The following is a 72,089-nucleotide window of genomic DNA, read 5'->3' as shown; positions in this document are numbered from 1 at the left end:
ATCAGGAGTGGAGGCAAGAAATTCACACTTCCAAATATCTAAACAATCAGAAAATGGGGGCTCCTGGGTGGCTCAGTTGGTTAAGTGTCAAACTTCGGCTCAGGTTATGATCTCACGGTTCATGAGTTTGAGTCCCGCATCTGGCTCTGTGCTGACAGTTCAGAGCCTGGAGCCTGCTTCAGATTCTGTGTCTCACTCCGTTGTGTGCTCTCTCTCTCTCAAAAATAAATAAACATTAAAAAAATTAAACAATCAGAAAATGTACATCCAAAAAATTGTTTTCAGAAAAATTCGCATTAATACCTCCATATGATTTTTGTACAAACAGCTAACACAAGGGAGAAAAAGAAGTAAAATAATGGGAGGGGCGCACTGTTTCATACCCAACTCTATGATAATCAGAGAAAAACAGTATAAGAATTTCAAGACAATCACTTGTAATATTCCAAAGCATTACAAAGGTAAAAGTAAAGAAAACATAGTCCATAGAGCAAAAGATAGAAAATGAAAAAAAAAAAAAAAGACTAATGGGAAAGTATAGAAAATCCCAGAAATAAGAAAAAATAAATTAACTATAATAAAATGGAAATTGAATCACTTTCCCTAGGAAATAAAAAGCCTCTCAGATGTGTCAGAAAACAAAGTACAGCCATATTTCATTTCTATGAAACAAAATCAAAGCAAAAGTAATATTAAAATGGCTATAATAAAGACATGGTCAAAGATATGAAGTTATTGCTAGCAAAAACAAAGCAATGATCACAATATTAATATCAGATAAATTTGAATTAAAGGCAAAAAAACATGAATTGGGTCTAAAAAAGCAATTCATATTAATAAAAGATCTATTTAAAATGAATAATATTCATGAAAGTGTTTACACATTTTAATAAAACAAAAAGAAATAAACACTAACATAAGCACAACAGTATTGAAATATCTTAGCACGATTTTGGTCAATCTACTAAAAACTTTTAACAAGCTGTTGCTACTGATTGAGACCAAAAATGGCACTTGAGGTACTTTAGTGATTTTTAGTCTATATGAATAAAAGTTCCAGAAGGATCCTCAAATCAGCTGAAGGGGTAGCCTCAAATAAGCTAAATCTTATAGTTCTGAAAGAAAGAGTGCCCAGATGTTTTAAAAGCCTGAAGAGTTGTGTGATCAAATATTCATGCTGATTTAAAGCATATGCTGCATCCTATAGAATAATATCCCAATCATGCAGAATTTTGTCTCCCAACTGCCTTCTCTAGGTCATTCACTATTTCTAGGGATGAGGTACATGGTAACACCAGTGAATTTCTTAGGCACAGATCTTTGACATACTTCTTTTACCATTCCTAGTCAGATGAAATATTGTATGGAATACCATGACAATGGACAGTCCAGTCTATAAATCCACAGAGGAGTGTTGTCAGGGTGAGGCACATCTCTGTCAGAAATCTGTATGTATTCTTTAAAAATAAATTGCTGCATGCTCTATGATGGTGATGGCAGGTCACATTGGAAATGGTGCCTTATCAGGGCCTCAGCATTGGTCTCACTTATTGATAAGGTAGACTATCATCAGAGTAACCACCAAATTAACCTTGATAAAATGAAATCTACATTTCTGAGTCCATGCATAACCTCCACCTCCGCCAATATGGCCACTTTGTGCATAAACCCACCAAACAAGCCATTTGAGGACTGGGGGGAGAAACTGATATCCAAAGGATGGGTCATCTTGTCTACCTGATTGTTGAGATCTTCCTCTATAGTGGTTACTATCTGATGAGATACAAATATCTTCAAACTCTGGCCATTCTGTGAGGTCCATCCACATATCTCATATTACCCATTCTAAGTCCCAGACCTACAGTGTGAACAGAGTTTATTCCTACCATTTGGAATGCATATAACTCACTAAACACCAGAAAGTATATTAATTTCCTCCAGCAGAAATATCACATTTGGAATACCAGCTGCAATCAGAGATACCACTGATGGTAAGTTTAGTAGTCCACTTTAGTAATACCACTGCATACAGCCTCTTACCATTTTCTCATTCTCCACTTAACAGTCAAGCTGACAGGTTATTTTCCTTAAATGAGAGGGCAACATTGCACAAGAATTCCCATGCTGAGGTCTGATTCTAAGGCTACTTTTTGTGCCAAATACCAGAGTCCTGACAATAAACAGAATTCTCCCCAGTAGCTCAAATGAGACTTTAATGAAAGTGCTACTTACAAATATATGGGAAGTATTAAGAAATGTCAAGGTACTCTGAAATTAGCATTAATAGGGAGCCACTGCCACCCCTAGGCTGAGACACAAGGGGAGTAACTAGTGTTACTGGGGCCCAGTGAGAAAAGAGTCACCAGTATCGAACTGTACTCATGCACAGTTATAGCTATTGTCAAAGATACAGCATTGAAGCAGTTGGAATCAAGGAATAAATATTCTGATATCTCTCTCATACCACTTTCTGACCTCCATCAGCTAAATCCAATTTGAAGTGAGACAACATAGTCTTGGTGATACAGTGGGAAAAGGTTAGTCTTCTAGGTTAAACAACAACACAGAGAAGGTAGACAATGGGTATAAGGGTGAGGAGACAGAATAATCATCACAGAAATGCATAAACAAAAAGCTTATGTGGCCCTGCTTTCAGATAACAAGGACTAAACTAATGATCTACCTAGAATGTGTAGCACTCATTGTATGAAGATACTTCTACAAGTTATTTTCATAGTGATTTATAGTGAACAACTATAGTTTGGTTAGCCCAACCCAACACCTTTTCTGGGAATTCCACCCTCCTTTTACAAGTCCATCTATGTAGTCTGAAGAGCTGAATAGGCCAGTAAAAGTAGGGTCAAGAATAATGAAGATGTGCAGTGAGAACATGGGAAAAAATGGAGAAAGAAGACATAGAAAGCAATTCCTTCGCAGTTTATTCCTGAAGTACAGCATCACATTGCCCTTAAATCCCATAAGATTCCCTAGAATCCTTCAACAACACGGTTGAACTACACGGGTCCACTCATACAGGAATTTTTTTTCAGTAAATACAGCACAGTACTGTAAACGTGTTTTCTCTTCCTTATGATTTTCTTAATAATGTTTTCTGTTCTCTAGCATACTTTATTGTAAGACTACAGTACATGATACATACAACATATAAAATATGTGTTGATCTGCTTTTTATGTTATCAAGAGGTTTCCAGTCAACTATAGACTATTAAGTTTTGAAGGAGTCAAAAGTTATACACAGATTTTCGACTGCATGCAGGATCACCAGACTTAACCTCCCTGTTATTCAAGGGTCACTTTTTCCTTAAGTTTAATTGGAGTTTGGTTTCTTTTTATTTTTTTTTAATTTTTTTAACGTTTTATTTATTTATGAGACAGGGAGAGACAGAGCATGAAGAGGGGAGGGTCAGAGAGAGGGAGACACAGAATCTGAAACAGGCTCCAGGCTCTGAGCTGTCAGTACAGAGCCCGACGTGGGGCTCGAACTCACGGACTGTGAGATCATGACCTGAGCCGAAGTTGGCCGCTTAACCGACTGAGCCACCCAGGCGCCCCTGGAGTACCTAGAATTCTAACTAATAGATCATCGTTATGAATGCATAGTTAGATTTAACACATCTTTACACATTAATATATCATACCAATTTGAACTTGTATCAATGTTTCCTTCTCAATCTCAGGTGATTCTTTTTGAAAAAAATATGAGAAATTAATGAAAAGAAAAAGAACATTACATATATTGGTTGAACGGAGAGGAGTCAAAGAAAAGAAATTGGGAAATAAGTGTGCTACAGTTTTTCTACTACAAAAGGAGAAAACCTATTATATCTATATAAGCAATTCTAGGAATAGATCACTGCAACTGTACATTAAATTTCATGTGGAAGGTAGACAATCTTTGAATTATCTCAATTCCTACCTGGCAGTGTGTCTGACTCACAACTAGTTTGATTTTACTTTCTCGGTGTACTCGCATTTCAGAAACTACCAGAGACCTTTTCCCTTCTCAAACCCTTATGAAAGTCTACATACTCCCCACTGGGAGGACACAAATAAAATGGATATTCTTGAGGAAAAAAGTTGTTGAGAAAATGACTTTTCAATGGGGTTTGAATCCACAAGCTTTCTCTGCCAAAACTCCCCATCTCAGATTTCTATACCAAGATCTTAGCTTAAAACACTTATGCACTAAAATAAATATCCTCAAGAAAATAACATTATCTTAATGTTCTCTCCTAAATCCAAGATTACTTCAGGAAAAGTAAGTTAATTTAATGTCAGAACTGGCCACAGAAATTCAGTTTGAGTGTATGTTGAAAAAACATTATTAGACTCCAATCCTGACCCAAGAAAGGTTAAAATGGTTTTGTTTGGTTGGTTGTGTTTAGTTGGCAGGGGAATGTTTGTTCTCCTTCCATACTGCTATCATAAAACACATTGATCATTGTCGATAGCCATTTGGGTTTACTATTTACATTTGAGAGATATTGCAATATTGAGCCGGGAAGTCTCTATCATAGGAGGGAAATGATTTGGATCATAAATAATTGTTTACTAATAAATCCAGCTTATTCAAAGGACATTTTAAATCCAATGGAACAAACATTGGATATTTTCATGTGCCAAGCCTGTGCTAGTCATTTAGAGTAAAAAAATGAATACAGTTCCTGATCTATCTGGAGATGAAGGGAAAGCAGAAGTCCCACAAGTATTGACCTCTATTGTCCACAAAGGCAAGACAATTGCTAAGAGTAGAGAGCAATGGGGAAGAAAGCAGATGCAAGGGAAAGGACATAAAGAGAGCAGTAAAATTTGGGATTTGCCATTAAAAAAAGGGCAAGCATTAACTGAGTACTATGTGCCATCCAGTGGATAAATTTCTTTAACATACATTTTTTAATCCTTAAAACAATCTTTTGATGTAGGTACCACTGTTCTCGTTTTAGAAATTAATTAATGGAGAATCAAAGAGATTAAAAGACTTTCCCAAGGTCATACAGCCTAGTGAATTGTAGAATTGGGATACAACCTGCTACCTATAAAAGGAATTGTCTAGAAAACAAGCAAAGAACTGCTGAATGGCAGTAAGTGCCATGTTAAATTTAACATCTATGAATTTACACTAATACAAATTTGCAGAACTATGCTATTTTTTCCAACAAGGCTTGGCAACTCAGGAAAAGGAATGCAGAAAGCTAATTGTTGAAGTCGTCTAGGATTGACTGAGAATTGACATGGTTGTTGTGGGTAAAGCATAGTTGTGATAAAAGAATTGAATGTACTGAAAAATCCTTTGGAAATGAATGTTAGGTTACAAAGGAGACAGGTGTCTGGCTGGCTCAGTAATAGAGCATTGACTCTTGATCTTGGGGTCATGAGTTTGAGCCCCATGTTGGGTATAGAGATTACTTTTAAAAATGTAGAGTTAATGGCACAGAACAGATCATCCATACAATCATTATGCATAGATGATGTGGAAAGATGGGAGGAACTGAGATGGAGAAGATTAGCCAAGTGCTAATATTTTAGATGGATGGTGGGGAAATGACCAGGAAAGTTGGTATATGACAGCAAGCAGTAGGGTGGAGGGTAATGAGCTTAAATGGAAAAAGCCTAGTGGAGAGGGTTTTTATAAGATGGTGGAGAAATGGAGGTGGCAATAGTAAGCTAGAAAGATACCAACACTACCTTCTGGTCCTAAGGTGCATAAGCTTTGTGAAAGTAAACAGCCACAGCCACTTATAAGAGCTTCAGGTCTTCTCAGGAAAGACCCAGATTTCATTAAAGGCAAAGAAGTAGAGGAGTACTCAGGCAAGAGATTGAAAATATGAGGATAGGTGTTGCTGGCTATGGAGCAGCCATTCTAGAAAGAATAGCAAAATAGTTTGGGAGGTGAAGAAATAAGTGGTTAGTTCGAAAGTAAGGAAGCAGCAAGTACAATAGAAATTTAACTTATGCTGTAACTGACTACAATGGAAAGAGAAGCATGAAGGATCAGGTCTCAACAGTCTTTCTGAGAAAGGCAATCATCAGTCACAGTAGCCAGAAGACTTAACTCACTTGACTGAGTTGATGGTGGATCCAGAACCTATAGATAAAACTAGCTACTGGATGAGCTTCCATTTATTAAAAGAATATTATATACCAAGTATTATTTGTATTGATTTCACTTAAACCTTACAAAAGTCTGTGAGTTAAGTATAACTATTCTAAATTTACAAATTGAAAACAGAGGCTTAAAGAGACTAACATAGCAAAGCCAGGATCCAAAATTTAACAGAGATTGCTACCAGTGGCTCATGAACTGTAATAGGCTGGAAACATAATTTGAATGTTTTGTTTGGCTCTCACATTCTCAAAGGAAATACATATAGGTCAGTAGCTAGAAGAGTTCTATCTAGACCACCTTACTTGTTTTTAATGTTATTGCATTACTCCTGTGGGCATCTAAATTTGCTAGCCTTATTTAAACTAAATGGGTCTGACTCCATGTTTTATGTACTCTACAGTATTTAACAAGAAAAGGCAGATTCCATTTTCAGCCATGACAGAGTAACCACCCTAAACAAATCTAAAATTAGAAGAAATATATAAGGTAACTGCTTTCAGGTACTGAACCACAAGCAATGTAGGACCATGATCCTTAAGAGAAGGAAAATGCAGATGAATGACATATTTTCCCTAGATTTCTGCCTGGAGACAATTCCAGATGACTGAGTAGAGAGGTGAAGTCGAAGCAGAGCACAGCAGTCTCACTGAGCTAATGAGGTAGGAACCAGAGTTTGGAGCTACTAAGGCAGCTGGAATTTGCATCATGGTTCAAGAGAAGTAATTGCACAGAGGAGGGGTCCTGAAGTCTGCATGGGGTGCCCAGTGGGTTACTGGACAAGGCTAGGCTATATATTCACAGGATGAGACTCCACAATGTCCAGCAAAGCATAGATAATGCAGGACTGAGGGTTGACTGGAGGCAAGAGAGATCATACAGAATTGAGAGATATGAGATTCCTAGTCCAGCCAGTGTGGAGATGCCTTGTTAAGAATGCCATAAATTTCATGTCTTAGAAACAAGGACCATAACCTTAAGTAAAAACCACATTCTAAGAATAAGAAGAGCAAGGGTCAAAAATACTTGAAAACATAATGGTTAAAAATTTCTAAAATTGGTGACAACCATAAACCTGCAGATCTAAGAAACCCAGCAAACTCCAAGTAGTATAAACTAAAAAAAAATTTAAATCAAACCTGGTATATTACAGTCAAACTACTACAGAGAAAACTTTATAGGAGCTATAGAAGAAAAAAGGACATTAAATACAGAAAAACAAGGGTAAAAATGATGTCTGATTTTCTATCATAAACTATGGAGAATAAAACACAAAGGAATGTCATCTTAAAATGCTAAACAAACAAAAGAAGCCTACCTAAAATTATTTAACCAGTAAATATATCCTCTAAAAACAAAAATGAAATAAAGATATTTTCAGATAGAAGAAATATAAGAGAATTTGTATCCCGACCTGCACTATAAGAAATGCTAAGGCAAAGAAGTTTTTTAGACTGAAGGAAATGACATATCAGAGAAAGAACTGTGTTGACACAAAGGAATAAATAACACTGTGAATGATAAATATTTGAGCTAATATAAAGACTAGCACTTTTTCCCCTTAATTTCTGTGAAAGACAATTGACAACTAAAAGCAAAAATAATGGCATTGTGTTGTAGGGTTGATATCATATATAGAGGCAAAATATATGATGACAACAGCAAAAAAAAAAGTAAAGATGAATGGAATTATTTTACAGAAAACAACTCCATTTACAATATTATCAAAAAATAAATTAAATACTTGGGAATACATTTCTTTTTTTTTTTTTATGAAATTTATTGACAAATTGGTTTCCATACAACACCCAGTGCTCATCCCAACAGGTGCCCTCCTCAATACCCATCACCCACCCTCCCCTCCCTTCCACCCCCCATCAACCCTCAGTTTGTTCTCAGTTTTTAACAGTCTCTTATGCTTTGGCTCTCTCCCATTCTAACCTCTTTTTTTTTTTTTCCTTCCCCTCCCCCATGGGTTCCTGTTAAGTTTCTCAGGATCCACATAAGAGTGAAACCATATGGTATCTGTCTTTCTCTGTATGGCTTATTTCACTTAGCATCACTCTCTCCAGTTCCATCCAGGTTGCTACAAAAGGCCATATTTCATTTTTTCTCATTGCCACGTAATATTCCATTGTGTATATAAACCACAATTTCTTTATCCATTCATCAGTTGATGGACATTTAGGCGCTTTCCATGTTGAGAGTGCTGCTATGAACATTGGGGTACAAGTGGCCCTATGCATCAGTGCTCCTGTATCCCTTGGATAAATTCCTAGCAGTGCTATTGCTGGGTCATAGGGTAGGTCTATTTTTAATTTTCTGAGGAACCTCCACACTGCTTTCCAGAGCGGCTGCACCAATTTGCATTCCCACCAACAGTGCAAGAGGGTTCCCGTTTCTCCACATCCTCTCCAGCATCTATAGTCTCCTGATTTGTTCATTTTGGCCACTCTGACTGGCGTGAGGTGATACCTGAGTGTGGTTTTGATTTGTATTTCCCTGATAAGGAGCGACGTTGAACATCTTTTCACGTGCCTGTTGGCCATCCGGATGTCTTCTTTAGAGAAGTGTCTATTCATGTTTTCTGCCCATTTCTTCACTGGGTTATTTGTTTTTCGGGTGTGGAGTTTGGTGAGCTCTTTATAGATTTTGGATACTAGCCCTTTGTCCGATATGTCATTTGCAAATATCTTTTCCCATTCCGTTGGTTGCCTTTTAGTTTTGTTGGTTGTTTCCTTTGCTGTGCAGAAGCTTTTTATCTTCATAAGGTCCCAGTAATTCACTTTTGCTTTTAATTCCCTTGCCTTTGGGGATGTGTCGAGTAAGAGATTGCTACGGCTGAGGTCAGAGAGGTCTTTTCCTGCTTTCTCCTCTAAGGTTTTGATGGTTTCCTGTCTCACATTTAGGTCCTTTATCCATTTTGAGTTTATTTTTGTGAATGGTGTGAGAAAGTGGTCTAGTTTCAACCTTCTGCATGTCGCTGTCCAGTTCTCCCAGCACCATTTGTTAAAGAGACTGTCTTTTTTCCATTGGATGTTCTTTCCTGCTTTGTCAAAGATGAGTTGGCCATACGTTTGTGGGTCTAGTTCTGGGGTTTCTATTCTATTCCATTGGTCTATGTGTCTGTTTTTGTGCCAATACCATGCTGTCTTGATGATGACAGCTTTGTAGTAGAGGCTAAAGTCTGGGATTGTGATGCCTCCTGCTTTGGTCTTCTTCTTCAAAATTCCTTTGGCTATTCGGGGCCTTTTGTGGTTCCATATGAATTTTAGGATTGCTTGTTCTAGTTTCGAGAAGAATGCTGGTGCAATTTTGATTGGGATTGCATTGAATGTGTAGATAGCTTTGGGTAGTATTGACATTTTGACAATATTTATTTTTCCAATCCATGAGCAGGGAATGTCTTTCCATTTCTTTAAATCTTCTTCAATTTCCTTCAGAAGCTTTCTATAGTTTTCAGCATACAGATCCTTTACATCTTTGGTTAGATTTATTCCTAGGTATTTTATGCTTCTTGGTGCAATTGTGAATGGGATCAGTTTCTTTATTTGTCTTTCTGTTGCTTCATTGTTAGTGTATAAGAATGCAACTGATTTCTGTACATTGATTTTGTATCCTGCAACTTTGCTGAATTCATGGATCAGTTCTAGCAGACTTTTGGTGGAGTCTATCGGATTTTCCATGTATAATATCATGTCATCTGCAAAAAGCGAAAGCTTGACTTCATCTTTGCCAATTTTGATGCCTTTGATTTCCTTTTGTTGTCTGATTGCTGATGCTAGAACTTCCAGCACTATGTTAAACAGCAGCGGTGAGAGTGGGCATCCTTGTCGTGTTCCTGATCTCAGGGAAAAAGCTCTCAGTTTTTCCCCGTTGAGGATGATGTTAGCTGTGGGCTTTTCATAAATGGCTTTTATGATCTTTAAGTATGTTCCTTCTATCCCGACTTTCTCAAGGGTTTTTATTAAGAAAGGGTGCTGGATTTTGTTGAAGGCCTTTTCTGCATCGATTGACAGGATCATATGGTTCTTCTCTTTTTTTTTGTTAATGTGATGTATCACGTTGATTGATTTGCGAATGTTGAACCAGCCCTGCATCCCAGGAATGAATCCCTCTTGATCATGGTGAATAATTCTTTTTATATGCCGTTGAATTCAATTTGCTAGTATCTTATTGAGAATTTTTGCATCCATATTCATCAGGGATATTGGCCTGTAGTTCTCTTTTTTTACTGGGTCTCTGTCTGGTTTAGGAATCAAAGTAATACTGGCTTCATAGAATGAGTCTGGAAGTTTTCCTTCCCTTTCTATTTCTTGGAATAGCTTGAGAAGAATAGGTATTATCTCTGCTTTAAACGTCTGGTAGAACTCCCCTGGGAAGCCATCTGGTCCTGGACTCTTATTTGTTGGGAGATTTTTGATAACCGATTCAATTTCTTCGCTGGTTATGGGTCTGTTCAAGCTTTCTATTTCCTCCTGATTGAGTTTTGGAAGAGTGTGGGTGTTCAGGAATTTGTCCATTTCTTCCAGGTTGTCCAATTTGTTGGCATATAATTTTTCATAGTATTCCCTGATAACTGTTTGTATCTCTGAGGGATTGGTTGTAATAATTCCATTTTCATTCATGATTTTATCTATTTGGGTCATCTCCCTTTTCTTTTTGAGAAGCCTGGCTAGAGGTTTGTCAATTTTGTTTATTTTTTCAAAAAACCAACTCTTGGTTTCGTTGATCTGCTCTACAGTTTTTTTAGATTCTATATTGTTTATTTCTGCTCTGATCTTTATTATTTCTCTTCTTCTGCTGGGCTTAGGCTGCCTTTGCTGTTCTGCTTCTATTTCCTTTAGGTGTGCTGTTAGATTTTGTATTTGGGATTTTTCTTGTTTCTTGAGATAGGCCTGGATTGCAATGTATTTTCCTCTCAGGACTGCCTTTGCTGCGTCCCAAAGCGTTTGGATTGTTGTATTTTCATTTTCGTTTGTTTCCATATATTTTTTAATTTCTTCTCTAATTGCCTGGTTGACCCACTCATTCGTTAGTAGGGTGTTCTTTAACCTCCATGCTTTTGGAGGTTTTCCAGACTTTTTTCTGTGGTTGATTTCAAGCTTCATAGCATTGTGGTCTGAAAGTAAGCATGGTATAATTTCAATTCTTGTAAACTTATGAAGGGCTGTTTTGTGACCCAGTATATGATCTGTCTTGGAGAATGTTCCATGTGCACTCGAGAAGAAAGTATATTCTGTTGCTTTGGGATGCAGAGTTCTAAATATATCTGTCAAGTCCATCTGATCCAATGTCTCATTCAGGGCCCTTGTTTCTTTATTGACCGTGTGTCTAGATGATCTATCCATTTCTGTAAGTGGTGTATTAAAGTCCCCTGCAATTACCACATTCTTATCAATAAGGTTGCTTATGTTTATGAGTAATTGTTTTATATATTTGGGGGCTCCGGTATTCGGCGCATAGACATTTATAATGGTTAGCTCTTCCTGATGGATAGACCCTGTAACTATTATATAATGTCCTTCTTCATCTCTTGTTACAGCCTTTAATTTAAAGTCTAGTTTGTCTGATATAAGTATGGCTACTCCAGCTTTCTTCTGGCTTCCAGTCGCATGATAAATAGTTCTCCATCCCCTCACTCTCAATCTAAAGGTGTCCTCAGGTCTAAAATGAGTCTCTTGTAGACAGCAAATAGATGGGTCTTGTTTTTTTATCCATTCTGATACCCTATGTCTTTTGGTTGGCGCATTTAATCCATTTACATTCAGTGTTATTATAGAAAGATACGGGTTTAGAGTCATTGTGATGTCTGTATGTTTTATGCTTGTAGTGATGTCTCTGGGACTTTGTCTCACAGGGTCCCCCTTAGGATCTCTTGTAGGGCTGGTTTAGTGGTGACAAATTCCTTCAGTTTTTGTTTGTTTGGGAAGACCTTTATCTCTCCTTCTATTCTAAATGACAGACTTGCTGGATAAAGGATTCTTGGCTGCATATTTTTTCTGTCTAGCACCCTGAAAATCTCGTGCCAATTCTTTCTGGCCTGCCAAGTTTCAAAAGAGAGATCAGTCACGAGTCTTATAGGTCTCCCTTTATATGTGAGGGCACGTTTACCCCTTGCTGCTTTCAGAATTTTCTCTTTATCCTTGTATTTTGCCAGTTTCACTATGATATGTCGTGCAGAAGATCGATTCAAGTTACGTCTGAAGGGAGTTCTCTGTGCCTCTTGGATTTCAATGCCTTTTTCCTTCCCCAGTTCAGGGAAGTTCTCAGCTATGATTTCTTCAAGTACCCCTTCAGCACCTTTCCCTCTCTCTTCCTCCTCTGGGATACCAATTATGCGTATATTATTTCTTTTTAGTGTATCACTTAGTTCTCTAATTTTCCCCTCATACTCCTGGATTTTTTTATCTCTCTTTTTCTCAGCTTCCTCTTTTTCCATAACTTTATCTTCTAGTTCACCTATTCTCTCCTCTGCCTCTTCAAGCCGAGCTGTGGTGGTTTCCATTTTGTTATGCATTTCGTTTAAAGCGTTTTTCAGCTCCTCGTGACTGTTCCTTAGTCCCTTGATCTCTGTAGCAAGAGATTCTCTGCTGTCCTGTATACTGTTTTCAAGCCCAGCGATTAATTTTATGACTATTATTCTAAATTCACTTTCTGTTATGTTATTTAAGTCCTTTTTGATCAGCTCATTAGCTGTTGTTATTTCCTGGAGATTCTTCTGAGGGGAATTCTTCCGCTTGGTCATTTTGGATAGTCCCTGGCGTGGTGAGGACCTGCAGGGCACTTCCCCTGTGCTGTGGTGTATACCTGGAGTTGGTGGGCGGGGCCGCAGTCAGACCTGATGTCTGCCCCCAGCCCACCGCTGGGGCCACAGTCAGACTGGTGTGTGCCTTCTCTTCCCCTCTCCTAGGGGCGGGATTCACTGTGGGGTGGTGTGGCTCGTCTGGGCTACTTGCACCCTGCCAGGCTTGTGATGCTGGGGATCTGGCGTATTAGCTGGGGTGGGTAGGCAAGGTGCTCGGGGGCAGGAGGGGCAGGCTTAGATCGCTTCTCCTTAGGTGATCCACTTCAGGAGGGGCCCAGTGGCAGCGGGAGGGAGTCAGATCCGCTGCCGGAGGTTTGGCTCCGCAGAAGCGCAGAGTTGGGTGTTTGCGAGGAGCAAGCAAGTTCCCTGGCAGGAACCAGTTCCCTTTGGGATTTCGGCTGGGGGATGGGCGGGGGAGATGGCGCTGGCGAGCGCCTTTGTTCCCCACCAAACTGAGCTCTGTTGTCAGGGGGCTCAGCAGCTCTCCCTCCCTTTGTCCTCCAGCCTTCCCACTCTCCGAGCAGAGCTGTTAACTTATGACCTCCCAGTCGCTAAGTCGCGCTTGTTGTGGGAGCACAGTCCGTCAGGCCCCTCCGCTTTTGCAAGCCAGACTCGGGGGCTCTGCTTGGCCGGCGAGCCGCCCCTCCGCCCCGGCTCCCTCCCGCCAGTCCGTGGAGCGCGCACCGCCTCGCCGCCCTTCCTACCCTCTTCCGTGGGCCTCTCGTCTGTGTTTGGCTCCGGCGACTCCGTTCTGCTAATCCTCTGGCGGTTTTCTGGGTTATTTAGGCAGGTGTAGATGGAATCTAAGTGATCAGCAGGACGTGCGGTGAGCCCAGCGTCCTCCTAAGCCGCCATCTTGCCCCAACCTTGGGAATACATTTCTAAAAAGAAGTTCAAGATTTGACCACTGAAAACTACAGCACATCATTAAAATAAGTTAAAGACCTAAATGAAAGGAAAGACATTCCATGTTCATGGATTGGAAGACTTAATATTGTTACAAGGGAAATTCTCTACAAATTGATCTATAGAGTCAATGAATTCCCTAACACAATCCCAGTTGCCTTCTATTTTTGCAGAAACTAACGAAATGATCATATGAAAATTCTAAGAATTCAGAATAGTCAAAACATTATAAAAGAACTACAAAGTTGGAGGACCCACACTTCCCAATTTTAAAACTTACTACAAAGCCATAGTAATCAAAATTGTATGACACTTACATTGGCATAGACATACAGATCAATAGAATAGAATTGAAAGTCTAGAAATAAAGCTATAAATACATTTATGGCCAATTGATTTTTTTTTTGAGTGCCAAGACAATTCAATGTGAAAGAATAGACTTTTCAACAAATATTGCCGAGAGAACTGTACATTCACATACAAAAGAATGAATTTAGACCACTACTTCACACCACATTAAAAATTAATTCAAAACAGATCACAGACCTAAATGTAAGAGCTAAAACTATAAATCTCTTAGGAGAAAGAATAGCACAAGTCTTCATGACTTGGATTAGGCAATGAATTCTTAGATATGACACTAAAAGCTCCAAAAACAAAGAAAAAAACCCACATAAATTACACTTTATAAAAATGTAAAACATATGTGCTTCAAAAGACACTAGCAAGAAAGTGAAAAAATCCACAGAATGGGAGAAAACATTTGCATACCATATACCCAATAAGGGCCTATGTATCCAGGATACATAAGCACTCTCACAATTCAACAAATAACCCAACTGAAAAAATGTACAAAGGATTTGAACAGACATTTCTCCAAAGATAACATATAAATATGCCAATAAGCACATGGGAATATGCTCAATGTCATTAGCCATCAGGAAATGCAAATAAAAACCATAATGAGATACCACTTCACACACAATAGGATGGCTATAATTTTAAAAAATACACAATAACAAGTGAGGATATAGAAAAATTAGAACACTTGAACATTGCTGGTGGGGCTGTAAAATGGTGTAGCCACTTTAGAAAATAGTTTGACAGTTCTTCAAAAATCTAATCATATGATCCAGAAATTCCACTCCTAGGTATATGACAAGAAAATTGAAAATATATGTTCACACAAAAACTTGCATGCAACATTTATAGTAGAATTATTCATAATGGCCAAAAAGTGTAAATCATCCCAAGTCTATCAACTGATGAATGGATAAACAAAATGTGGTTTATACACACAATGGAATATTATTCAGCCATAAAAAGAAATGAGGTACTAATATATGCCTCAACATGGACAAACCTTGAAAACATTATGCTCAGTGAAATGGATAGGGAGCTTCTTTTAGGAAAATGAAAATGTTTTGGAATTAATGGTGATGTTTATATAACTCTCTGAATATATTAAAATCCACTGAATTATACACTTAATGGGGGTAAATTTAATGGTATTTGAATTATATCTCAATTTTAAAATTGGAGAACTTTGTAGTAAGATGTAAAATAAAGGCTGTTTTATTTGGGACAGGAAAACTCCCTAAACTAATCCATAAAATTCATGTAGGTCCAAAAAAATCTTAATAGGACTTTTTTTTCACTTGACAAAATGATTGTAAATTTTTTTTGAGAAAATAAACATGGAAGAATCATCTTCAAAAATCTGCAAAATATTACAAAACTTAAGTTGTTTGACATTGAATTAGCTCTCCTAGATGTTATTTGTGTATGTGTGTCCAAATACTACAATGTCTAAAGGCATATGCAGAGAGATATTTTTCAATTTTCCATTTTTAAAATAATGCAAATATATTAATTTTAAAATAATAAAATAGTAAATCAAGCAAAAAAAAGAAAATTAAAAAATAAATAATCTATGTAGCTCCTTCTCCACTATTAGTTTATTCTATTTTGGCTAAAAATCCCTCTTCAATGTATCTGCATCTGCATAATTTCAAGTCACTTTTTCAGCCTTGTTGATTTTCTCTTAATATAGGTTAATTTATGAACAGCCTCCCTAGAATTTGGCACCTAACCTGGTTGACACACAATAAACATTTATTTTCTTGGTTATTCTGGTTATTTCATTTACATAAATGCATCCTAAAATCATATTACCCCTTTGGGGCAGTTAATGCACAAAGTTTACTGATATTGGGTCAAAGATGAGTGCCTGAAGCCCCATGTCCTATTCATAATCAGTACTGCTAAGCCAAAAACTATCTTTATCATCTTGTCCCATGTGCAGTGATATTTGGAATAAAGTATATGACCTTACCTAATTCCATCAAATTTCATCTTGATCTAGTTGTTCCAATCCTTTGTATTTGATGCAATCATTCAAGGTATTCATTAACTCCTCCAGCTCTGTGATATCTAAAAATTTGTAAGGAACGATCCTTAGACCATGATCTGAGTCATTTATGAAAAGAATATCAGGGCATCTTGGGGGACACAGACTGAAGATAATATGAACATCTCCTTATGCATTAGTTAATTCCCACTGTATCTGACATCTAGCCCAAATGTGCTCAGACCCTAGTTTACCTAAGAGTCACCTGGGTAGCTTAAAAATTCTCTGGGCTCACCTGTAGGGATTCTGATTCAATAGGTTTAGAATGAGGTCTAATTAAAACTAACATCCACAGAACTACCTTTAGATTTAACTAAGTCTATATATTTCTCTTTATTGATTATAAATATATCAGAGAGGTCATGTCATACACATTGCTGAAGGCAAGATGAAATGTCTATTGAGTTTACTCCACCCACCACTTGGCTCCACGTTAAAGAAGAGAATAGAGTTAATGTGCAAGAAAACCCCTGCTGTCTTCTTATGAACAATGTTGCCTTTGTGTTCACAAACCCTTTCCTAATAATCAATCCTAGAAATTTATTTTCATACATTTTTATTTAATGACCAAATATCTGGAGGGGGGACTAGTATATGCCAAATATTATGCTAATCTATATTCCCACCTGTGGTAAGAGTTTTTCTTTGCACCCATGTTCACATTGGGTCTTATAATTCTTCCTTGTATTTAGTCTGATAAGATAGAATAAATATATTTGCGTATTTTTAACTTATATTTTTATTATCTTCAATAATGAAGATAAATATTTTTTCATATTTTTCTTGGGCCATTGCAAATTCCCCATTGATTCCCATATATAAGTTGTTGTGTTTATTTTTTCTAATAAACATGTAATTTATCACTGTTATATTTAATGTTATAGGGGTTGCAAATAGTTTTCTCCATTTTCTGTTTCTCTGTTCCCCTTTGTTGTCTTTTAACCTTTTTATGATTTTTCTCCTTTATAGAAAATATGTTTCAAATTCTTATGCAGACAAAGCCAACAATCTTTTCATTATGGTTTCTGCCATTGTTTGAAACCATGCTTTGAGGCGCCTGGGTGGCTCAGTTGGTTAGTCACCTGACTCTTGATTTCGGCTCAGGTCATGCTCTCACAGTTTGTGAGATGGAGCCTTGCGTCAGGCTGTGCATTGACATCGCAGAGCCTGCTTGGGATTCTCTTTCCCTGTCGCTCTCTGCTCCTCCCTGCCCTCTCAAAATAAATAAATCAACTTGAAAAAAAAAGAAACCGTGCTTTAAATATCTTCTTCCAAGATTATGTAAATATTCAATTATATTATCTTTAGAATATAATCTTTTATGTTTTATATATTTAAATTTTAGATATCATTTTATCAGTTATATATTCCTATAATTCTTTAAAAATATAATCCTTCAAAAATCTGGATCAGGAATGTTAATTAGTATTGTTCAAACACTAAAAATTGAGGAATTGTGTAAATGTATCATAAGATGAGATTAGTTGATTATGTAGAACTTGCATGAGATAGAACATTGTGGCACACGAGATTTTGGTTTAAAGGGATATTTTCTTATATGAAATTATTCATAATTTAATGTTCAGTGAAACAAAGCAAGACTACACATAGACACACATATGCATTCATGAAGTCCAAAGCTAAAACTATATGCTGTGTTGAATTCTATTAACTTTGAGGTAAATAGGAAAATATGGTAAAGTATCAACTATTTGGTTTTAGATGACTTGCATAATATTTGGAAGTTATTTAGAAATTTTTGTTTCCAAATATAACTGTGCTGCTATTGTGAGTCATCAATACCCAAACCAAGTCAATAATATACTTGCCATAAATAAGCATGAGTTTAACTATTTCTAAGTGTCATATGCAAATATAAATATACTATCACGTTTTACTGATATGGGGTCAGCATGCTTCTGCACTTAAATTTCCACATTTAAATGACTTTTAATAGTCAATTAAAAACACAATTCTGGCATAAGAGTTTCAACAACATGAAGATGTTGGTGGCTTATTGTGTCGGGGGTCCCCAAGACCCTAGGTTTGATGATCTGCTGGGAGGACTCAGAAGACTCAGCACAAGGCCATACTCATGACTATGATTTATTACAGCAAAAATATCAAAGCAAAATCAAAGAAAAGACCAGAGGAATCATGAAAGCTTCGAAGAGTTTTCTCCCAGTGGAGTCACAGGAGAAGCACTTAATTCCCCAGCAATGCGATGTGACAACACATGTAAAATGTTGTCTACCAACAAAGTTTATTAGAAACTCAGCACACGGGGTTTTTACTGGGGGTTGGTCACACAGGCCCCCTCTGCCTAGCATGTGCTGAAATTCCAGATTCCCAAAAGGAAAGCAAGCATTCAGCAGAAACCACATTGCTTGTACAAACTGTCTAGGCACAGTGAGCCACTCTTATCAGTTCTGTGAATGGTGGCCATTTTCCAGAAATCCAAGTTTCCAGATGCCAGTCAAGTGCCAACTTGCAAATTGGCATTTCCAAGGATAGCAGTTTCTAGCCTGCTTTCTTAATTCTTTTCTGCACACATGGGTACAAGTTATCATGTTACCAGATATAGGAATCACATACACACACATTAGTCTCATTCATACCCAAATAAAGTAAATGCATGAAGTTTACCCTAAAATTCATTTTTATTGGGCCCCAAAATAAATTATTCCAGAAGTGACCAACTCAAAAGGGATCAGAAATTAAAATATCATAAAGTTTTTTTCTCAAGGGGTAAAATTAATGCACATTTGTTACAGAAAATGGGGGAAACTCAGAAAAATATTAAAGAAATAAGATTCACTAAAACCCTCAGTCGTAGATTTTACCATTGCTGACCTTTTTTATTCATGTACCTCTATTAACGTAGTTGAAACCATACTTACTATTAAATTTTATTTTAGTTACCTTCATTTTTCTATGTCACTAAAAGTTCCCACTAAACATTTTTCATAATGGAAAATATTTCATCCCTAGTTATAATTTTTAAAGTATTCTCCTTTCTGTTGGATAGGTTGTTTCCTGTCATTAATATTTTTTTTAACCCTCATAAAACCTTTCAATGGCTTCCAATTGCTCTTGGAATAAAGGTCAGAATCTTTAATATGGTCAACAAGGCCCCACGTGATCAGGGGCTCCCTTCCCTCTGCAACTCTAGTTTACTCTCTGTCTGCCCTCAGTTACCATGGCCTTCCCGGAGTTCCTCAAATGTGCCACTGTCTCCCACTTCATGGTTTACACATGTGTCGGTAGCCCCTACTTTCTATACTATAATTAGCACAGTCATTTAATTAAGTTAATTAAGTATGCACATTTTTCTTAAATATGTATCTCCCATAATAGGCAGTAATCCCCATGAAGGCAGAGCATGTATCTGTCTTGTCCACTGATGTATTCCTTCCCAGTGCTAAACGTTATCCCTGGAACATACACATGCAAAAATAATTGTGGAATTAAAGAATAGATGCATAAATAATAGGATTCTACCTTTAAGTAAATTTTCAATCACTTAGTATATTTCATAACTTTGTTCATTGGATGCCCACATTTCTTGAGTTATCATTAAATATTTCCTTTTTGTAGGATTTTCATTTCCTCATTATACTTCTTCATTATCTATTATGGTAAATAATTAAAACCATTTAATTCTGTACATATTCTTCTTATAGACCCTTTACTGAACTATTTTATTAATTCTAGTAATTTTTAGATGTATTGTGTAGATTTTTCTCCAAATCACAAAGACTATGACTTACACTTTAAGTAACATCGTTATATATTTTTTTCAACGTTTTTTATTTATTTTTGGGACAGAGAGAGACAGAGCATGAACGGGGGAGGGGCAGAGAGAGAGGGAGACACAGAATCGGAAACAGGCTCCAGGCTCTGAGCCATCCGCCCAGAGCCTGACGCGGGGCTCGAACTCACAGACCGCGAGATCGTGACCTGGCTGAAGTCGGACGCTTAACCGACTGCGCCACCCAGGCGCCCCAACATCGTTATATTTTATCACTTATTATATTATTCATATTCATTCCTGGTCGTTAGATTTCAATTTTGAATCAATACTATTTTGTATAGTATTTTTAAAATGTTCCTTATGGATGGGTTTTTTGCTTAATCTGTTTGTAAAAATCAATCTCTCTGTCTTTTAGCATGTGCTCTTTCGAACTTCTGGAGGCTTCATTACAGATAAAGGTGTTTACCTGCAGATTTTATTTTTTAATCGGGATGTTGGGTGAAAACTGAGTGGAGAGAAAGGATTTTCTTCTTTGTAGAAGAATTGAGAGGTCTGGACTCTCTTGTGGGGCACCAGGTCAAAGACACTCCATTTGGGGGATGTGAGCCAGTTCCTACAACTTGGTAATAGGGTGAGGGTAACAAGATAGATGCCCTGGAGGGTCCAGAAAATGGAGACTAGGTTTAATTTATGAATCCTGGAAATAGTCATATCTGATATCCAGCATTTTCTTCTCTATACTGCATCTAGTATTATTTAGGTATCTGGTATTGTGAGTAGAGTTTTGTTTAAATGTTTCAGCCTCAGCTAACTTCTGGGTGCTAATGGATGGGCCTATCTCCCCATTTGGGTTGCAGCTCTCCAGAGTGAGCTGCAGTGGCCTTCGGAAGCCAGTTCAGAAATAATAAGAAGTTATTATCCAAAGATCAGAGATGCAGGCCAGAGGGAGGTCGCTGGCCCGAGCGTGCAGTGAAATCTAGGACTGATCTGGGAAACACTCAAATATTCTATAGAGTCCCAGAGACCTTGGGGAGGGGAAAATGAGAAAAGTCTAACTTTCCTGTGGCCAAACATAATGAGAGCTCAGATCCTTTCATTCAGAATTAGAGGGAAGTGCTAGTTCTGACAACTGGAGAGGCCAGCAACCCCTGGGTTACATACTAATAAATTCACTTAATAGGCAGTCAGTGAGACAGAAACTCCTTTTCCAGATGCTTTTGTAACTTCCTGCTACACAGCACTGTGATTACTGTTCTAAAGTTCTATTTCAAAATACATAATGTCAATTTTGTTTTGTTTTGATTTTTAAAAACACTGAATGTAGATGAAGCTACAACAAATGCGGCATCTTTATCTGGTACCACGAATAAAGAGCCACAGAATATTTGCATAATTTAACCTAGAAATTCTACTTAATGAAAACATCTTGAAATAATAAAAAATGTAAAGGAAGGCACAAAAAGGGGTTAACAAACAAAATAAACTTCAGGTTTACAAAAAATGCCTTAAAACTTTGGGCTGAAAAGCAAAAAATATTCATTCATTGACAGAGATGATGCTGATAATAATGATAAGGAGAAATGTATGTTATTTATGCCATTATCAGTATAAAATTTTTGGAATCATATATAAAATTCCATAAGTAAAATAAGTAGCAGCATGAGTGCAAAATTGCAAATAATACGTTAAGCAATTAAAAGTATTTAAATATTTAGGGGAACCTGGGTGGCTCAGTCGGTTTAAGTATCCCACTTCCACTCAGATCATGGTCTCGGGGTTTGTGAATCCAAGCCCCACGTCAGGCTCTATACCAACAGCTCAGAACCTGGAGCCTGCTTCGGATTCTGTGTCTCCCTTTCTCTCTGCCCCTCCCCTACCTGGCCCCCCCAACTCCCACCCTGCCCTCTCTCTCTCTCTCTCTCTCAAAAATAAACATTTAAAAAATAAGTAAATAAAAGTATTTCAACATTTAAAATATTAAGTTGCAAAAGGGCAGAAGTGTGTATTCGCTACAAAATAGGCTCCCTGGCTTAGATTGCTGGTAGACGGGAGAGTTAGCCAACCCTGCACAGGTAGTGGAGACATTTATACTGTCTTCACGAGCTAGCTTTCTCTCTTTCTTTACCCTTTGTGACCTGTTCTTACATGTGCAGAGGATAGGACATACACATTCCTCAGCAAATGGTAATAGCCCTTAGTAGTAACTTCCATCCCTACTTGTACATAAGCGTGAAAGCATGGTGATATTATGTACAAAAAAGCACCCATGTCAGTGCTATTTATACCAGTAAAATATGGAGACAACCTAAATATGACTAGGAATTGGAAAATCATTAAATATCCCATCATCAGTTAACTCACTGAAATACTTTGGAATCCTCAGAAAATAATTTTCTAATTAAATTTTAAGTTAACTCTAAAAGATGCGCCCTGGGAAACATCTTAAGATTGAATAATAAAGGTAAAAATAATATAAAATATACAAACATAATGGGCAGATGTCATATTTTATTTTAATTTTTTATGCCTTTTTGAGAAAGAGACAGCACAAATGGGGAAGAGGCAGAGAGAGGGAGAGAGAGAGAATCCCAAGCAGGCTCCACACTGTCAGCGCAGAGCCCCATCCAGGCCTCGAATTCATGAAACCATGAGATCATGACCTGAGCCAAAACCAAGAGTCTGACATTTAACTGACTGAGCCACCCAAGTGCCCCAGCCTAAGTCATATTTATAAAGCATGCTGAGAGGAAACACATAACAAAATGCTAGCAACAATTAAGATGACAAGTTATGAATTTTTTCTGTTTGTTTTTTTTGGAACAGTGAAGTTAATTTTATAAGAAAAATTATATATGAAAATATATTGTGACAACTGGCTGCTTCCATAATTTTTGGACCCGTAGCCAGAAAACCTCAAGGTGATTAGGGCTCTGTGGCAGCCAGGCACCTAGAGATTCCCATTTTCAGCCCTAGTTTCGGTGTGTGTTCCCAAAGAGTCAGAACCCCTATGTCTGCATACCATCTTGATCCAACCATATTGAGTTTTTAAAGAGGGTCACCAGAAACAGAATTTTCTTATAGAAGAGATGAATAATAAATCCCCAGGAGAAAAAGAGTATATACTTAAAGTATACAACTTGATGATTTGATATTGTTTGTGATTTGACATTGTGAAATGATTACCAAGACCAAGATAATTAAGTGTGTACCTATCACCTCACATAGTTAACTCTCGTGCGTGTGTGCATGTGTGTGTGCGTATGTGTTAAAAATGCTTCAGATCTACTCTCAGCAAATTTCAAGTGTGCCATACCATACTATCAAGTATGGTCACCATGCTGTACATTAGATCCTCGGAACTTCATCTTACAGATGAAAGTTTGTACCCTTTGATCTGCATCTCCTCATCTTCACCTACCCACAGCCCCAGCCAACCATTCTATTCTTTGTTACTATGAAACTGGCTTTTTTTTTAAGATGCCACATACAAGTGATACTATGCAGTATTTGTCTTTATCTGACTTACTTCATTTAACATAACACCCTTCAGGTTCATCCATGTCGTCACCAGTGGCAGGATTTCCTTGTTTTTTAAGGCTGATAATATTCCATTACATACATACACAACATTTTCTTGATCTATCCATCAACCAAAAGACATTAAGTTGTTTCCATATCTCAGCTATTGTGAATAATGCTATAATGAATATGGGAGTGGGGATATCTCTTCAAAATAGTGATTTTGTTTCCTTCAGATATATACCCAGGAGTGGGATTGCTGGAGCATATTGTAGATCATATGGTAGAACGGGAGTTCTATTTTTCACTTTTTGTGGAACCTCTATACTGTTTTCCATAATGACTGCAACCAATTTCCATCCCCACCAATAGTATATAAGGATTTCCTTTTCTCCACATCTTAGCCAACATTTGTTTTCTCTTGTCCTTTTCATAATAACCATCCTAACTGCTATGAGGTGATGTCTCATTGAACCACATACTTCTTTTATTTCCAGGTGAAGGCAACCCTTTGAAAGACCCCTGTGGGGTCAAGCTTAAAATTGAATTATGCTAAGTGGTCAGATCACCTCCTCTGTCAATGGCAGGAAATGGTAGTAGAAAAGTAGAGAGACTATATCAGAATCTGGAGTTTTACTAATTCATGACAACCACAGACAATTACAGATTCTTCTGTAGGAAAAACAAAGAGTAGAGGAAAGGGAGTTTATTCTGTCCTAACCAGACTCTAGCCCATCCCGTTCCAGTGTCCAGAGCCTACCATTCATGAATTTAAAACTCTACCCACTGTTCCTCCTTCTTGCCAGTCTTCTCAGTCAAGTATTCTGTAGCAAGGGCACAAGAACTAAGACCTAATATGTGTCTCCTAATTAGTAATTAAAGTGACATAAAAAGAATTGTCATACATTTAGTCAGCATGCATTTTCCTTTCACTTCAGGCTCAGAGACATCTGAGGATTCATACAGATAATTTCACACTACAGGTAGCTAATCATTTGGATACCTTCAAATGGATATTATTTAGGTATATGAGCATCCTTTACCTAAAGGAGAAACCAACTGAATGCTGGTCAGGAGAACCTCAGCCTACACTACCCTGGAATCACAGACCCACTGACTGTGACTAGAGCTTGCTTTCTAGCAGCCAATTCTTCCCACCCCAAGGGCCTATGTAGGCAAAACACTCTTCAACAACCTATAGAACTCTCCCTGAGAATAGCTGTGTTAAATACAATTTTCTCCATATAATTACATTTCCAGTAATGTTGTAGTACCCCTATAATTACAAACCCATAGAAACAAGTATGTGCACTTGTTAAAACTTGGGAAATTAATAACTAAGACTTGTACGTTTCACTGTAAGTTTTACATTAAAAAAACTTACATTGTATGTAGGTTTTACATAAACTAATATTCAATCGTGTTAATGACATACAGAATACAATACACAGATATCCATATATTGAAGTCTGCAACTTACCTTGAATTACATCATCAAAAATAAGATGGACTAATAGAGGGATGGTTGGATAGACATGTGACAAAGCAAGTAGAGTAAAATGCTTATAATAGAATGTAGATAGCAGACATAGGGGTGTTCACTGTAAAATTTGTTCAACTTTGCTGTATGTTTAAAATTTTTCATAACAAAATGCTGTAGGGAAAAAGAAATCAACTCGCATTCTCCATCCTAGCTCTAAATAAATTATAAAGTAAATTTATTACTTTGCTGTGTCTGCCTTCAATAACCTCCTTCACTCCTGATCATTTTAATTTTTTGGAATTATAGCTCCATTCTTCTCTCAAAAATAGAATTGCCTATAATGACTCAGGATACTGCTAGTACTGTGACCATCACAAGGCTCAAACTGAATTACTTTGCCTCACCTGGAATATTCGAGTATTAGTTAAGTTTCTTTGGTTGTGATCACCATATACTGACTAACTTAAACAAATAAGGAAGGGTGCCTGGGTCCCTCAGTTGGCTGAATATCTGACTCTTGGTTTCAGCCCAGGTCATGATCCCAGGGTCATGGGATTGAGCCCCATGTTGGGCTCCACACTGAGCCCGGAGCCTCTTGGATTCTCTCTCTAGCCCTCCCTCTGTCTCTCTCTCTCTCTCAAAAAACAAAACACAAAACAAAAACAAACAGGGAACTGACTGGAAAGATACAGGGAAGCTCACCAGATGGAGGGAAGGTTTGGAAACCAAGCAAGGAACATACAGACACTAGACTGCTCCAAAGAGTTTAGGAAGCAAGCATACTGTTGCCCCAGGAGCTGAGGCCATAATAAATTAACTCCAAGAATTAATAGCCTTTCATCATTCTGCTTCTAGTTCAAACTTCAGGCACAGAACTTCCACTTAGGCTTCCTGGCCCGCTAAACTGTATTTAATGGGAATAAAGATCATTTCCAAAAGATACTGGAATAGGTGCTGAACAACCAAAAAAACAAGACAAAAAAGCTGACCAAAACAAAGAGTGCAGTGCACTTACGTTATTCTGTCACCCTTACCAGACACTGATACCATACTATTTACTTGAACATCACTGTTTTTCACTTCCACGAAAACATGGAGTTTGGTCACTCCAACTGTGTGGCTATCTTAAAATCTCCATCAAAATTTCCTAGGTTCTATTTTTTGCTCCCCTTCTCAGCCCAGATTCCAAAATTTCATAAAGAAGCATCATCTCCTTATACTCACTTCCAATGCTGGCTAAGGATTTAAGACTTCTCTGGGTCACATCGCGGATCCCACACGAGTGTATCTAAACCTATATCAGTTTGTATATTTGGATCTATTTCATAACTGGGAAGTTCTTCTCTGGATATTGGTGAAGATGGGACCTCAGTCCAACTGCTTGTCCAACAATATATCAGAACTGAAGGAAGCCCAAGGAACTAACCTGATCCACCTGAGTTCCACTCTGTCTAGAACAGGAATGCTCTGGGATGATTGCTTCTTAGGAGAGCCACTTAGGAGACACAGGAGAGTAATGAAAGTCTGCAGAGCAGACTAAGCCATTTTAAGCAACTGTATTTGAAATAACTAACAATTTCAACAGAAATTTGTGAGTAGGGAATGGAGACTTGGCTCTGGAGCTGCACATTTGGGCCGTGTTTATGTGAGTCAGGAGAAAATCTGGCTCTGAAACTGACACACTAGCACGGTTGTGGCTGGTGCCTCTCAGAGTAATTTGGAGTGCATCCAGCAAGGATTGGCCCTCCAGTGTGGGAAGCCAGAGGCCAGCTGGAATTATTTTCCATGGGCACCACACCCCTGGATTTTCAGGGTGTCCTCACACTACTGGCTCCATTATGAAAGAGCACACCCACCATCAGATAGCAACCTGGGGGGTTCCCATCACCACTTGATTTTCCAAGTTCTGACTTCATTTTCTCCAAGGCATTTTCTTCTTATTTTTCTGGTTACAAGGAACTGCAGCTGCTTTATTTGGCTATGTTTGTCCTTAAAAATGGAATATTAATTGATTTAAGAGTTTACAGCTGACTATTCATATTCAGAAAGTTTTAATTCTAGTGCTGGCTTCATAAATTATTAATTGTTTGAGTTTGAAAAAAAATCACTCCAATTTCTCTAAATTGTACTTTCTTAGTCTAAAAAAATCTGTCCTATGTACCTTAGATTATTATAAGGATCGAGTGTCATAATGTTTTACCATTCTACAATAGGTTTCCTATCTGTGTCTGATAAAATTATATAGATTCTTTATATATCAAATATATTAATCATACATAAAAATTTTTAAGTCTGGTATTTGCCTTTAATTCTCTTTAGGTTGTTTTTAAAATATAAAAAATAATCAAGCACAACGATTATAAAAAGAATAAGATGTATAAAAAGAATACATAATGTTATAGTTTTTAAAAAATTAAAAATTACTCATAACTTCACTCACTAGTGTGTGTTTTAGAATATACACTTGTATTTTGACGATGCATATATTTGCAGATATTTGTGAAGACATACATATTTTACAACAAAATTAGGATCAGAGATACATGCTGTTTTATAAATTCCTTTTTTATTTCACAATATGTTGCAAATATGGATATGTGAGATAGTGTGTAAAATATGAAATATCTTACAAACATTCTCAATTACTGTCATTATAATAATTTATACTACTGACCCAGCAAAATTTGTTTTCCTAGGATAATGATTAATTTTAAGACTATATTTTCATTCTTAAAAGTGTTACTTAAAAAAAAAAAAAAACAGCTAAAGGCTACATAATCCTGAGAGCTAAACAAGAGAGTATAATGTTTCCAAAAAGGACTTGCAGGTGTGAATGCAATAAAGGACTATGTCCAAAGAGTAGAAATCTAGGTATTGGAGTCACATACGGATTTGAATTCTAATTCTGTCCCTTTAAGTCTTGCTTTTCCTGTCTATTAACAAAATAAAATATAGTTCTTACCTTAAAACAATTTTTATTTAATACTTAAAATACATAGCAAAAAATAATAAATATGTCATTAATCTTACTATAATTATTACTATTTAATAATAGATATTTAAGTTCTTTTTAAAAAAATTTTAATGTTTATTTTTGAGAGAGACAGACAGACAGAGCGAGGGAGAGGCAGAGACACAAAGAGAGGGAGACACAGAATCCAAAGCAGGCTCCAGGCTCTGAGCTGTCAGCACAGAGCCCAAGGTGGGGCTCGAACTCATGAACTGCAAGATCATGACCTGAGCCTAAGTCAGACACTTAACTGACTGAGCCACCCAAGCACCCTAAATCATAGATATTTAAGTTCTAAAAATAGGCTTTCTGGCACAAAAACAGACACATAGACCAATGGAATAGAATAGAAACCCCAGAACTAGACCCACAAATGTATGGCCAACTCATCTTTGACAAAGCAGGAAAGAACATCCAATGGAAAAAAGACAGTCTCTTTAACAAATGGTGCTGGGAGAACTGGACAGCAACATGCAGAAGGTTGAAACTAGACCACTTTCTCACACCATTCACAAAAATAAACTCAAAATGGATAAAGGACCTGAATGTGAGACAGGAAACCATCAAAACCTTAGAGGAGAAAGCAGGAAAAGACCTCTCTGACCTCAGCCGTAGCAATCTCTTACTCGACACATCCCCAAAGGCAAGGGAATTAAAAGCAAAGGTGATTTACTGGGACCTTATGAAGATAAAAAGCTTCTGCACAGCAAAGGAAACAACCAACAAAACTAAAAGGCAACCAACGGAATGGGAAAAGATATTTGCAAATGACATATCGGACAAAGGGCTAGTATCCAAAATCTATAAAGAGCTCACCAAACTCCACACCCGAAAAACAAATAACCCAGTGAAGAAATGGGCAGAAAACATGAATAGACACTTCTCTAAAGAAGACATCCGGATGGCCAACAGGCACATGAAAAGATGTTCAACGTCGCTCCTTATCAGGGAAATACAAATCAAAACCACACTCAGGTATCACCTCACGCCAGTCAGAGTGGCCAAAATGAACAAATCAGGAGACTATAGATGCTGGAGAGGATGTGGAGAAACGGGAACCCTCTTGCACTGTTGGTGGGAATGCAAATTGGTGCAGCCGCTCTGGAAAGCAGTGTGGAGGTTCCTCAGAAAATTAAAAATAGACCTACCCTATGACCCAGCAATAGCACTGCTAGGAATTTATCCAAGGGATACAGGAGCACTGATGCATAGGGCCACTTGTACCCCAATGTTTATAGCAGCACTCTCAACATGGAAAGCGCCTAAATGTCCATCAACTGATGAATGGATAAAGAAATTGTGGTTTATATACACAATGGAATATTACGTGGCAATGAGAAAAAATGAAATATGGCCTTTTGTAGCAACCTGGATGGAACTGGAGAGTGTGATGCTAAGTGAAATAAGCCATACAGAGAAAGACAGATACCATATGGTTTCACTCTTATGTGGATCCTGAGAAACTTAACAGAAACCCATGGGGGAGGGGAAGGAAAAAAAAAAAAGAGGTTACAGTGGGAGAGAGCCAAAGCATCAGAGACTGTTAAAAACTGAGAACAAACTGAGGGTTGATGGGGGGTGGAAGGGAGGGGAGGGTGGGTGATGGGTATTGAGGAGGGCACCTGTTGGGATGAGCACTGGGTGTTGTATGGAAACCAATTTGTCAATAAATTTCATATATTAAAAAAATAAATAAAATAAAATAAAATAAAATAAAAATAAAAAAGCTGTTAAAATGTACATGCTAAAACTGAATCCTTTGGTGAAGGATGTGGTTATACTTGATAATGGTTATTATAAAAATAAATTCTTTTTATTCCTGAAAATAAATAAATAAATAAATAAATAAATAAATAAATAAATAAAAATAAAAATAGGCTTTCAAAAATACTGAGGGTTGGGGCGCCTGGGTGGCGCAGTCGGTTAAGCGTCCGACTTCAGCCAGGTCACGATCTTGCGGTCCGTGAGTTCGAGCCCCGCGTCAGGCTCTGGGCTGATGGCTCAGAGCCTGGAGCCTGTTTCCAATTCTGTGTCTCCCTCTCTCTCTGCCCCTCCCCCATACATGCTCTGTCTCTCTCTGTCCCAAAAATAAATAAACGTTAAAAAAAAAAATTAAAAAAAAAATACTGAGGATTTTATGGCTCTCATGGTTTAATTTAGTGATATAACCTATAATTTGACTATCACAAAACTGTCTTCCCCCTTTACCTGGACAGAAAATGAAACCATTAAAATTTTTCCTAGTGCTAGCACAATAAATGAAAATATATGATAAGAGATTTCACAAAAGAGAGAGTATAGGGGCGCCTGAGTGGCTCAGTCGGTTGAGTGACCAACTCTTGATTTTGGCTCAGGTTATGATCTCACGGTCTGTGAGATTGTGCCCTATGTCGGGCTCTGCACTGACAGCGTGGAGCCTGCTTGGGGATTGTCTCTCTCCTACTCTCTGCCCCTCCCCCACTTGCTCTCTCTCTCTGTCTCAAAATAAATAAACATTAGATTTTAAAAAAAAGAGAGAGTATAATAATCATTGCTTCCAATAATTGTGAATGTTCAACCTTCCTATTAATTAAGGAAATTATTACAATGATAATATATAAATATTTTCAGGCATGATGTTGTTAAAAGAAAACAAACACAAGAGCCCACTGATGGTAGCTGTCCACTAAGATAAGCATTCTCATAAATTGGTGGTGGTGGCAAAAAGTGCTACAGTGTTTGGAAAGTAACTGTATAGTGTATAGTAAGATAATTTAAAAACTAGTAGTAATTTACCAATAATCACAGTTCTAGAATTCCCTTCCAATAAAAACATTGATTACAATAGGATCTTTGTCACTGATTTGGCTATTACACTTTTGTCTATGTTAGTGAAAAATAATAATACGAATACCTGAGACTAGGAGATTAAGAGACTATTAGTACATCCATTCAGTGTAATATATGGCCATTGAAATATGTTTCAAGTATCTTTCTAATAACATTTTTTAAATGCTTATGTTGTAATGGCATGAAAAATGCAAATTTAAGGACATTTCATAGGCTGCATGTCATTTTGTTTTGTTTTTCATGCTTAAGCAGACATCAACTTGGACCTTATTTTTGCCTTCCACTAGAATAGGTATATTATCTTCACTCTTCTTCCCTTTATTTGCATCCTGACTGGATCTCCACCTCAGACCCACTGATGTACCCCACCTTCTAGTGTGGCTCTAGGCCTCTGGCTACAGCCTGAGGTTTTACCCAGAAAGGCTTCCTACCACCCTCCACATTCTTTCCATTTATTCCCTGACCTATTACCTCTCAACTGAAGTAAATACACCTCTTGGGAAACAACACATCCTTGTATTCCTCTCCTTTAGTTTGTGAAACCGTCAGGTTGCTGCCATGAGTGAAAAAGAGAAGATATTGATGGGAGCTAGGAACTGGAGAGAGAGAAGCATACTTGGCACCCTTATCAAAAAGTGCATATATATGAGGTGGTGAAGAGGGCCAGCTTGCAAGCCTTCCATGTCTCAGAGCTAAGGCCAGAGACTGGAGTTGACTAAAAATCTCCTTCTGCTGTATTTTCCCACCTGCCGTGCACTATGGCGTTACTAGGGGAGGGTAGAGGTCATGATCCTTTAGATTCAACCCAGCTTCTGTGCCACAGCAGCAGATGGAATTTCCTTCTGTTCTTTGGAATGTGGTCTCCTAGTACCTGTAGTTTCTCGGGGCTTTATTCATTTAGTTTGGTTTGGTTTTAGGGTCTTTATTTATTTAGTGTTACATACCAACAAGAGCCTAATGAAATAATGGGAAAGAGCATATCATACACTGTGTTTTAAAAACAAATTTGGGGGCACCTGGGTGGCTCTGTCGGTTAAAGGTCCCAACTTTGGCTCAGGTCATGATCTCGTGGTTTGTGAGTTCAAGCCCTACATCAGGCTCTGTGCTGACAGCTCAGAGCCTGGAGCCTGATTCAGATTCTGTGCCTCCCTCTCTCTCTGTACCTCCCCCGCTCACACTCTGTCTCTCTCTCTCTCAAAAAATAAAAAAAAAAAACATTTAAAAAAATAAGAAAAAATTAAAAATTAAAATAAGTAAAAGCATATTTGGCAGCACCATATCTAAGTAAGCATTGTTAAACAGTTGCCATTAATTGTTTAAAATACCTTAATCACAGATTTCTCTTTTAAATTAGTTCCTGAGAATATCTCATTGTAAATAGATTTTTATATTTCTTTGGAAATTCAATGCATACAACTATGTAAATAACTTGTTTATTTACAAAATTTATTTTAAAAAACCTGTTTGGGGTTCTGCTACCTTTATATCCATTTCAAAAAGATTTTTTAATGTTTATTTTTGAGAGACAGAGCGTGAGAGGGGGAGGGTCAGAGAGAGAGACAGAGACAGAGAGACACAGAATCTAAAGCAGGCTCCAGGCTCCGAGAGCCATGAGCACAGAGCCCGACACAGGGCTGGAACTCACAAGCCATGAGATCATGACCTGAGCTGAAGTCAGAAGCTCAACCGACTGAGCCACCCAGGTGCCCCCCTTTATATCCATTTCAAAATTTGTCTTCCTTTCCATAGATAACGATCCTAAGGAAAATGTTTAATTGAGATTTAAGAAACATGTAATATAAAAAGAGAAAAATAATTTTGTTTAATTTATGGATTTTTAAAAAAATGATGGCATCAGATGAATTTGATTAAATTGTTTCAGGGACAAAATGTCCATTGGAAATATAAGAGACGTCATATTCCAGATGGAGAGAAATGCAAATGGCAGCCAATTTATGTATTAATGAAAGTTTAGGTCTATTTACTTACAGAAAGTCTAGGAGTTAGCACTGCTTGCAAATATTCAAGCACAAAAACACTATAGAAAGATGAAACAATGAAAATGGCATGCCAAAAGGTTTCAATTAAATGTAAGGCCATGAATACTATTTAATTGGAATCTCCTTCCAGGGCCAGAAATGGGGCCTCTTGCTCTGTCAGGGCTGTGCCTTGCTGTGGCTTATGTGTGAACAGCTACATGCTGAGGGTCTTGCAGTCACTCTTTATATCAAAGCTGTAAGTCAAGCTTCTCCAGTGACTTTAAAGCAAGTTAAATAAACACCCATCAGGGAAAAGAGGAAAAGCTGTGGTTGAGAGAAACAGAGAATTTAAAACAGCAAGAAATAGCAGATACTTTAGAGAACCACTTTGTCCACCTCCATTTGGCATGGCCAAAGACATGACCTTCCCAAGTTTCTCAGAACTGTGCTGAACAGAGCAATACACTGTCCAGGTCCCCCTTCAAGAATGGACTCACTGCTCAGCTAAGAGGAATGTGGTCAGTAGCAAGCCTCCAGCTGACAGAAACTTCAGGGTCAGCCTCCTCTACCTAGAACTGCTTTCTCCATGGTCATAGCCATCATGGGGCAGCCTGGATCCAATGACCTAGCAAGGTGTGGGTATAAAAGTTCAGTAATTAATGTATTGCAGTATGATTCCAGATAGCCCTGATATATCAGAACCACAATAAAATAAAAAATGAAATAAAAAAGAGGGTGAAGTAGAGAATAAAATAATACCAGGTGACAGGATTAGTATCCAAAGCACATTCTATAAAGTCCTATACACTCGCTAGTAATGGGCTGTAAATTTGAGCTCAATGAGACATGTGTCCTTTGGTTCCAGGGAAAATGGCAAAATAGGAGAACCCTGAGCTCACTTCCTCCTATGGATACAACTAGGTAACACTCATATTCATGCAAATAACCCAGAAAATGGCCCAAAGACTAGAAGAATAAGCTCCACAATTAAATGTAGAGAAGAGGTCACATCAGATGGGTAGGAAGGACAGAGACTTGATAGGGAGCTAAATGGACATGTGGGCCTGTCTGTAGGAGGGAGGGACCTGCCAGTATGGAGAGAAAAAGACTATCACACTGGGTAGCCTGCACAGGGAAGATGAATCCCCACAATATTTGGTAAAAACTAGAGGGGCCAAATTTCATGAGTTCTTACAACCAGTGACTTAAAGCTGGGAACTTTAACAATTGGTCAGCTCAGCTTTGGGAAAGAGAGGATGATAGGAAGCCAAGTCCCCACTCTTAAGGAGACAGCACAACAGCCCACAGAAATTCAGCATACAAGTATCAGTTTGAGAAATGCCTGGGACATAGGGAAGGGAGAATTCTTTACCATCCCAGAAGGACAGAGATCACTGGGAGACACCTCCAGAAACAAAGGATATGACAGGTGCCATTACCACCCCTACTCACCCCCGCTTCCAGCACAAACACACAGCCACCTCAGGGAACCAGTGTGGTACCAGCATTCACTACATTACTTGCTTACACAGCACCCCACCCCGTGCAGCCAGCTAACCTCAGTCCTGGCTTTGTGGGTCACCTGCCCCGAAAGACCTGAACAAACCTTGCCAACACCAAGTCTCCCAACTGCCTGCTTTGCAGGGCTTCAGTCCCAGAAGCAGCCACCAGTCACCTCCCATGGAGGACATGCACACTTTGTTAAAACTGTACACCTGCCCCCACATGCTTTGCAGATGGGCCCAGCCAGCCCTGGTCTCAGTGGCAGCTGCACATCCCCTGTGGCAGAGAACCAGCTTGTAAAACTTGCAGGCACTGCACATCACACCCATACATGTTTTGCATATTGGCCTCCATTGGCTATAGCTTAGCCTCTGGCAGAGGACCACCACCACCTAGTAATAGTGTGTGCCCCACCTACTACTTTCAAGAGCAGGACACTTAGCTGACTTTCCTAACACAGAAACAAACACAGAGAGCTGGACAAAATGATGACACAGAGGAATATGTCCCAAATGAAAGACCAGGACAAAATTATAGCAAGAGACCTAAGCAAAACAGAGATAAGTAATATGCCTAATAGAGAATTTAGAGTAATGATCATAAAGATACTCAATGGAGTTAAGAGTGGAGAACATTAGTGAGACCCTTCACAAAGAGATTTTAAAAAGAATCATGCAGAGATGAAGAACACAATTGAAATTAAAAATACACAAGATGGAATAAACAGCAGGTCAGAGGAAGCAAAAGAACAAATCAGCAGCCTGGAGGATACCATAATGGAAACTAATCAAACTGAACAGGTAAGAGAAAAAAAGAATTATGCAAAATGAGAATAGACTTAGGGAACTCAGTGACTCCATCTATTAATAACATTTGCATTAAAGTGATCTCAGAAGAAGAGAGAGAAAAGGGGGCAGAAAATTTATTTGAAGAAATAATAACTGAAAATTTTCCTCATCTGGCAAAGGAAACAAAAATTCAGATCCAGGAGGCACCAAGATACCCCAACAAAATTAACTCAAGGAGGTCCACAAAAAGACACATAATAATTATAAAGTCTAAAAAATAGTGGTAAAGAGAGAATTTTAAAAGCAGCAAGAGAAAAGAAAATAATTACATACATGGGAAACCCCATAAGGCTATCAGTGGATTTTTCACCAGAAACTTTGCAGTCCAGAAGGGAATGGAATGATATATTCAAATTGCTGAAAGGAAGAAAACTGCAGCCAAGAATACTCTATCAGCAAGGCTATCTATCATTCAGAATAAAAGAGATAACAAGTTTCCCAAAAAAATGAAAGTAAAAGGAATTCATCACCACTAAACCAGCCCTATAAGAAATGTTGATGGGGACTCTTTGCATGGAAAGGAAAGACCATAAGTAAAAGTAAGCAAAGTAGGAAGTGCAAAACCAGTAAAAATAAGTTTACCTATAAAAATCAGTCAAGGGACTCACAAAATAAAAAGATGTAAAGTATGACACCACATAACTAAAATGTGGGGAGGGGAGGAGTAAAGAATGGGCTCAAACTTAAGTGACCATCAACTTAATATAGACTGCTATATGCCTAAGATGTTATATACAAAACAAATGGTAACCACAAATCAAAAACCAGTAATATATATTCAAGAAAATAAAGAGAAAGGAAAGACAACTTATGGTGACAGAAGGGAGCAAGAAAGGAACAGAGAAGATCTACAAAAACAATCACAAAACAAATAACAAAATGGCAATAAATACATACCTATGAATAATTACTTTGAATATAAATGGACTAAATACTCCAATCCAATCAAAAGACATAGGGGGACAGAATGGATAAAAAAAAAAAAGACCCACCTATATGCTGCCTATAACAGATTCATTTCAGATTGAAATGAATGATACATGCAGATTGAAAGTGAGGGGGTAGAGAAATATTTACCATACAAATGGATGTGAAAAGAAAGCCAGGATAGCAATACTTAGATAAAGTAGACTTTAAAACAAAGATTGTAACAAGAGACAAAGAATTACATTACATAATCATTAAGATGGCATTCCAACAGAAGACATAATAATTGTAAATATTTATGCGTTCACATGGAAATACCCCAATACTAAAGCAGTTAATAACAAACAAAGGAACTAATCAATGGTAATACAATAATAGTAGGGGACTTTAACACCTCACTGATATCAACGGACAGATCATCCAAACAGAAAATCTACAAGTAAAACATGCAGTGTGTGAATGACACACTGGACCAGATGGATTTAACAGATATATTCAGAACATTCCATCCTAAAAGAACAGAATACACATTATTTTCAAGTGCACATGGAACATTCTCCAGAATAGATCACATGTTAGCCCACAAAACAAGTCTCAACAAATTCAAAAAGACTGAAGTCATGCCATTCATCTTTTCTGACTATAACACAATGAAATTATAAATCAACCACAAGAAAAATTTTGGAAAGACCACAAAATACATGGAGATTAAATAACATGCTACAAACAATAAAAGTGTCAATTAAGATATCAAAGAAGAAATAAGTGCATGGGGGACAACTGAAAATGAAAATACAATGGTCCAAAATCTTTGGGACACAGCAAAAGCAATTCTAAAAATTTATAGCAATACAGGCCCACTTCAAGAAGCAAGAAAAACCCCAAATAATAACCTAAACTTACACCTAAAGGAGTTAGAAAAAGGAGAACAAATAAAATGTAAAACCAACAGAAGAAAGGAAATAATAAAGATTAGAGCAGAAATAAATGATATAAAAACTAAAAAAAGTCAATGAAACCAGAAGCTGGTTCTTTGAGAAGATCAACAAAATTGGTAAACTTCTAGTCAGGTCCATCAGGAAGAGAGAGAGAGAGAGTGAGGACTCAAAAAAAATTAGGAATTAAAGAGGAGAAATAACAACCAACATCTCAAAAATATAATGGATCTTAAAAGAATATTATGAAAAAGTATATTCCAACAAACTGGACAACCTAGAAGAAATGGATAAATTCCTGTAAACATATAACCTACCAAAACTGAAGCAGGAAGAAATAGAAAATTTGAACAGACTGATTACCAGAAAGGAAACTGAATTAGTAATCAAAAAACTCCAAACAGAAGTCCAGAACAAGATGGCTTCACAAGGGAATTCTACCAAACATTTAAAAAACAGTACTTGGGGCTCCTGGGTGGTTCGGTCAGTTAAGTGTTTGACTCTTGATTTTGGCTCAGGTTATGAATCATTCTTACAGTTCGTGAGATCAAGCCCTGTATCAGGCCTGCACTGACAGCATGGAGCCTGCTTAGGATTTTCTCTCTCCCTCTCTCTCTGCCCCTCCCTCATTTGTGCTCTCTTTCTCTCTTAAAATAAATAAAAATTCAATTAAAAAAATAGTTGTCAAACTTTTCCATAAAACAGAAGAGGAAAGAAAACTTCCAAATTCATTCTATGAGGTCAGCGTTATCCTGATTCCAAAACCAGATAATCATGCCACAAAAAAAGAGAACCACAGGTCAATATCTTTAATGAACGTAGATGCAAAAATCCCCAACAAGATGTTAGCAAATTGAATCCAACAATAAATTTTAAAAAATCATTCACCACAATCAAGTGGAATTTATTCAAGGGATGCAATAGTGGTTCAACATTCATTAATCAACCAATGTGATACGTCACATCAATTAAGAGAAAGGATAAAAACCATACAGTCATACGGTTTTTCTAAAATTTTTTTTCAACGTTTTTTATTTATTTTTGGGACAGAGAGAAACAGAGCATGAACGGGGGAGGGGCAGAGAGAGAGGGAGACACAGCATCGGAAACAGGCTCCAGGCTCCGAGTCATCAGCCCAGAGCCCGATGTGGGGCTCGAACTCACGGACCGCGAGATCGTGACCTGGCTGAAGTTGGACGCTTAACCGACTGCACCACCCAGGCGCCCCTGGTTTTTCAATAAATGCAGAAAAAATGCACATTTCAATAAATGCAGAAAAAAACATTTGACAAAGTATTAATTCCATTCATGATAAAAACACTCAACAAAGTAGGTTTGGAGGAAATATACCTCAACATAATAAAGACCATACATAAGGGGTGCCTGGGTGGCTCAGTCGGTTAAGCATCTGACTTCAGCTGAGGTCATGATCTCATGATTCGTGGGTTTGAGCCCTGCATTGGGCTCTGTGCTGACAGCTCAGAGCCTGGGGCCTGCTTCAGATTCTGTGTCTCCCTCTCTCTTCCCCTCCCCCGCTCAAGCTCGCTCTCTCTCACTCTCTTTCTCTCTCTCTCCCTCTCTCAAAAATGAATAAACATTAAAAAAAATTTTTTTTAAATAAAAGCCATACATGAAAAACTCACAGCGAACACCATACTCAACAGGGAAAAACTAAGAGCTTTTCCCCTAAGGTCAGGAACAAGACAAGGATGGCCACTCTCACCACTTTTATTCAACACAGAAGTGGAAGTCCCAGCCACAGCACTCAGACAAGAGTAAGTAATGAAAGGCATCCAAACTAGTAAGGAAGAAGTAAAACTTACACTATTTGCAGATGACATGATACTATATATAGAAAACCTCAAAGACTCCATCAAAAAACTACTAGAACTGATACAGGAATTCAGTGAGGTTGCAGGAATGTATAGAAAACAATGTATAGAAATTCACTGCATTTCCATACACTATTCATGAAGCAACAGAAGGAGAAATTAAGAAAACAATCCTTTACAATTGCACCAAAAATAATAAAATACCTAAGAATAAACTTAACCAAGGAAGTGAAAGACCTGTACTCTGAAAACTATGAATCACGGCTGAAACAAATGTAAGATGACACAAATAAAGACATTCCATGCTCATGTATTGAAAGAAAAAATATTGTTAAAATGCCCATACTACCCAAAGCAATCTACAGATTTAATGCAATCCCTATCAAAATACCATCAGCATTTTTTCCAGAACTAGAACAAACAATTCTGAAATTTGTATGGAACCACAAAAGACCCCAAAGAGCTGAAGCAATCTTGAAAAAGAAAAACAAATTTGGAGGTATCACAAGTCTAGATTTCAAGTTATATTACAAAGCTGTAGCAATCAAAACAGTATGGAACTGGCACAAAAATAAATACATAGATCAATAGAATGGAATAGAGAGTCCAGAAATAAACCTACAATTATATGGTCAATTAATCTTCGAGAAAAGAGGCAAGGATATACCATGGGAAAAAGACAGCCTCTTCAGCAAATGGTGTTGGGAATACTGGGCAGCAATATGCAAAAGAATGAAACTGGACCATTTTTTTATACCATACACAAAAATAAGCTCAAAATGGATTAAGGACCTGGTTAAATGTGAGACCTGAAACCATAAAAATCCTAGAAGAGAGCACAGGCAGTAATCTCTCTGACATTGGCCATAACAAAATCTTTCTAGATATGTCCCCTGAGGCAAGGGAAACAAAAGCAAAAATAAACTGATGGGACTATTTCAAAATATAAAACTTTTGTACCACAGAGGAAATAACCAAGAAAACTAAAACACAACCTGCTGAGCAGGAGAAGATATTTTTAAAAGACATATCCAATAAAGGATTAGTGTCCAGGATATATAAAGAACTTAAATAATTCAACACCAAAAAAGCAAATAATCCAGTTAAAACATACAGATGGCAAACAGACACATGAAAAGATGCTCATTATCAGGGAAATGCAAATCAAAACTACAACAAAACATAACCTCACACGTGTCAGAATGACTAAAATCAAAAACACAAGACACAAGTATTGGCAAGGATGTGGAGACAAAGGAACACTTGCACACTGTTGATGGGAATGCAAAATGGTGCAACCACTGTGGAAGATAGTATTTAGGTTCCTCAAAAAATGATAAATAGAATTACTATATGATCCAGTAATTGCACTACTGGTTATCTACCCAAAGAACACGAAAACAATAAGTTGAGGGTTTATGCAACCCTGTATCTATTGCAGCATTATTTATAATAGCTGAATTATGGAAGCAACCCAAGTATCTACCAATAGATTAATGGATAAGAAGATGTGATAGATAGATGACAGATAGTAAATAGATAGTTATATAGATAATGGAATATATATAATATATAGATATATAATAGAATAGAATATTATTCAGCCATTAAAAAAGAATGAAATCCTGCCATTTGCAGCAATAAGGATGGATCTGGAGAGCAAAATGCTAGGTGAAATAAGCCAAAGAAAGAAAAATATCATATTTCACTCATATGTGGAATTTAAGAAATTAAAAAAAAAACAGCAGCAAAGGGGGAAATAAGAGAAAGAGACAAAACAAAACAAAACCAAAAATAGAAAACAAAGAAAACAAAAAAAAATCCAGACCCTTAACTATAGAAAACTGATGGTTACTAGAAGAGAGGTGGGTGGGGTGATGGGTGAAATAGGTGATGGAGATTAAGAGTACACCTATCATGACGAACTCTGAGTCATGTAGAGAATTGCTGAATCACTATATTGTACACTTGGAGCTAATATAACACTGTGAGTTAACCACACTGCAATTTAAAAAATCTTAAAAAAATAAGAAAGAAATGTACCCTCTGAATTAGTAATGAATGAGTGAGTGAAGAATTAAGTAATAAATGTAAATACTACAATAATTACTAAGGAATGCAAAAGTATTTGAAAATATGAAAAGACAAATCATGATTTGGGTTGTAAAGATAATAATGCAAATATCCTTCCCAAAATAACTAATAACTTTAATGTAATTCTAAATTCCCAAGGGTTTAGAAAATTGACAAAAATATTCTGAAGTTCACCTGAATGAAAAAAGAGACAGGAATAGCTACAAATTTTTTTAATCCAGAATAAAACAAGGGAATTGCACTACCAGAGTAAAATATGTAATGAAATAATATTAACAGCAATGTGAGAGACGGGCAGGAAAAAAGGCCCGATGATATCAATCCCATAAATGATAAGAGACAGAAACGGACCCAAGGATAACATTTGAATTTAGTATAAAAAGCATTCATTGGGGCGCCTGGGTGGCTCAGTCGGTTAAGCGTCCGACTTCAGCTCAGGTCACGATCTCGCGGTCCAAGAGTTCGAGCCCCGCATCGGGCTCTGGGCTGATGGCTCAGAGCCTGGAGCCTGCTTCCCATTCTGTGTCTCCCTCTCTCTCTGCCCCTGCCCCGTTCATGCTCTGTCTCTCTCTGTCTCAAAAATAAATCAACGTTAAAAAAAAAATTTTTTTTAAAAAGCATTCATTGCTTCTCATGATTCTGAAATTTTGGTATGTCTCTGAATAGACAGTTTATTTCCACCTCATATTGTGTGGACTACAGCACCTCAGCTGGGGCTGGATGTTCCAAGATGGCTTTGACCATGTGTCTGGTGCTTCATCTGGGGTGGCAGGATTGGACTGAGACTGGCTAGGCCTTCCTCCCTGTTCCCCACCCACCTCCCTTCCTCTCTTCTCTCTCTCTCTCCCACACACTCATCTCTCTCCCTCCCCCACCATCAATATCTCTCCCCCTGGATTCTGTTGGTAATCTAGTGTGAGTTTCTTTACACAGCGGCTGATAATGTCAAGAGAACCAGAACCCAAGCTGTCTGGTCTTCAAAGGCCTACAGGTAGCACAGCACAACCAAAGCTGCTTCTATTGGCCAAAGCAAGGCACACCAGCCCAAGTTCAAAAAACGGTGAATAGACTAATTCTTGACTGGAGGACTTTCATGTGTATACATTGTCCCATTGCTCATGTCTACTTCTGCAGACAACCTGCCAGAATAAATTTGTTATTATTATGAAATATGTATGCACACACACACTCACACACACTCATACACCAAGTGTTTACTTGGGCCCATTTGGTTTTGCAGACTAACTCTATCAAATATTCTCTTCCAAAAGATGGAAAAATAAGGAATGCTCCCCAATTCAGTTTGTATTGCTTATATAACCTTGATTCCAAGGTATAAGGAGGTACTAATGCAAGAAAGGAGAATTGGCCAGTCTTATTTAAAAATATAAATCAAAAAGTACCTAGATAAAATACTATCAAATTGAATCCAGCAGTGTATAAAATAAATAATACATGGTGTTCAATTGCAGATGGGTTCACATCTGAAAACCTAATTAGTTTAATCTAAACACTTTCACAAAATAGAATAGGAAAGAAATGAACATATCAATGGATGAGTAAAATTATTTTTTATTATTCAAAAATAATTCGTGACTTTAAAGAACTCCTAGCAAATAAAAGTAAAAGTGAGCTTCCTTAACCTGATAAACAGAATCTACTGAAAACCTATAACAATAACCCTGAATGGTGAGAAGTTAGCATTGCTTCAAAGACAGGAACATGATAAGGGTACTCACAATCAATACTTCCATTCAACATTGTACCAGATGCCCTAGCCAGAGGGGTAAGGAAAGAAGAAAAGATAAGTGGCATACAGGTTGGAGAGGAAGAAACAAAACAATTATTTCCTGATGATATTTTTTAACATTCAGAAACTCCAGGAAACTCTTCACGTAAACTACCAGAGCAAACAACACAATTTAGCTAAATTGTTGTATAAAAGGTCAATATATAAAATCAGTGCATTCTCCTACATTAATAATCCAATAAAGCTGGTATGGGTTATTCAAAAAATAACATTAAAATTAGCTATTATAAATTTAAAACAAAGCATATCTTGATCCCATGGAAATCCTGTGAATTAATATTAATTTTTTTAAATATTTTTTAATGTTTATTTTTTTATTTTTTTTTTTTCAATTTTATTTTTTTTTTATTTTTTTTTTTAGACCTAACAACATGGGCAGTTTATTTTTTTTTTTTTCTGAAATTTATTGACAAATTGGTTTCCATACAACACCCAGTGCTCATCCCAAAAGGTGCCCTCCTCAATACCCATCACCCACCCTCCCCTCCCTCCCACCCCCCATCAACCCTCAGTTTGTTCTCAGTTTTTAACAGTCTCTTATGCTTTGGCTCTCTCCCTTTCTAACCTCTTTTTTTTTTTTTTCTTCCCCTCCCCCATGGGTTCCTGTTAAGTTTCTCAGGATCCACATAAGAGTGAGACCATATGGTATCTGTCTTTCTCTGTATGGCTTATTTCACTTAGCATCACACTCTCCAGTTCCATCCACGTTGCTACAAAAGGCCATATTTCATTTTTTCTCATTGCCATGTAATATTCCATTGTGTATATAAACCACAATTTCTTTATCCATTCATCAGTTGATGGACATTTAGGCTCTTTCCATAATTTGGCTATTGTTGAGAGTGCTGCTATGAACATTGGGGTACAAGTGGCCCTATGCATCAGTACTCCTGTATCCCTTGGATAAATTCCTAGCAGTGCTATTGCTGGGTCATAGGGTAGGTCTATTTTTAATTTTCTGAGGAACCTCCACACTGCTTTCCAGAGCGGCTGCACCAATTTGCATTCCCACCAACAGTGCAAGAGGGTTCCCGTTTCTCCACATCCTCTCCAGCATCTATAGTCTCCTGATTTGTTCATTTTGGCCACTCTGACTGGCGTGAGGTGATACCTGAGTGTGGTTTTGATTTGTATTTCCCTGATAAGGAGCGACGTTGAACATCTTTTCATGTGTCTGTTGGCCATCCGGATGTCTTCTTTAGAGAAGTGTCTATTCATGTTTTCTGCCCATTTCTTCACTGGGTTATTTGTTTTTCGGGTGTGGAGTTTGGTGAGCTCTTTATAGATTTTGGATACTAGCCCTTTGTCCGATATGTCATTTGCAAATATCTTTTCCCATTCCGTTGGTTGCCTTTTAGTTTTGTTGGTTGTTTCCTTTGCTGTGCAGAAGCTTTTTATCTTCATAAGGTCCCAGTAATTCACTTTTGCTTTTAATTCCCTTGCCTTTGGGGATGTGTCGAGTAAGAGATTGCTACGGCTGAGGTCAGAGAGGTCTTTTCCTGCTTTCTCCTCTAAGGTTTTGATGGTTTCCTGTCTCACATTTAGGTCCTTTATCCATTTTGAGTTTATTTTTGTGAATGGTGTGAGAAAGTGGTCTAGTTTCAACCTTCTGCATGTTGCTGTCCAGTTCTCCCAGCACCATTTGTTAAAGAGGCTGTCTTTTTTCCATTGGATGTTCTTTCCTGCTTTGTCAAAGATGAGTTGGCCATACGTTTGTGGGTCTAGTTCTGGGGTTTCTATTCTATTCCATTGGTCTCTGTGTCTGTTTTGGTGCCAATACCATGCTGTCTTGATGATGACAGCTTTGTAGTAGAGGCTAAAGTCTGGGATTGTGATGCCTCCTGCTTTGGTCTTCTTCTTCAAAATTCCTTTGGCTATTCGGGGCCTTTTGTGGTTCCATATGAATTTTAGGATTGCTTGTTCTAGTTTCGAGAAGAATGCTGGTGCAATTTTGATTGGGATTGCATTGAATGTGTAGATAGCTTTGGGTAGTATTGACATTTTGACAATATTTATTTTTCCAATCCATGAGCAGGGAATGTCTTTCCATTTCTTTAAATCTTCTTCAATTTCCTTCAGAAGCTTTCTATAGTTTTCAGCATACAGATCCTTTACATCTTTGGTTAGATTTATTCCTAGGTATTTTATGCTTCTTGGTGCAATTGTGAATGGGATCAGTTTCTTTATTTGTCTTTCTGTTGCTTCATTGTTAGTGTATAAGAATGCAACTGATTTCTGTACATTGATTTTGTAGCCTGCAACTTTGCTGAATTCCTGTATCAGTTCTAGCAGACTTTTGGTGGAGTCTATCGGATTTTCCATGTATAATATCATGTCATCTGCAAAAAGCGAAAGCTTGACTTCATCTTTGCCAATTTGGATGCCTTTGATTTCCTTTTGTTGTCTGATTGCTGATGCTAGAACTTCCAGCACTATGTTAAACAGCAGCGGTGAGAGTGGGCATCCTTGTCGTGTTCCTGATCTCAGGGAAAAAGCTTTCAGTTTTTCCCCGTTGAGGATGATGTTAGCTGTGGGCTTTTCATAAATGGCTTTTATGATCTTTAAGTATGTTCCTTCTATCCCGATGTTTATTTATTTTTGAGAGAGAGAGAGAATGAGCAGGGGAGGGGCTGAAAAAGAAGGACACACAGAATCTGAAGCAGGCTTCAGGCTCCAGAGCTGTCAGCACAGAGCCTGACACAGGGCTCAAATCCATGAACCACGAGCCCATGACCTGGGCTGAAGTTGGATGCTCAACTGACTAAGCCACCCAGCCACCCCAATATTAATGTTTTAATGAAGCTTTTGGAATATCAGAAATTATAGATGAATGTCTAAGTAAATGGAAAGAGATTTTCCAAGTGTAAAGGCCATGAAAGATTCATAAAGCAAATAACTGATAAATTAGACTCCATAAAGCATGTTAAATGATATAAAAACTATCATAACACTTAAGTGATGTACTGGAAAAACAGCCACAAATAAGGCAAAAAGTTGATACCCTTAATATGTAAAGCATACTTCTAAGTCTTAAAAGCCATTGGAAAAACACTACTGCTCCCAATAAAAATAGTAGCAAAGAAAATTTGTGTAAGAAAATATCACTTATAATCATGTGAATAAAGGCTAGTCTTACCATAATAAAATAATTGCTTATTAAAATAACAGTGATGTGTTACTTTTTCACCAACAAATGGAAAATAACACCAGGAAAATGCAATTTGTGTGCTATGAGACAAGTCTTTTCCCACATTGCCATTAGGAGTTGAAGATACACAACCGTACTCTGGGCTGTATTTACAGAGCACCATATAACATACTATGTCTGACCCACTATCCAGGTCCATTTATATACCTATTTATATACCCATTATCTATTTACATACCCCAGAAAATAATTATATATTTATATACTTTATACTTTTTTTTTTTACAGAGAGAGAGAGAGACAGAGACAGAGAAAGAGAGAGAGAGAGAGACAGTGTGCGAGTGGGGGAGAGAGGCAGAGGGAGAGAAAGAGAAAATCTTAAGGAGACCCCGTGCTCGGTGCAGAGCCTGATGCCACAATCCTAGGATCATGACCTGAGCCAAAATCAAGAATTGGACACTCAACCAACTGAGCCACTGAGGTGCCCCTATACTTTATACATTTTTAATATATATATTTATTCATATATTTTATACATTATTATATTTAATATATCTATATTATGGAATTATGTGCGAATGTATATATATGTATATATATGTATGTACAAAATTGTTCATGATATGACTTGAACTATAGAAAAACTGAATATGAAATACCAAATGATTAAATAAATTATGGCTCACCGTAATTGATTTCAAATTTTGATATGCTTGGGAACTCTTCTCTAAGGAGAATTTTGTGCAGAAGCCCAGTATCTAAAGTAGTTCATTGTGAACCTGTTTGAAAAGTGCAAGGGAAGCCATGGAATCCATTGGGCTTGCTTCTCCCAATTCTTGCTTCTCCCAAGCCCTGTGGTGGCCCTTAAGACACCTCTATGAATCCCCAAGACTACATGGAAAACTGAGAAGAAAAGACACCACTATACAATATTATAAGACTACTGAATTCATACTTCAAAAAATTTGTAATGATGAGAGCAAAGGCTCATAATATATCACATAAAAATTAATATATACAAAACTTCATTTTATATGATCACAACTAGATAAATATATGTATGTAAATATCTGGTGATTCTTTCTATTTTCTTCTTTAAAGTTATCCATAATTTTCAGCTTTCATACCAAAACCATGAATTCCTTTCATTATTAGGGGGAAATGGAAAATTATTAACAAACATGTGTAGTTTGCATTCAGGCCCTCTAGTTCATGCTAGAATTATTATATGCATCTGTAGAAAAAAAAAACTTGGAATTTTTAAGAAAGTTTTATTAGAAACAGCTAAAGAGCTCTCCAATAATCTACCTCTGGGACATTTATCTTCGGTGTTATTTGGAGCACATCTGAAATCAATTAGAGCCCCCCAACTGGCTTCAGGAGGCTGTGTGTGCCTCCAGCCATCTCCACAGCAAATTGCCTCAGCCGTGGTCAAAGTCAAAATTTCTCAGTTGCCTTGGTTGACCTAGAAATGTTTTATGTAATTTGCCATTATCTGGAAGGGAAACAGTTGTTAGAAAATAAATCTTTTCTGACTTTGTCTTGTTAAAGGGGTGCCAAGAAATGTTCTTCATCATTCGGACATACCAGAAGAAAAATAAGAAATATTCAGTAAAATAAATGGAATCTCCAAAGTAAATCCAAAGAAAAATCACTGTTAATCTATCTCTAGAGATACAAAGTATAGAGTGATTTGCTTTTTAATCTTTGAATGCCAGAAATAGCGTATCTATAAGGACTGAATACGGAAATAAGAGGCAGAATTTTTATTTTTCTTTCCTTCCTCCATTCAGTACGTACTTACCAAAAAAAAAAAAAAATCTATAATAAGAAGGTAGTGTACTCGGGCTGGGAATAGAAATTCATATATAGTAGAGGAGAGGATGGAGGCAGAAATATCCAGTGCTTCCACTAACTCATGTAGCTTTATGCTGATGATCACTAATCTCAAATGGTCCCTTAGAGCCTCCAGGTGATTCAACTGTATTTAAGTAAGTAGCTCATTCACTTGCCTACTCTACACAGTTAGTTTGTACCTTTTTCTGTGTCCTCGCATGTCCAACGCTTCCTCCCCTTCTCTCTCGGATGCTGAGACTGCTTGCTTGTTCACTGAGAAAACAGAAGCAACAGGAAAAGATTTTGATGTACTCCCCACCACGTCTGCTGACATACGGGCATGTGTGCCCTGATCCTCCATCATCCCTCCTGTGGCTGTGGATAAACTCATGGCCTCCGAGCTGAGACCAAGCCCTCCACTTGTGTGGGAGATTTCATCCCTCTCACCAACTCAAGAACACGACTTCAGCAATTGTTTCCTCTCTCCCCTGCTTCTTCAGTTTCCCTCTGTCTGCTGAGTCGTTCACAACAGCACACAAAAATGCTAGATCTTAAAATGAAACCCTCACTTGACCCCACATTCCCTCCCAGCTACCACAATACATCTCTGCCTTACCCCACTGCAAAAATTCTATGAAATGTTGACTATACAGAGTGTCTCAAATCCCACTCTTCCCATTCTCTCTCGAATGCATTCCTGTTAGGCTTTCTTCCCAAGCACTCCACTGAAACAGCTTTCGTAAATATCCCCTGACCTGTCTCCCTCTCTCACACCCTGTCCTCCACCTCCCTTGTGCCCCACCACCATTTGACATACCATATAATCACTCACTTGTTTGTTGCCTGTTGTCCCCAACTGATCTATAGCTTCCAGGAACTCTACCCTAAGGGCCCAGAACATCGCCTGGCACATAGCAAATATTCAATAAATTTTTGTTAAATGGATCAGTGGGATAAATAAATGACCATGCCTAAGATGATGCAATTATCCAGTTAGGGAGCAGATATTTAAAGTCAGCTGTACCTGACTTTCAAATCACGTACCCCAAAGCCTCATGCCACAACCTGTGCCTCTGATGAGGTGATTGAAATAGATGGCAGTATCATTAGTGAAGTAGGGTCTATAATAGAAGGGAGATTTGCCATGCAGACTTGTGAAATCATTTAATAGTTGGCAAAATAAGCATAACATTAGAGAAATTGCCTACTTACTCAGAGGTGAGTAATCTGGCAATCTCATATATCTACTACACAATCCAGAATGAGAAATGGAACAACCACAGCCTCTAAATGACCCAAGCAGATGTCACAAAACCCAAGCTTACACACAAGAAGCTTAGTGGGTTCTCTCAGAGCCACAAGTTTAGGGTTAGGTATTCCAACCACAGAAGCTTAAAAGCGACCAACGGTGAGGTACTAGAGAGAGCACACTCCCACATAGACACACACACAATTTCCAGAAGCCTTTACAAGAACATAAATGACCTAGTCTGGTTTTGTTCAGACTTACCACAGCCCTTCACACCTCCAGAGCCCTTCACGCCTCAGCAGTGATTCTCCTGCAAGATGTCCGAATACAGGGCAGCATAAGGCACGTGTTTAGAACAATGATCGGAGGTTGGGAGGATACGACTGAGTTGCATTCAGTACCTTTTTTGAAAAAGTAGATAAGGAACTCATACATTTTAGAGATATCCACAGAATCTGGCTGCAAGTTTTTAAAGCCTGCAATTGAAGAGGTAAAATTTCTGGAGAAACAAACAAGAAAATCTATTTAATAGAAGAGCCCAACCCCCATTTATGCTAAACAAATGGGACATTGGTATCCTTCTCCAAAGGATAAAAAAGAGAATCAAAGTGAATTTTAGTAGATACACGGATTTAATTTTTATTTTCAATTTGTGTTTGAGTCATGCCAAAGGTATATGAGAGGTGATAAATACGGCACAACTTGCATCATGAGAGTAATATCTGATATCAACAATCCAAGACAAGTTGGTACCCACTGGTCCAGGGAATGGGAAGTTGCTGACTTAATAGTTCTATGACCTTCTATAGAGTGATGATAGTCTTATTTGTGGCTAACTAAGTATACTTTTTCCAAGTAAGAGATTTGTTTTTCTAAGATTAGCAGTATAATGTCCTTAAAACTGGAAATAAATTAGCAGTACCAAAGAAAACTCCAAAAATCAGGCTTTTAACTCTGCAGGCTTGAAAAGAAAGAGAAATAAGAGCTTAATATTAAAATTTTCAAATTTTTTCCACCCTCATTAGCACTTCTGGTCTCAGATTTCACTGCTGGCATTACCGGTGGTGTATAGAAGCTTGTTTTTGTCACATATGTGAAGATTTATTTAACGTGAAAGCCCTCCCCAGTTCATGCGGATTGAAACCATAACTAAACACCTTGTCACATGTTTCCTATTGTGAATAGGCACATATAGCTTTCCAAAGAATAATTATTATTCCAGTGTGCAGAGTTTACCCAGACTTTCAAAAGGTAGATTATAGATCTTGAGAAACTAAAAAACTTATTTATGATTTTTAATCAGAAAAAGACTGTGTTCAAAATAAGACTTGGAAAACAATTCATTCTCTGGAAAATAGAAAAATAAAGCTTTGGAAAACTAATTTCCCACTAATTTCCCCCTTTTTCTGAGCCAGATTCGAAAAGCTATGGTAAAAAAATATATATTACATGAGAAAAAAAACCTTCTTTTCCTGTATTTGGTAGTTCAAATATCATATGAGATACTTTAAAGATTGAATTTTTGCTTTGGGGGGAATGGAATGGTTTCCTAAATGCCATCGGGACCCTCACTCTGCCTTATGGCCAAATCTTTTTAAAGTCCCTACAATCTGATATCCAAACATATAACATTGAAGGCAATATAACAAAGGAATTAAGACTGTAGGCTCTCAAATCAGAGACTTGAGTTTGAATTCTCCATTCTACTTATTACCCTTCCTATCCTTGAGCTATTTACTTCTCTGAGCCTCTGGTTTCTCATCTGCAAAATGGGATAAAAGTATGGCCTGTTTCATACTTTCAGAAAGTATCAAAAAACAATACACAGAAACCACCTACCATGGGGTAAATGCTCAAGCACTGATTTCAATTATGAATGTGATTGTGATCATGATAAGTAGCATCAATTGCTATAAGTCTGGTTTCCCTTTAACACCACTCGCCTGCCTGGCGCATAGGCACATAATACCTTCTTAAATATTTTGTGATAGACTGCTGGAAAGAGGAGTTTGAACCTGGATCCATGCTCTTAAAATTCAAGAAATGTAATGACTCTTCTCTATTTCATTTCATCTACTCTCATTATTCCATCCACTTTCTTCCCTACTTTCAGAAACATCTAGAGAAGAATGAGAAAACTTGGCTACAAACAGGAAAGTGTTTTGGAGGATTTGGATGTTGGGGAGCATGAGGCTTGCTTTGGGAGAGTTGAAACGGGGTAACGTAAAATAAAATATGAAGAACAGCCATCCCTAGTGAGAAGAAAACACTATCAAATCCTGATTTGTGTATATGTCTATCATTGGTATGATTACTGAAAAGCCAGTCTAGTAGCTACTTTTTACCTCCGTGGTCCATAATTGTGCCTTGAGCCTTTTCTGCCTCTTTAAGATAAACCCCCTTCCTGTGCTAGCTGCCTTTAAAAAGTACCAATGAACAACTCAATTAACCCAGTAAATTATGAACCATTCAGTAATGACAGTAAAGATGGTGCCAGCAACATTACTGAAAGACTGACAAGGGGTGTTCGGGTAAGTTCAGTGGACCTGGACTGCTTTGTAGTCTTCACCCAAATCCTATCCAAAAAGGAAAGCTCAGTCCGTTGTGTTTGCATACAGGGCTTGGTGAGCATGCTTTGTCAATTATTATCAATGACTGACCATGACATTAGAAAATGTTATTTCTTCCAACTAAAAAGAACCTGCACTGACCCTTCTCTGTTGTGCCTCCCCATCCCCTGCATAACTATGCCCTTTCACCTCTGTTTTTCTTCTTCTTCTTCTTCTTCTTCTTCTTTCTTCTTCTTCTTTTACTTCAGGATTTATAAAATCCTTTGAAACATGTTGTTTCCAGATGTAGGTCCCAAGTGCCCTGTCATTTACTTCCTGTCCAAGCACAGAGCAGATGGAATTACACAAGGTTGGCCGCATGATTCCACCCTCCAATGCCTTCATTAAACTTCAGGATTTTAAAAGAGTCTGCCCAGTTACTGGCAGGGACCTTTCCATACTTCCACCCCCAAAGCTGTAAATTACTACCTCATTAAACTCAATTGTAAATGATTAGGTGTCTGGAATGTACTTTCCTTTCCCTGCAGCCTCCTTGGGGTAATTACTGCATCACAGGCCTCCCTACTTAACTTAGCACATTATTCAAGCAGTGCAATGTTTGAGTAGCTCAATGAGGGAGGAGGTTTTATTTCTGTGAAGGTATTATAACTCTATCTTTCGGTTCCAAAAGCAGATTTGTGATCTTTCAGTTCCCATTGAGTAATCTCTCTTTTAACAAGAGAAAGCTGTACTCAACCGGCCTTTTTCAAGAATTCATCTTTCTTTCTACCACACAGGCAGTTGGAACTACAGCACTTTTGTTTTTTCTGAGAATCAGTGAGATAATTTAACATTTTTAAAAGGCTGCTGTTGCTGCCATTAATTTCTATAGGTAAAGAGCGCCTGGGAAATGTTTAAATGTGGTTTTTTGTTTGAGTGGGGTGTTTTGTTTAGTTTTGTTTTCTGAGACAAAGGGAAACAAAGGTAACTCAGGTGATCAATGCCTAACCACCTAAGTCTGATTCTTTGATGACATTTGTTTTATGAAACCTTGAAGAGTCTGGAAAGGTCATGGGTAAAGGGTAGGAGGGAGAGAAAGAGGAGGAGAGGCTGTCACATTGAATAAATAATCTATCCCAAGTTCCCAGCCTGGTTGCCATCACGTTAGCAGGAAAGGTGAAACTAATATTCCCTGAGGGGCAAAAGCTCAGAAGGTCAGTCCTCTTTCTTAGGGAGGTTTTTGCCTCTTTAGTTGATTCATTGGTTTAGAGTCAAGATTTTTCACTATGTCTGTCCTGGGCCTCCCTGCCACTTGTTTCACTAGAGTCCATCCGTTGTGCTTCAGTGTCACTGGAACATAGGGAAAGATAGTGACTTGTCATTTGGAGAAAGGAAATGAGGGCCATTAAGCCAAATGTTTAACTGAAGTCAAACAAGTATTAGCAATACAGTCATTGCTGATGTAGAGTTTCCACTTGTGTGAAGGAAAATGCGAAAATTGATAATGGAATGGAGCACCATCCCTTCTAACTCAGCCTAGGAATGCGTTCTTGGGTATTATAGATGAGCCTAAGGAAGATTCATTCATATTTGGACATGACACATAAGAGGTGGACTACGTGGCTTAGGCATTCATTTGTCTGCATTCATTTGTGTCTGGAAAAAGTTCAAATGAACTCTGCTTGGGAGACTACTCTCTAATTGGGATGGAATAAAAGGGCATATACCTAGTACCTTGGAGTAGACAGCAGAAGAGAGGTAAAGGAGCTACTTCCCCAAGGAAGGAAAAGAAATGTAGTCATTTGGCAATGTCATCAATGTCGTCATGGTGGACACCAGCAGCAGTGATGATGCTGACTTAAAATTCTCGGCAAGTTTCGTGAACATTAGATATTCAAAAGAGTGCATAGGGAGGAACAACATGAGCTAAAGTAAGACACCACAAAAATAACCAGGTAAGACTTTAAAAGCCTGGACATTCTTTGTTAGTCTTGCACAAGTGCCAGGAGAATTTATTACTACAGTCACCCTATCCGGACCTATGGTCTGGTGAGTTCTGGGAAAATCAATTTACACAAAGGAACACTATTAAAATTAGTACCACAAAATGAGCACAGAAAAAATCAGCTAGTGAAGTAGACTGAACGGAAGCAAAGCAGGTTTGTGAAGTACTTCATGTTAGCTATGTTGTAGGCAATTCACTCTCTACTTTTTTTATTCCTTTTTAAATTATCATTTAAAAATCTATTCAAATTTTAAGATTATTTTTCCCCCACAGAGGAAAAGAAACAAAAAATGATATATGTCAAAGACCCTCCTGTAGAGTTGCGTTTTTATGGATTTCAATACCAGGCAAAACTAATCCACGATAACAGATACCACAATGTAATTACTTTTGGGTTGGAATGTTGGCTGGGAAGGAACATAAGGAAACTTTCTAGGGATATGAAAATGTTCTATATCTTGTGTAGTGGTCATAAGGGGTATATACATTTGTAAAAATTTATTGAACTATAAAATCAAAATTTTTCACATTTTACTATATTAATTACGCCTCACTAAAAACAGTGTTAAAAATGTTTATTTTTCAACCCAAGAAGAATTGGTAATATATTGGGTCAATCTATCAGAAACACGTTATGCCTCCATTTATTCATTTGTATTTGAACACTCTCTGTATATCATTTTAAGTTTCTTCCTTAGTTAATTTAAAAATTACTTTTGTAGAAATTATAATTATATATTTTCCATCATACTTGTCAGTGGGTTGTTTCTCATATATAGCAAAATCATAGTATAGTTATTTTAACTGACTTCCTTATTTCCATTATTCTTTTCTGTCTAGGCTTTGTTGTTGTTGTTGTTGTTTGTTTTTCACTGAGCATATCACTAAGAAATAATGACAGTGTTGCCTTGTTCTTGGCTTGAACTACCAAAAAGCTATTTTTTAAAATGAGGAAATATGTCATAAGTGCTATATGTCAATTACATATCAGTAAAACTGAAAGGAGGGGTGCCTGGGTGGCTCAGTCGGTTAAGCGTCCGACTTCAGCTCAGGTCATGATCTCACGGTCCGTGAGTTCGAGCCCCGCGTCAGGCTCTGGGCTGACGGCTCAGAGCCTGGAGCCTGCTTCCGATTCTGTGTCTCCCTCTCTCTCTGCCCCTCCCCCGTTCATGCTCTGTCTCTCTCTGTCTCAAAAATAAATAAACGTTAAAAAAAATTGAAAGGAAAAAAATGATGAGAGCTAATATTCCTGTCCTCTTGATAAAATGCCTTTAGCATTTGCCACTAACAGAATGTTGATGTTAGATTGAGAGACTTACTCTCATATTAAGGTATTTCTGTCTATCCTTAAGTTTTCCTTGAATTTTATCACAGATGGGTATAGAATTTTGCATCTCCAGATCCTGATCTCCTGGTTGTGAGATCAAGCCCCACCTCGGGCTCCAAGCCGTGGTGGAGCCTGCTTACGGTTCTCTCTCTCCGTCTCCCTCTGTCCCTCCCCCGCTAAAATAAAGAACTTACATTCAGTGTTCTCATCATCATTTTCAATAATCCTAGCTGCAATTTTTTTTTCCTACTTAACTCAAGAAAAGAGACAAATTAGTTAGAAATCAGGTGTGGCTGTTGTGAGAGGCCCTAGCGGAGAGTGGTTAAAATAAGGTAAATGTCCATGTAGGAGGCTAGGGCTGAGGACAGCTCAACCTTTTTCTATCTTGCTAAGATATTTACCACCCAATTTCCACAGTATGTGGTCTCTACATCATGATTTCAGATCACTGAAGTAGTTCTTAACATCATATCCACATTCTAGCCCACAGAAGAAGCATAAGAGGGAAGGAAAGGATTTGCAAAGTATACATTGCTCATATCACTGCCATCCACATTAGAATTTAGTCACATGGCCACATCTAGAATCAAAGGATCCTGAGAAATGTAATCTTTCGCTGGATGGCCAAGTGCTAAATTAAAAATTCTATTACTATATAAAATGGGAGAACACATAAACAGCAAAAAAGAATCAGCACCTGACAGTTTTTAAAATGTTTCCAGTGACTGATTTAGTTTTTAATTTTTAATTTCTAGTTTTGTTTCAGTGGATCAAACAATGGGATATGAATTATTTTTAGTATTTAAGTTTATTGATAACTGATTTAATTGAAGTACACTTGACACACAATGTTCCATTAGTTTCAAGTATACAGCATAGTGACTGGACAAGGCTATCTGTTATACTATTCTCACCAGAAATGTAGCTACTATCGGTCACCATACACCATATGACACTATTACAATACCACTTACTATACTCTACTTATCCTATACTCTACCTTTTATTCCTGTGATTTATTCATTCCACAACTGGAAGCCTGTATCTCCCACGTCCCTTCACCCATTTTGCCTCTCCCATCCACCCACCTCCCCTCTGGCAACCATCAGTTCGTTCTCTGTATTTATGGGTCTATTTCTGGTTTTTGTTTGCTTATTCGTTTTGCTTTTTAGATTCCACATATAAGTAAAATCACATTGTATTTGTCTTTCTCTGACTTATTTCATTTAGCATAATACCCTCTAGGTCCATCCATGTTGTCCATATGGCAAGATCTTATCCTTTTTATGGCTGAGTAATATTCCAGTGTGTGTGTGTGTGTGTGTGTGTGTGTGTCACTTCTTTATCCATTCATCTGTTGAAGGACACTTGGGTTGCTTTCATATCTTGGCTATTGTAAATAATGCTGCCATAAACATAGGGGTGCATATATTTTTCAAATTAGAGTTTTCAATTTTGTTGGGGGTTGGGGATAAATACCCAGTAGTGGAATTACTAGATTGTATGCTATTTCTATTTTTAGTTCTTGAGAAACCTGTATACTGTTTCCCAGTTTGCATCCCCACCAACAATGCAAGAGGATTCCCTTTTCTCTGCATCCTTGCCAACACTTGTTATTACCTGTTCTTTTCATTCTAGCCATTCTGACAGGTATAAGGTGATATCTCATTGTGGTTTCACTTATATCTGTGTCTGTTTCATTTCATGTGTCTGTTGGCCATCTGTATGCCTTCTTTGGGAAAATGTCTGTGCAGGTCTTCTGCCCATTTTTAATTGGATTATTTGGGGGTTTTTTTGGTGTTGAATCAAATAAGTTCTTTATATATTTTGGATATTAACTCCTTATTGGACATATCATTTGCAAATATCTTCTCCCTTTCAGTAGGCTGCCTTTTCATTTTGTTGATGGTTTCCTTTGCTATGCAAAAAGCTTTTTATTTTGGCATAGCCCAAATGGTTTATTTTTGCTCTTGTTTCCCTTGCCTGAAGAGACCTATCTAGAAAAGTGTTGCAATGGCCAATGTCAAAGTAATCACTGCCTGTGTTTTCTTCTAGGATTTTTATGGTTTCAGGTCTCACATTTAGGTCCTTCATGCATTTTGATTTTATTTTTGTATATGGTGCAATGAAGTAGCCCAGTGTCATTGTTTTGCATGTAGCTGTCCAGTTTTCCCAGCAGCATTTATTGAAGACTATCTTTTCTCCACTGTATGTTCTTGCCTCCTTTGTCGTAGATGAATTAACCATACAACTGTCGGTTTATTTCTGGGCTCTCTATTCCATTGATCTAGATATCTACTTTTGTGACGGTTCCATACTGTTTCCATTACCACAGCTTTGTAGTTATCTTGAAAGAGTGAGATACCTCCAGCTTTGTTGTTCTTTCTCAAGATTGCTTTGGCTATTCAGGATCTTTTGTGGTTCCACACATATTGACAATTTTTATACTTTAATAGATGATCATATATTTTTAAATATCCATAGATTATGAAAAAAATGTGTTCCCTTTGTAATGTACAAAGTTTTATACGTATTTATAAATCCACTTTCCCATCTCTTTCTCCCTGTCTATTCTTACCTAAAGCACTTTACCTGCTGGTTACATTCCTTCCACAACCAACACTTTTGCTAGTTCCCTTTTACTTGCTTTCTAGTTTTCTACAGCTTCTCTGAATAGATGCTTAGAGATGGCAGAGTAGAAGTAGATAATAGCTTCATATATCCCACTATCATAATTCTGTAAAATGTAATTTATTTTAGAAGTGGCTAGTTTGCTATTTTTCACTAATATTTATAGGTACCTTGGACAAATATGCCTCTTTAATAAAATAGTAGGGGCTACACTTACTCAAATAATAACTTGGGCTATATTTCAAGTTGTAGCTTCACTATGAATTCTTGTTCCTAAAAACATTTTTTTCAGGGGTTCCTAGGTGGTTTAGTCGGTTGAGCGTCCAACTCTTGATTTTGGTTCAGGTCATGATCTCACAGTTTGTGGGATCAAGACCCATGTCAGGCTCTGTGCTGATAGCCAAAATTTTTATATAGTCTTCCTATATCTTCCAGTGTTAATAAAAAGCACTGTTCCATTATTGTGGCATATTTCCACTATTTTAAATTTTTTAAAAATTGTATCAGTATTTATTTTATAAAATTTAAATTTTATAAAATTTTATTAAGTTTAAATGAAATTTAAATGAAATGAAAAAAAATTTAAATGAAAATAATATACATTATTTTATAAATTATGTTATAATCTCAAATGTTGCCCAAAAAACTATGTAATGTTTTCTAACAAATCCAAAGTTTTTCATTTTATAAGTACAGCGTCTTATAGAGCAGGCAAAACTGGAAAGTTAAAAATGATATGTAGACCTGCAGCTGGTGAAGAAACATACGAAAAAGCCCATAGAGTTAAAAACTATAGAGGCTGAATTCTTAGTCAGAAGATGTTTTCCCAATGTCAGGTTAATAATTTTGTGTGTCTGGCACTGTGGTTCAACTGTAAAAACAATGGAACTCCAACAAGATGGGATAGTTGTGGGGGGAGGGGAGAAAGAAAGCCAAGAAGGGCGAGGAGGCTATGATTTTAACATCTGAAACTCAACTTTATAATGAGAAACAGAGGAGACATGATGTCATACTCTAGAAGGTAACTCCACTGTATTTTTTTTCAAGCTGGCTTGACCTGAGGTTTTCAACAAAGTCCAGATGGAAAGAAGGGAGAAATATATATATTCTAAGTTTGAAACAAAGACTTAAAATGGGTGGGGGAGTGGTTCACTCATGAATTTAACATGCTTGCATTTAATGCAGACCAAGTAAAGCCATCTCATTATTCCCTCCTCCCGGCCTCCTTACCCCAAACCTGTTAGCCTTACTCTGAATCTGCAGGATGCTGTCTGGCCTGGGTAGTCTCCTAACCACTGACTGAGGGAGGAGGTTCCTTTATTCCCACTGATGGAAAAGTCATCTATCGTCTTTCATCCACTCTAAAGTCTCAGGTTTGTTTTCTTGCGTTCAGTTTTTGTCCTTGTTTTGTTTGTTTGTTTTTAATTTTTTTAATGTTTTATTTATTCTTAAGAGAGAGAGAGAGACAGAGCATGAGCGAGTGAGGGGCAGAGCGAGAGAGGGATACAGAACCCGAAGCTGGCTCCAAGCTTTGAGCTGTCAGCACAGAGCCCAACACAGGGCTCAAACCCACAAGCTGTGAGATCATGACCTGAGCCAAAGTCGGTCGCCTGACCGACTGAGCCACCCAGAAGCCCCTGTCCTTGTTTTGTTTTGTTTTCATATTTTGCCCTCTCTGCAATTGGGATGGATCTTACAATCAATGATGCTTTGTGGTTTTATCGGCAAAAGTTTTTTTGGTTTGCTTACCTGCTTGCTTTTGTATTTTCCTTAGTGGAACTAAAATAATGCTGCATCCATTGTTAATGTTGTCTTAGAATTGGCCAAATACAACTCTAATAGAGATGACTGATGAAGCACAAGGGCTTTATTTGCTTTGTTTTGCTTTGCTTTGTGTTTATTCTGCAGTCACATCTTGATTGCAGAAGACACCCAGAAAGTACCCCCCTGTGACCTGGTCCATGTTCTGTGAAAGTTCACTTCTGTGGCTACTGTTGATTATGCAACTATAAAGCCAGCAGTCATTTTTCACCTGGGGAAAGGCTGTCCATCTTCCCTGGAAGCTCTAGGTAGGGAATGTATCAAAGTGCATTAGAAGCCCAGAATCTACAAAGAGGAAAGGATGGAGACTGCAGTCCCTGTCCCCCTAAAAATCCAAGATCAGGAAAACATGGGATGAACCAGGGTGCCAATGCTAGAAGTAAGTGACAAGTACAAGAAAGGAGAAGTCATTGAGAGAAAACAAAAAAGGTTGATTTTCCTTGAGAAGGTGGTGGAGCCTCAAGACAAGGCTAGGTTTTAGGGAGAAAGGCAGCTGGTGGCTAGGGGCAATAAGTCCTGCAGACTTGGCCACTCTATCATAGTGCTGAGCTGGTCGAAGAATGTGACCAAGGACAGAGCACAGCAGCCCAGCCAGGAACCACTACGACACTGGCAGGAATCCAGACCTTCAAAACCATTTCCTAGGGTCACCTGGGAGACTCGATCAGTTGAGCGTACGACTTCGGCTCAGGTCATGATCTCATGGGTCCGTCAGTTCGAGCCCCACATGGGGCTCTGTACTGACAGCTCAGAACCTGGAGCCTGCTTCAGATTCTGTGTTTCCCTCTCCCTCCCTGCCCCTCTCCCATTCATGCTCTGTCTCTCTTTCTCAGAAATAAACATTAAAATAATTTTTTTAATTAAAAAAATCATTTCCTCAACTGTAGACAGGCACCCATCCAGCTGAGCAGGACTAGTCTTGTAACAGCAACAACACATGGCAAAAATGAAAGCAGTAACACCAATAATCCTACTCCACTTGCTGGTCCCCCTTCTCTCCCCTGCATGCATTCAGAAGTAACACTGACACCCTCTGGACTGGGGGTGGCCCTGCATTCATGGACAACTAATTGAAAATTAGGACACTTGCCAATCTTTGTATCCCAGCTGCTAGAGCAGATCATTTGCCTAACAGGTACTGAGTACCTGTTACAAAATCAGGTACCATAGAAGAAACTTTTTTTTTTTCAACTTTTTTTTTTTTTAATTTTTTATTTTTTTGGGACAGAGAGAGACAGAGCATGAACGGGGGAGGGGCAGAGAGAGAGGGAGACACAGAATCGGAAACAGGCTCCAGGCTCCGAGCCATCAGCCCAGAGCCTGACGCGGGGCTCGAACTCACGGACAGCGAGATCGTGACCTGGCTGAAGTCGGACGCTTAACCGACTGCGCCACCCAGGCGCCCCGAGAAGAAACTTTTAAAATGTTCCCAACCATCAATGACAAGTTGTGATTATTCTAAGGAAATAATGTCACAAGGGTTTTAAAACAATAATGTCCAAAGACACAAAGCTGATAGTGGTGGATTAAAGATTCAAACGAAGGCCAATCTGATTTGGAAAGTCATATTCTTTTCACAACACCATGCTGGCCATCTCTGAAGAGATGAGAATTCTCACAAGGTCAAGTTACTCAGAGATCTTCCACAATGCTTAACTGATTGTCTTATTCCGGATTAAATAATATAACCAATGTTTGGAATATGAAGAGGAAATAGCTGGGCCTAGAACCAGCCATCTGTCCCAGTGATGCCGAAGTCTCCAGTCAAATTTCCCTGGTTCACTGCAAACTGGGTTAATACAAAGCTTGACAAATTTAGGAGTTCCTGAAAGTTTCTCCTGAGAGGTTTTCTGAAAAACAAAAGAGACCTTGACTCTACTTCCTCTGGAGGAAACACACAAGACTCTGTACAGAAGCCCTAAAAATCTGTCTTTCAGAGTCTCTTTTCATATGTCAATAAGGAAGAGTAGAGGAGTTTGTCACTAATCTACAATCCATCTACTTGGTTGCCTGAGGGGAGGTAAAGTAGGGGGATGGGCAAACCAGGTGAAGGGAGGTAGGAGATACAGGCTTCCAGTTATGGAATGAATAAGTCAGGAAGATAAAAGGCACAGCACAGGGAACATAATTGACGATACTGTAGCAGCCTTGAATGGTGACAGACGGTAGCTACACTTGCGGTGAGCATAGCAGAAGAAAAATTGAATAGCTATGTTGTACACCTGAAACTAATGTAATATTGTATATCAACTGTACTAAAAAAATTTTTTAATAAATAAAAATAAAATCCATCCACTAAAAGATTGATGGAGCACCTCTAGAACTTTCTGGACATTGAACTTCTTAAGGCCAAAGAGACCACTAACACTTTTGCATTAATTTTACATCCCTTTTCTGATTATAAAATATGATATGACTTTGTTTGAATTGTGGAATAAAAATAATTTGCATGAAGAAAAGGCAAAATAACATTTGATTCATAATCTTCTCATGAGGTGATAAGAAAAGTTACCAGTTCAAATTACTGTTTCCAGTCATAGCTATTAAAAAATCATAATTAGTAACACACATGGGAATAGTTGTATATCCTTCTTCTGCTTAACATTACATCATGAGTTTTCCCTTAGCCATTACAAATTTCCAGAAACTGCCAACCTTGTAATTTTGGGTGTTGGCCATCAAGGATTCTAATCATAGAATAGAGAGTGAAAGGAACATAGTGCCTGCCTGCTAATATGCTCATAGAGAAAAAGGTAACCAAAGTCAGCAAGACGAGGGCATGCTTGAGAGGCAATGGGAAATCCGAAGTATTATTTCAAAAGACATGAGTGGAAAACAAGAAATCAGAAAACATCTGTTCCAAACATTAGGGAACATGGCTAAACTAGTTAGGGATTTAAAACCCTATAGAGATTTACTGGGATAATGACTCCCAGAGGGAGGGAATCTTTTATAAACAGGGTGATTATGGAATTTTTCATTCAATCTTGAACACTATTGATAATTGGAGACAACAATGGTAAACCAGGACATTCCTAGGGAAACTGACACAAATAGTTGCCTTATTTATAGTTATTAAGGGGAACGCTCTTGCACTGCTGATGGGAATGCAAACTGGTGCAGCCACTCTGGAAAACAGTACAGAGGCTTCTCAAGAAACTAAAAATAAAACTACCCTACGATCCAGCAATTGCACTATTAGGTATTTACTCAAAGGATACAAAAATACAAAAAAAAAAGATTTGAAGGGGTACATGCACCCCAATGTTTACAGAAGCATTATCAACAATAGCCAAACTATGAAGAGAGCCCAAATGTCCATTGACTGATGAGTGGATAAAGAAGATGTGGTATATATACAAAGGAATATTATTCAGCCATCAAAAAGAATAAAATCTTGCCATTTGCAATGATGTGGATGGAGCTAGAATGTATTATGCTAAGCAAAATAAGTCAAGGAGGGAAAGACCAATACCATATGATTTCACTCATACGTGGGATTTAAGAAACAAAACAGATAAATAAGGGAAGGGAAAAAAAGGGAAGAGGGGTAAACAAACCATAAGAGACTTTTAATGATAGAAAACAAACGGTAGGTTGATAGAGGGAGATGGTGGGTAGGAGATGGGCTACATGGGTGATGGATACTAAGGAGGGCACTTGTTGTGATGAGCACTGGGTATTGTATGTAAGTGATTAATCACTGAATTCTACTCCTGAAACCAATATTGTACTGCATGTTAACTAAAACTTCTTAAATAAAAATAAATGAATAAAAAATTTAAAAATTAAAAAAAAAAGAAGATGTGAAGGTGAAAAGTTCATAAGGGCTCTCGGACTGCTTGGATTTTATTGAATTGGCAATAATTCCTCTACAGGACTATATACTATCAGTGGCAACAAGAATTCTTGTTCTGAATCTGTTTTACTCTTTTCACTATTAAATACTGTGCTACCCAAAGTTGGAAGCATGCTCCAATATCATAAACACACGCACACGTACACGCACACACACAAGAATGGTCAGTGGGATTCATGAGGCAGAAACCAGAAAGTTTCCTAGGGCAGTGGTGCACAAGTGCCCATTGATTATGTAATGTTTTCGGTGGAGACAGAACATTACATAAGAAACATTCACTGTACAGTATTCCTAAAGTCTCTGAACTGTTCTGTCAGTCCCCACATTCATCCAAGTGTATCATCATGATTCCAGGATTTCCCTGTGTACTTTTTCCATACTCTGTCCCAGGGTTGCTAAGTGGAAAATGAGATTTTGGTGGGATGAAGGAATGGGAAGTAGTGAAAGATGGGGTGGATTTATATGGAAAAAGCACCTGCATTCCCAAGGTTGCAGGATTGGCAACTCCCACCATGACTCCTTAGGGACGCGGCAGCACATACCCATTCGCCAGCATGAGTGGGTAATATGTTGGAGGCAGAGAGATGGACTTCCCAGGGTCTGAGCTGGTTGTATATTTTTGAACAGTCCTTTGCTCATTAGAGGATACCCAGAAGATTCTTCTATTATTTCAACAGTCTAATCATTTTTAATAAGGACTTTTTCTGCTTCAATCAGCTAAAGACATTTCTGTTGCATACAACTAATCCCTCTAACTGATAAACCCATTTAGAAGTAGCATGCCCTTCATTCCTCTAGTCCTTCTGGTCCGGTGACTGTGTAAGTCCCTACTACCTATCTTAAGTCCTTATACCCAGAACACGTAGAGTGGCTTTCTATTTTTCCATCTAGTTTCTATTATTTTTTATATGTAGAGAAAGATATCTAGAAAATTACTTTAAACTTGAAATATATTTACACTTAAGAAGGTGTGGAAGGGCGCCTGGGTGGCTCAGTGGGTTAAGCGTCTGACATCGGCTCAGGTCATGGCCTCACGGTTCATGAGTTCAAGCCCATGTCGGGCTCTGTGCTGACAGCTCAGAACCTGGAATCTGCTTTGGATTCTGTGTTTCCCTCGCTCTCTGCACCCCCCCCCCCACTGGCACTCCATCTCAAAAATAAATAAACATTAAAAAAAATTTTTTTAAATGAAGGTGTGGAGAGGCCTTGAGGGGACATGCCTTGACTCTGTAACGTTCCAACTTTTAATAAAAAGAATAGATTGCTATATTAAGTATGCAATAAAAATTCATTAAAAAATAATGAAACTTTAATACCTAACATAGATCCAGCATTGTTATGTACTCAATAAATACTTGCTGGTAGAACAGGCAAAAGAAATATCAAATAATTGCAGACTGCTATTTTATAGATAAAGCAGATGGCACTGCAAACACTGAATGGCTGGCTACAGCACCACTGGTTTTGGTATGGAATGTTACATGTCCATTTTAGGACAATAAATACAATGGAAGTTTGGTAGTAGAAGGGAACTAAAATGTATGGAGACATGGTCATGCTACTTTTAGATGGCTGTGTCTGTTTAGAGGCATTAGTTACAAGCAACAGAATAAATTATGGCTGAATTAAGTGATAAGAAGTTTATTAAAATTGCTGGGAAGTTTTCACCTAGCAGAACAAGGGCAGGCTGAGCAACCCCAGCCAACGTCACATCAGAGAACCAGTCTGGCAGACTTTGCTGCCACCACCAGAAAAGGTGAAGCCACCTACCCAAGATCCCACAGCTAAGAAGTGGTAGAACTGGGATTTAAACCCGGACAGTCTGATTCTAGACTCTTCACTACCCAATCCAGATACGTGGAATCTGTAAAATTCACTGTACGGAGAGGTATGGTTGGTATCTTTAGGATAGTGTGAGTGACTGCGTCAAGCTCTCTTGCTGGCATTTTTTACGACCTCATGTTTCATCTGAACGATCTCTCTCTGAACTACTGGTTCTCTAGGGTCTCCTGTCACTCTTGGGGCACAGTGAAGACATGGACCAGAAACAATCTTCTACCATGTCTTGTATGAGGTGTATAATAAAACACTAACAAAAGAGAGAATGCACAAGTATGCAGCAACATTCATTGGCTGTAAAAATAGATGAGAAAATTAGGGCATGAGATGGGAAAATGCTATATTTGTCATCAGAATAAAGGAGACAAAAAATGTAAATGACTGGATAATCAGTTTAATGAAGCAATTATATGTTACTGTTTTAAATCAACCATACTCTAAAATTATCCTTCCCTATGTAGTATTTTCTATCAACAATCTCTTTCTGTGTCTCTCTCTTTTTCTCTCTCTCACTCCCTCCCTCCCCCAGCATTATTTCAAAGTAAAATATATGGTCCTTAGTTTTTATGGCATGTTTCCTGGTGCTCAATAATTCAGCTCTTTGGAAGGAGCTAATGTATAGCACAAATGCTATTTCGTCTTGCTAGAGTGAAATTCCAGTGGTCTACCACCTTTTTCTGTGACAAAGCTTTCTGGCTGAGCATTAACAACATTCTTTATAAAAGACAGAGACTGGGAACATGAAGAAGACCCAAGCTAAACAATGTACACACAATTATTAGCATGATAGAACCCAAAATATGTTTGGAAAGAGATTTACTCCCTTTGTTATATACACCATAGCAATGCATGAACCTGAAACATCAATTTCTCAAACAATTTTCCGAGACTTGTAACAGTCCCACCAGATTTCACCAGATTAATCTGGTATTTAGGGAGGCCAGATCAAATATTTATAAAAGTAGGAAAAATTATTCACTAGCCTTATTTATTTTTTAGGATCGAGAGTGCCTAATGGTGTGTGGAACACACACATTTTAAGAAATAATCTATATCATTTTACATTCTTGAACAATTCTGGGGAAGGGAGATTATTTTACACAGAGAACTGTCTGGAAATTTCCTGTAGTCTTGAAATGCTCTCTGAACATCTGTCATACTTTTGAGAATTTAGACCTAATAAGATTTCACAGCAACTATGATAGCACCAAAAATATTTGCAGTTGAGTATAATTATCAGTTTCCTGCAGGAAAGAGAGAATCTTTGTTATTAGGACAGGACTATTTGGCAATACTGAGGCAGCATAACATGGAGAAAAAAACAAAGAATTTTGAGATAGACAGGTCTGGACTGAAAAACATACAGTCAAGAATGTCTGTATGTCCATCTGGAAGCCCCCGCCAACCCTTTGTCTATAGAGATAGAAACACTTCCTTCCTCAAGGATACTATTACAAAATGAATGAAAAGTCTGCAAATAGCCATGAGCTGCTTCAAAACAAGAGTGCAGTGTAAACATCAAATTAATTCTTCTAGGGTCACAGTTCATTCATTCTTGGCCCAGGGATAAATGTGATAGCGTTTGCCCAGGATGCTGAGTGGACAATTCGCCTAATCATATACAGGAAGCATTCGCTGTTTGCAACCTGGCTTGGAAATTCTGAGTATTATTACTTTCCGAAGTTATATATTATTTTAGTCTTGGTAATTTGGCTACTTTTATTAAAATAAAGACCCATTTCATGTATTCATTTATTATTGATGTCCCTCCAGACTCCAAAAAGGATTTTAAGAGACTTAAAAAGAAATGAAAGGAAAGACTAACAGAGACATTGTAAGAATGTGGTAGAATAAGTAATTATGCAAGAAAACTATGTTGAGGAAACATATTTTAATCAAACACAAGACTTAGATATTTCCACCAAATAGAGGGAAATATAAGACTTTGGTATCAAATGGCATCTGCTTAGCAGTGGTAACATTGTGGTAAAATCTCTGAGAGCAGCAGTAAGATTCATAGACACTATGATGGAAATGTGTGGAAGGAAAGGAATGATCACTGACTAAAATGTCAGTGGAGCTGGATTGAGGAAAAATAATCCAGAGATTCTCAAGCCTCATCAAGTAAAAGAAAGGGCTCTGCTTAGTTGAAAGACGACGGCACAGACACTTCATCCTTCTGCTCTCCTTCTCTGACTCCACACAAGGAGAGATGCATCACAAGGGCAGAAAAAGGAAGAGCCTTGATAAGAATGTACAATATGCCAACTGTGATGTTTCACATGCTCTTCGATTCACAGAGTGGAAGTAAGAGAAAAACATGCCTTGTTTCAGCAGAATGCACTCTATAAATGTATGGAACATGGCGCATTTTGGCTAAGGGACGCCCAATAAGATAGTGCCAAGACTCAAAGAGAATCCTCTCATCTTGACTGATGATACAGGTAAACACCAGGTTTGATTAGGTCTTTCCATTTATTAAAAGAAGAAAAAAATGTTTGATGTCAATTTTGTAATCTAAAACATTTTAGTTTCTATGTTTAATTAAAATTGTTTCAATTTTAATTCATTTTAGATTTTTGTAAAAACTTACACATTCAAATTTTTCCCAAAACCTAAAAAGAAAAAAAAAATGTCAAGGAGCCCCGTGGAAAAGATGATGTATCACAAAGAAAACATATCATCAATCTGAAGACCTAAAAGAGACTCTCCTATCTTTGAAAATGATGTTGGGTGGGAAGCTAAAGGAAAATTGTTTAAAACTTGGCATCTTCAGTGGGTTGCAAAATGACAGAGCAAATATGAAAGAGGGAGAACAGGAACAGGTAAAATAGTGCAACCAACAGAGACGCCAGGACAGAAATTAGAGAGGAACGGGGGGTGGAATGAAAGAAGGAAGAACAAAAAGGAAACTGATACTGAAATAGCAGAATTAAGATCTGCAAAGAGAAGAAATGATGTGGCAAAGAAAGCAAGTGTGGGAAACAACTTGAAGAGTCTTCTAAAAGAATAGCTGTAAAGGACATGACATAATTTCATGTGGGAAGTTCTAAATATCAAGGACTTACATTGAAAATCTAACCAAGGAATTAATGATGGTCACACCCACAAGACCAGAACAATTTTAAGTCATATAACTTTTCTGAACTTAAAAACATAAAGATTATTCATATCAAAAGTAATTAACACGTTCTAAACAAAATTACCAATAACAGACCCATGCTGAAATTTCTGAATTACAAGGATAAAGAAAATATCCTACAAGCCTTCAGGGGCACAAAGGAAATTTTAAAAACAACAACAGGATGTCTGGGTGGCTCAGTCAGTTAAGCAGTCAACTTCGGCTCAGGTCATGATTTCGTGGTTTGCAGGTTCAAGCCCTGGGTCAGGCTCTGTGCTGACAGCTCGAAGCCTGGAGCCTGCTTCAGATTCTGTGTCTCCCTCTCTCCCTGCTTGTGCTCTGTCTCTCTCTCAAAACTGAATAAACATTTTTTTAAAAATTATAAATAAAAATAAAACAACAACAACAACCAAAAACAAACTCCAACATTATGACATTATGCTGGCCTCAAAATTCTATTCAATAAAAAAAAGGCAAAACAAAACAGAGAAGTCCATAGGATTTTCTGGAGGTAAAGCTCTAACACAAGATTATTTCCACATGAGTAGTTATTCCTGTGTGAAAGAAAAAAAAAAATCATCATTCCAGTTAAACAAAGCCCAGAAAATACAGAATCCAAGTGCCTTTTTTCCTTAGAGTAAATTTTTCCTTTTTAGTTATAAAATGTATGTAACAAATGTATTATAAAAAGAATATTCAGGGGCACCTAGGTGGCTCAGTCAATGAAGCACCTGACTCTTCATTTTGGCTCAGGTCATGATCTCACAGTCGTGAGATGGAGCCTCACCTCAGCTCCACACTGGGCATCGAGCCTGCTTGGGATCCTCTCTCTCTCTCTTTCTCTCTCTCTCTCAAAACATAATATTCAAATAAGCAAGAGAAAGATAACAACCACCTATAAATCACCCTCCAGGCTTATTTAGCAATATGTCACAAATTGTTGCCCATCTCATTAAAATTCTCTTATAGCGTCATTTACAATGTTGGGATTAGAACTTAGACTTCATTCCAATATGGAGAATAATAAATTCTGGATGTGCCACCATTTATCTAACCTATTACCTGTGATCCAAATGTCCATTTGGTCAGAAGTCCACTGCCCTCCCCCAAGATTTCACATATTCTTGCAGAATTTAAATTCCTGCAGTTATCTCTGGCTTTGACTCTAGCTCTGCACTGAGTTCATTTAGAATACGATTGCCTTGGCATGTGCTGTATCTGATCCTGTCACTTCTCTGCTACAAACCTTATTATTATTATTATTATTATTATTATTATTATTATTATTATTTAAATCCAAGTTAGTTAGCATATGATGTAATAATGATTTCAGGAGTAGAATTTAGTGATTTATCACTTCCATACAACACTCAGTGCTCATCCCAACAAGTGCCCTCTTTAATTCCCATCAAACATTTAGCCCATTCCTCCACCTACCTCCCCTCCAACAACCCCTCAGTTTGTGCTCTGTATTTAACAGTCTCTTATGGTTTGCCTTCCTCTTTGTTTTTATCTTATTTTTTCTTCCCTTCCTCTATATTCATCTGTTGTGTTTCTTAAATTCCACATGAGTGAAATCACATATATGTCTTTCTCTGAGTTATTTCACTTAGCATAATACACTCTAGTTCCACCCACGTTGTTGCAAATGGCAAGATTTCATTCTTTTTCATTGCCGCATAGTATTTCATTGTATATATATATATATATATATATATATATACACACAGCACATACATACCACATCTTCTTTATCTACATCATCTTTATCTATTCATCAGTTGATGGACATTTAGGCTCTTTCCATAATTTGGCTATTGTTGAAAGTGCTGCTATAAACATTGGGGTACATGTACCCTTATGCATCAGCACTCCTGTAACATTTGGGTAGATTCCAAGCAGTGCTATTACTGGATCATAGGGTAGTTCTACTTTTAATTTTTTGAGGAAACTCCATACTGTTCTCCAGAGTGGCTGCACCAGTTTGCATCCCCACCAACAGTGCAAGAGGGTTCCCTTTTCTCTGCATTCTTACCAACGTCTGTCATTGCCTGAGTTGTTAATTTTAGCCATTCTGAGAGGTGTGAGGTGGTATCTCATTATGGTTTTGATTTGTATTTCCCTGATGATGAGTGATGCTGAGCATCTCTTCATGTGTCTGTTGGCCATCTGGATGTCTTTGGAAAAGTGTCTGCTCATTCTGCCACAAACCTTTTAATAAGTACTTTTCCATTGCCCTTGTAATAAAGTGTAAATTACTCAGCTTGACTTACAAATCCTGCATGTGCCTCCATTTCCAGACACTGCCCCCCTCCCAACTGCCTACTCTCCTCTTTTCTCCTATGTTCCAACCACATGAACAATTAATTTTAGCTTCCCAAAGAGTCAAATTCCTTCTTACCTCCAGACCTCTGCAAGTTGTTCAAAAAATATTTACTAATCTATATTTCTATGCACTTTGCTTTAGGCCTGAAGGGCCTGGTCCAGAACAGACAAACCAGAACACATAGCAAGAACACAGATTTTAATATATGTAAGAATTTAATATGCTATAAAGTGTCACATATCAGTGGGAACATAATTAATTATCTAACAAATATTATGCAAGAATATTGGCCTCCACTGAGGAAAAAAAGTTAAGAATAATAAAGTTGAAAACCCTACTTAATACTAGATATAAAAATTAACAAGCCAGATTTAAGATGTACATATGAAATACACATCTCAATGTACATATGAAACCATTAAAAACTGGAAGATATTACAACAGGTTAATTGACCTTGAGGTGTGAAAGGAAGTTCTAAGCATATAGCAATAAAGGTATCTTTAAAGGAAAAGTTTAACATATTCAATAACATAAAAATCAAGAGCTTTGGCAATTAGGGGAAACAAAGAGCAAATAAACTGAGCAATATCGTGTTAGTTGTAATGAATGTTTTATATTTTATTGTATTCCCAGCTCACAGAGAAGGTCCCAATCCATATAACCCAGCAATTCTGTGGCCTCATCTCCCCCACGCTTATGTCCTCCCCAGCAACTCTTGGCCACATGAACTCCTTCCTGTCCTTCAACCCACCCTGCTTCTACCTCAATGCCTTAGCCCTTGCTTTGCTTTCCTTTGGGTTTTCTTTTCCCACTTACCTGCAAACCTTGCTTCTGCCTTTGCGTATTCTTTCCTATTGCTGCTGTAACAAATTACCACCAGCTTAGTGGCTTAAAAACTTCATAAATTTAGGGGCGCCTGGGTGGCTCAGTTGGTTAAGCATCCAACTCTTGATTTTAGCGCAGGTAATGATCTCTCAGTTCATGAGACCAAGCCTCATGTTGGGTTCTGAGCTGATGGTAGGAAACCTGCTTGGGATTCCCTCTCCCCCTCTCTCTGCCTCTCAAAATAAATAAACTAAAAAAAATTTTAAACCCATGTAAATTTATTCCCTTATACTTCTGGAGGTCAGAAATCCTAAGACCCAGGTGCCAGCAGAGCTGTACTCCTTCTGGAGGTTCTAGAGCAGAATCTGTTTGCATGCCTTTTTCACCTTCTAGAAGCTGCACAGGCAGCTTTGCTTCTTTGGTTCACGGCCCCTTCCTGCATCTTCAAGCCAGCAGCATAGAATCTTCACATCTCCTTGACTCTACCTCCCCATGTTGCATCTCCTTCTCTGACTGACCTCCCACCCCCCTCTCGTAACAATCCCTTACAGTGGGCCTAACCTTCCCATCTCAAGGTCGTTATTAACCTAATCACACCTGAAAATCCCCTTTACATGTAAGGTAACATATGTACAAGTTTCAGAGATTCAGACATAGAAATCTTTGGAGAGGGAATTTTTCTGTCTACAAAATTTCCTTCAGATGTTGCTCAAATGTTACTTTATCAAAGAGACAACGCTACACCTAAATAAAACAGAAAGAGCTGCTGTTCCATCCCTAA

Source organism: Prionailurus viverrinus, chromosome D4, assembly GCF_022837055.1.
Source record: "Prionailurus viverrinus isolate Anna chromosome D4, UM_Priviv_1.0, whole genome shotgun sequence".
NCBI classification, from domain to species: Eukaryota; Metazoa; Chordata; class Mammalia; order Carnivora; family Felidae; genus Prionailurus; species Prionailurus viverrinus.
This window is presented reverse-complemented; position numbering follows the sequence as displayed.